We start from the raw sequence: 72,089 nt of genomic DNA, 5'->3' as shown, positions 1-72,089 counted from the left end.
CGTGGCAAAATCGATAGGTTTACCTAATAAGTTCTTAGACGTATCTATCAACCAAGAATAGTTTCTAGACTATTAGCAAAAGGCTTTTGCTTACCTAAGATGTTTTAGGATTAAGTCGACAAACTGTGCTTAGTTCTTCAATGATTTTAGGATCTTGGAATCATTTTATTCACACCTGCCGGAACAATAAATTCGAATAAAATGCTAATAACTTGTTTGAATTGCATGATTGCTTTAATTTCAAGTTATTATTCATGATAAATGTTTAGACTTTGCATGCTTCAATGAATGTTTTAATTATTGTTTATAATTAAATATCTTGCACTGCAATAAATCCTTTTAGAAAGGTAACAGTAAATTTCCTCGATTGGTAGTGAATCCAAGAACGATTCACGGAAATGAGAGAAAATGAGCAATTTAAAATGTACGGTTTTTATAGCGACTTTTATGGTTGTTTTCGAGTATCAAAATCGAATGGCAAACCAATTGGTGCTTGTGAATTCAAAATACACTGTAGTTTTGAGATCATAAAGCATTGAGCTTAAACGCTCAGCTTTACCAATGGTTAACAACCTAAACATCCTTGTCCATTTAATTCTCGAATGAGTCTAGTCCCTAGACATTCGAATAGATCGATGCTTAGAGAACTTTAGAAGCTTCTGGTAAGATCATCTAGTTGAAGCAAAATATTCAACATAAATTAAAATGGTAAAAACCTTGTTGGTGACATTGGACATGTCTAACAAAGTATAAAAGTCAACACTAAAGAAATCAATTCTTAAGACTATAAGAAAGGGTACAAGAAATAGGAAAACGAGGAACAAATGAAAGGAATTTACGATTCCGTTTCTACCTATAAGTTTATGTTTAAAGATAAGTGACCTAGCAATCAAACTTCCTTGGTATCATATACCGCTTGAGGTTCTTACTTCGGTAATAACTTAAACAATGGAAGCTAGGATACACTAATGACCTACAAGTGGGAAATGAAGCATGGAAATGCTACATTAGTTGTAGGGTCATCTAGTTTGTTTTAAGTCCTTTCAAAGGCTGGAACTTAATGGATATTTTGTTCCATAATCAGCATACCTAAATTTCTGTTCCAAACAGAGAAAGAATCACATTCAGAAGAACAAAAACAATGTTTGTTTGTTTATTTGAATGAAATGGTCATTTACGGGTTGAGTCAATATGCTTGATTAAAACAAACAACTCTTTAAAAATAAAAACTTTACTAGGTTCAAATCAAACCCTTGATTTGAGTTCCACTAATCTTTGGCATTGTTGCATAGACCATATCAACAAGTTAACATTCAAAAGCTCTATTTTGATGGACTTTTGAAAGTTCATTGATTTCTAGATCAATTTAAGACGACTAGTCTTACTTGTTGAAAGTAACAAAAGATGTGAACTATTGTTAGAACGCCTAGACAATAGAGTTCAAAGCTAAAGAAAGATTTTATGACTTTATTATTTCACATGGATTTGAGTGAATATAGGTTTATTTACTCAATGTGATATAAGTTTGAATCTGTTTGGCTAGTTCAAAGATTCAGAAGTATAAAATCCACTTGGCAAGAAATCATAAAGATCTAGGTTAGATCATGTTGATGATTACTTGAGACCAAATATGATCATCAATGATTGTGTGTTGTAATTTCACAATCTAGGTCCATAAGATATGGCATATCTTAGTTGGAATAATCGAAGTCAATTAGTACTTGATTCGATCAATGATGAATCATAAAGACTTTTCCTATAATTTCTAAAACAAAATGCTCAACTACCACCAAACTAAACCAAATTCGTCAAAGCTATTGAAAAGTAATTTCAAAATATCTTTTCATAATATATCTAAAGAGTTCCTAAACTCAGTGGGAGCTTAGTGTTTGTTATTCAACAAACTAAGGCGTCAAGTATAGATATATGTTTCATTGTGATTTATTCAAATGAAACACAAGGGTATTGTTTCTACCACGAATTTTTGAGAACATAATGTTTGTTTGCTCGAAATGATGTCCTTTTGGAGATTCGTTTCCAAAATGACAAGTGGGAGAAAATAGACCTCGAAAGTCTTCGAGGCGAACAACAAACATAAACGGACATTCCGGAGGCTTTTCGAAGTGCTTCAGAAAATCCGAACTTATCCTTTAAAGACTTTAGAAGTGGCTTTAAAGAATAGACATCTCTTAGAAGACTTTACAAGTGCTTCAAGGAGAACAGAATATTCAAAGGACTTTCAAGTGGCTATTGATATTCTATTGTTTGATGTTCTATGCCCAAGCAGGCATAGAGTTCAAGTCACTGAAACTATGAGATTCTTCTATTAGATAGTGAAGAAACATGGAGTTCAGGTCACTGAAACTATGCAATTCCTCTATTAGATAGTGAAGAAACCTACAACTTGCAGTCAAACTATTATCATGTAGATTAATGAGTTTGTGACTTGTAAGAAAGCTATGACGAAACCCAGATTCCCTAAAATGGTTAGAGGCCATATATAGACTCAAATGTTTTAAATGGTTAGAGGCCATAAAACATACTCAATGTTTTGATGACAAAATTGAAATTTTGTTGATTTGCAAGAATAGTTTCACACCTATTGGTTGCAAAGTTTGTTTTAAGGATAAAAACCATCAAACATGAAATTGTGTTCACACACAAAGCTAGATTAGTTGCTAAAGGTTACAAGCAAATTCACGATGTGGATTGTGTTGAAACCTCATGCAAAATCGTAATGCTTAAGTCTATAATTCAAGCAATGATTGCATATTGGTACATATGGCAATTGGATGACAAAACATCTTCCTCAGTCAAATGTTGGAAGAAACTATGTACATGCTATGTCATAGGATTTGTGGATCCAAATAAATGCTTGAAAAGAAAAGCTAGTTTATAAAATCTAAGTACAGATTTAAGCAAGCAATTGGGAATTAGAAATGTATTTTAGTGAAGCTAATAAGTATTTTAGTTTCATAAAATGTACATGATTCTTATAGATATATAAGAAGTTTAGTGGGAGTACATAAAACTTAATTGGTCCTATGTGTATCACACACATATCTCTCTATTGTGAAATAACATTCAAATGCTAAATACTTAGATTTGAGATTATTCATCAATGATGGACCAAGGCGAAACTTAGTACATACTGGGTACTAAGATCTATTTACAAAGATCTTATAATATTATTTTGGATTAAGTAATGGCATTTACTAAATCAAACACGAAATACTCCATTGGAGATATTCGACCCATGTGAATAAATCTAAGTAAAAGAATGTTTGAACTATGTATAAGCATTTACTAAGTTAAAACATCAAAGGATCTAAGTGAGATTCTTAACCTATATTATATGTCAAAGAATTTAGCTGCATTCAGTATCTACTGAAATTGAATGAGCTAAAGTTACATGAATAGAATTCAATTGGGAATTATTCTGCAAAAGAATTTATCATGTATGATATAATATGAGGATCGCCAAAAATGTATCGTATGACTTTAGGCATGACGAACATATACCAATCTCTATTGATCTAAGTGAAGATCAACTAGATTGAGATCAAGAACACTTATGGTAATTGAAAAGGTACATAGGAATAGTTCTTGATTCAAGGAAATAAAGATATGCTAAATATTGATGCTACACGCATAAACACTGGCAAAGGATCAAGCAAGACCATTTGGAGTTAACCATTGACAAGGACGAGTTAAAGAGCATCGTGTTTCGAAATGGAAACATGGATTGGAGACCATGAGTTGTTGCGTGGGAAATTAAAATATTAATTTCTATGTTCTAAGATACAGCTGGAAAGTCTTCCACATATCTGTGAACTGCTTGGATAAGCAAATCCAAACAAAGCATCACTAACAACCTAAACAGTTGAAGTAAAAGTACTTATTGCCTAAGAAGCAATAAAACAGGGTTGTTTATGTTAAAGAGTTCTTCACTGAACTTGGGAAGATCACCTATCTGCTGGCTTGATGGTTCTTCATTGAAAAATGCGTAGAACCACTCTTGAAGCAAGAAAAAGGTCTGCTAACTTGATGGTTCTTCATTGAGAAATGCGTAGAACCACCATTGTAGCGAGAAAGACTAGATCACAAAATAAACATACTTAAAAGATCTTATCATCTATCTCGAAGAATATTCGATGAAAAGGATATTAAGATTGGCAAAGCATGATAACTAAACCTATGCAACAAGTGAGAAGCAACACTTACATTGTAGCACTGGAAATCAAGCATAGCTTTGAAATTCCATGAACTGTTTTAGAAGATGGGTTTGAGGCCCATGGTTGTAAAACATTGGGGTTGAACATTTATCATATATGAAATGCATTTTCATATTCCATTTAATCTTGGTTTAGTATTAAATGATGAGTCCCTTCAATTTGACGATATATTCAAGATAGACTGTCAGGACCAGTCCTGTGACTAAGAAATGTCTATCAAGTGAACTTGAATGTCAAAGGTTGAAAATGGTCCCTAGTCGGAGTTTTCTATAAAATTGGACGCATAGAAAACGTTAGACGATTAGAATGCAAGATGACTAGTAGTTCTGTTTCTTGAACTATGTGGACATGGCAATGTCATAATCATTTGCATAGATACTTACTTTGGGAAGACTAGTATCGGACAAGACCTATGAAACTTTACTGTAAGAGATGAAAATCTGTCATAAGTAAATTTCATTAAAATTATTAGACACTAAATCCTCAATACCTGAGTGATTTGAGATTACTTGTTTGAGAACTGGTTGCTTTGACGTTGACCAACCGCCGCACCGTAAAAGGAGGCTATAAAGGCAACGCTCCGGTAATCACCTATCAAACGAAGTCTAATCTCAAGATCGCAAGATTGGGATTGTCCTCCCATAAATCGGGATGAGATGCTTAAAAGTTGTACAAGGCCACTCGGAGAGCTAGAAACTGTGAAATGCATGGCCGTGCTCGGATGAATCATAGGCTATGATTATCTGTTTATTTGATCAGTTGAACTCTGAAACCGAGGAACACCTCTGGACAAAATAAGGATGACAACTCTTACCTTATGTTCAAGAGCAAGCATCGAGCGACAAAGGAATTAGGAAATGCACACTTGTCCCTAAGGACAAGTGGGAGACTGAAGGAAATAATGCCCTTGGTCCAAGTATGCATTCAATGTTAAGTCTAATAAATGTGGTTCAGTATTAATTAACAAGTTAATAATTCAGTGAGATCAAGTGAGCTGAATGCCTAGCTAGAGGCCGCTTCAGTTCAAGTGGAATTAATGATATTAATCCACAGCTTACTCTTGACTGAACCCGTAGGGTCACACAAATAGTACGTAAACGGATCAAGTATTTAATGGCATTCAATACTCCATCTATGGATATTCGGAATCGACGGATCTTGGTTTCAGTGGGAGCTGAGATCGTCACAGGCAAGAAATGAATACTCCGGAAACGATGATATTGCCGGAAACGGAAATATGGATCGTATCGGAAATATAAATATTATCCAAGTCGTAGATGTTGCCGGAAACGGAAACATGGTACGTATCGGGAAATATTATCGGAAATAGAAATATTGCCGGAATCGGAAATATTGCCGGAAACGGAAATATTGTCAGAAACGGAAATATTATCGGAATCGGAAAATAATTCCGGAAACGGAAATATTAAATATTTGTTCGAAACGGAAATTAATTCCGGAATCGGAAATATTAAATATTGTTCGTATCGGAAATGAATTCCGGAACCGGGAATTTAATCGGAAGCGTATCGTACGAATAAGCATCGGACGAGGCCTGCCGGACGAGGGCCCAGCACGAAGCCAGGCCATCGCCCAGCAAGCCATACGCATCCAACAACACGCCAATGCCTCGACCAGGCCCAGCGCAAGGCCAGTCCCAGCCAAGGCTGGCGCGCGCGCACAAATGGGCTGCGGGCAGTGGGCCTGTACGCCGTGCGCACAGCGTGGGCCGCAAGGCTTGCGCATGGGCGCGCGATGCTCGTGCGGTGCGTGTGTACGTGCTATACGAATCCTAAAGCTATCGGGATTCGTGCATAGATTAAATCCTAATCCTAAAAGATTAAATTAATTATTTAGAGTTCTAATAGGATTCTAATTAATTAATTAGTATTCTAACAGGATTCGAAATCCTTTCCAAGGTTCTATAAATATATGCCTAGGGTCATAAATTGATATACATGTTTTCAAGTATTCAAAGCTAGGATTTTTAAGCAGAAAAATCAGCCATAACTCTTGCCCATTTAGCCGAAAATAATAGTACCTTAAGGGCGATTCTAGTTGGTCAATCTTAAGGCGGATCCGGACGTGCTGTGGACTATCTACGGAGGGACGACACTTGGAGTCCTAAAGACTTGTTCTTGTTCGGTTCGGGCGCATCTAGGGAAGGCACGCAACAAAGAGTATGCATCTAAACTGTGCTAAATGATTATGTGTAAATAATATGTATTCCTGGCTTAATGGTTGTTTCCGCATGATTTATGAATTGTCATATGTATCATAACCTAACATGGGCGACACAGAGTTGCTGAAAGTGACGGTTAAGGAGCCTTCTTTGGAGATGCAAGACAGTACAGTTCAAGAGTTATGGGACCCTAATCTTGGGTGGAGGTGGGATTTGTTCGCGGAGTATCTACCCTCCAAGGTGTTGCAGCAAATAGATTCATATGAACTGACAGAAAAGGAAGAGGCAATAGATAGAGTTTTCTGGACAGGCACTACTACAGGAGCATTCACAATAAAATCTGCTCTAAAGATTATAAGAGGCGAACTTGATATGGGAGCCACGGGTCAGTGGCGTTTCAGGTGGAAGCTACCAGTACCACAGAAGATCAGGTTCTTTGTGTGGCTTTCCCTGCATAATAGGTTGATGACGAATGCTAACAGGTTCCTAAGAAACCTCACAGACGATCCCCGATGCTTGGTATGTGGTGAAGTGGAAGAAAATATTGACCACGTGCTTCGCAGATGCCCTATTGCTACGCTTGTATGGAGGAAGTTTCCATGCATCAACGACCATGAAATTTTCAGTGGCTCGGTTAACCAGTGGATTATCCGAAATACAAGACACGATGAAACTCGGGATGATCATTGGCCAATTGTGTTTTGCACTACTATTTGGTGGATATGGAAATGGAGGAACAATAGGTGTTTTGATAGATACACGGAAATTCCAGTGGATCAACTTGCTTTTATCATGGCAAAAGTGGGATTAAATGTGAAGGCTATGGAGCGCGAACATGGACTGATGGGAGGTGGGCTAAACCGGTCTCACGAAATTGGTATAAGGTGGACCTATCCTATGGATGGTTGGGTGAAACTGAATACAGATGGAGCATCTAAAGGTAACCCCGTGAATGCGGGAGCAGGAGGCATCATTCGTGACAGCACTGGTGAGATCCTAGGGATGTTTGCTGCGAATTGTGGAATTACGAGCTGCACTAAAGCAGAGTTTTTGGCAGTAATGAAGGGGCTTGCGTTGGTATGGAATAGGGGGCATAAAAAGGTGGTGCTGGAGGTGGATTCTTTGGTTGTGGTTCGTACTCTGCTAGGTGAGAACATACCTAGCTCTCCTTATTATCATATTGTCAGACGATGTAAAGAGATGGTGTTGAAACAAGATTGGGAGGTCGTAGTACAACATTGCTATAGAGAGGCTAATCGAGCGGCCGATTGGTTAGCCAACTATGGGGTTGGACTCACACCCAAGCTAGTAATCATGGAGGCGGCTCCACCGAGCCTTCGAGCCGTTTTATTGGAGGACCTAAGCGGGGTGGTTCTGCTCAGACGCGTGCCTGCAGTGGCAGCTTGAAGCAGAATGGCGAGTTGTAGTGGTGTAGCCTTTTATTTTGTTTTGGTTCTGTAGTTCTTTCTTGTAGTTTTTGATTTCTTTCTTCTTGATTTTGCTTTGTGACTCTTTGGGCCTGGCCCGTCTATTGCACCAAAAAAAAAAAAATAGTGGAAGAAAGTATCAATATACTAAATAGATCACTAAAAGATAAGTAGGGGATATATTATTAGCAAAAGAGGTAGATATAAATTATTTATGTAATAAGTTTTTTTTTTTTTTTTTTTTTTTTTGAAGAAATTTATGTAATAAGTTTGGTAGGCACCAAATCTCAAAATCCAGCTCATGAGACAATAAGTCTAGTTTTCTAATAGCTGTTAAAAAAATAAAAAGAAAATACAATAAAATGAGAAGGAGTTAAAAATGGATAGGAAGTTAAAGTTACTTTATAATAGCTGTTAAAAAAATAAAAAAATAAAAAGAAAGAAAATGAGAAGTCATATTCTCACTGGAATGCTCCACCGCCATTTCCTTCTACCTCCCATTCACCGTTTTACCGCTCATCCATTCTATTCCTTATGCACCCAAGAAGACAATTACTCCATTTTTAATCTTTACTCAAACACGGGAAATAAAATCAACTCAAAATCACATAATTTACCCATCTGTTCTTTGCGCTGTCATTGATTGTTACCTGGATTCTTCGTGAGGTTGCGGCTCCACTTATGGAGAAGATCCCTTGTAATCCCTCGTTTTTTGCCTTTGCATGCATTTTTCTGTGTTTAATCTTTAATAAATTTTGACTTGTTCGAATTCGTGTGATAGTGTAATTAGCTTGATTTCATGATGTTCTTCATTCCTCTTCCCTACGGACGTCTTCTAGATTAGTATTGATTTTACTATGTTATTGATGTCAACTGAAAAATAGATGACTACATTAGTTCCCTAGCACCATACTTTACAAATAGTTTTGAATTATTCAATATCATTAATAAAAATTTAGTAAAAACAATATTCTCTCAAGGGAAACCCCCGCAGGAACACCAAAATCACCCCAAGAAAAAGATCTGATTCATCGCTCAAACAAAAAGCATAAACGCAAAATTACCCATCTAATCTTTGATAGAAACATCAACCGAGATGAAAATATGGAGGAGGCAGAAAATCAACCTACAAATCACAATCTAGGGGACCAACAAGGTAATGGTAATACCACTACGGATACCCAATCTCACCAGCTATCATTCAGAGACATGGTACGAGGCCCACAACAACCCCATGGTGAGTCTCAAATACCATACCCAGATGAGGATGATGATGTATCTGATGATGATGTTGGACCAGAGGATTACATACATGATGAGCGGTGCCCGGTTATACTGTTATCAAAAGAGGAAAAGAGACGTATGCGCCGCCCATGGAAAAACTCCCTAATCATCAAGATGTTTGATGGCAAATTAGGTTATATGGGACTTATGAGGAGACTTAAAAAGAAATGGAGCATTAAGGGAGAGCTTTCCCTAACTGACATAGGGTGCAGATATTTTATTGCAAGGTTCACTAGTGAAGCAGATTACAACTTTGTAATCACGCAGGGCCCATGGATGTTAGACGACTGCTACCTAACAATTCGTAAGTGGGTGCCGAACTTTGTTCCAGATGATGCTCCCCTAAAAATACTTACTGCTTGGGTGAGAATACCCAATCTCTCGGTAGAGTACTTTGACATCAACTTCCTCCATAAAATTGGTTCTAAGATTGGAAAGGTATTGCGAGTTGATAAATCAACTGCCCAAGCTGACAGAGGACAGTTCACAAGACTGAGTGTTGAAATTGACCTCACTAAGCCTCTACTCTCTAAATTCTAGTTGAAAGGGAAGGTATGGAGAGTGCAATATGAGGGGATTAAGATGATATGCTTTAAATGTGGGATCATGGGACATAATGAGGAAAACTGCCCAACCTTGCACATTGAAAATCAGGCTGCCATGAAGATATTCACACCCGGTTGATTGAAACAAGAATCTCTGAACAACCAAAGAAAAATAACCCGGAAGAACTGGAGGATTTTGCTCTTGGATGTTGGTCAAGAAACCTGTTCGAAAAAGGACCCCAAGAACGGAAAAACAGAATAATGCAGCCGGAAAAGTTACCGGAAGTGATGACAGGACTACCGGCAAAAGTGGTCAAAGCAAGGAGAATAATGCAGTAAATAAGAAAGGCGTGATTTCAGGCGTGACTGAAGGGATTGGCTCGAGATTTGCGGTACTGGAAAACCAAGAAAATTCGAACCAAGATACAACTGAGGGTAAAGATAAGGATGATATGGAAGGAAATTATTCGACTGACGAATTAGTCAATATGTCTACGGTTGATTTGGGTGCAACCTCTCAAAATATTCCAAATTTCATGAAAAATAATAATCCCTTCCAATTAGGAAGAAGTTCCTGTCAAAGCCAAAATTCCACATTACCTAAAGGAGGTAACAAAATATATCAAGAAAAAAAGGAAATCTTCCAATCAAGGACTCCTCAATGTGCTCAATGACATTGATCCTAATTCTATCCAAAATCTCTCAACGCCTACCATAAAAGCAACAACCCAGGGAAAAGAGAATGATATGATTATATTCCAAGCCCAATCCCAAGCTATAACTCAAGCTGTTCGAAGCAAAGAAATTCACGCACAATCTCGCCAACCCCAAGATGCCTCAGATGATACCTCCACTCCCCCACATCGTCCAATTATCAGTTCCAACAGAGAAGACTCCCTGTGTAGGGAAAGCGACGGACGAGCTATACCTGGTGCAGGCGAACCCCCTGACTCATGTATTGGAGGTAAGGATGGACTCGTGGCTGGAGTCTGCCCCGGAACTGCCAGAATTGGTGGTGAACTTGATGCTACCCATTGAGATTAACCGTATCATGCGCTTAATCAGTCAAGCATATATGACTTCCTTATCATCAATACCAGTTTTAATGGAAGATAGAATCCCGAATATTGCTCCGGATAACTTACCGATCTCTTGTATGGTGTGGAACGTACAAGGAGCGAGAAACACAGCCTTCACTTCAGCACTCAAGGAAGTAGTCCGAATGCACAAGCCTAATGTTCTAGCCCTAATTTAAACACACATGGGGGGAAATCAGGCCCAAAAAATTGCCTCAATCATAGGCTATGGTGGGCACACAAGAGTTGATGCAATGGGGTTCAGTGGTGGCATCTGGATTTACTGGAAACCGGAATTTGTCACGGTTGAACCTATCCTTAAACACCATCAACACATTACCATGAACATAACTAGGGTGGGAGCTCAACCGTGGTACTTTACTGCTGTCTATGCAAGCCCGGATCCTTCAAAAAGGAAAGAATTATGGGATGAACTTAAAGAATTTGCTCGAACCCATAACAAACCCTGGCTACTAGCAGAAGATTTTAATGACACACGGTTTCCTTCTGAAAGGAGTAGTTCATGCTCTGAGACAACTAGAAGGTCAAGGTTGTTCAATGACTGGATTGATGATATGCAGTTGGTGGAAGTAGAATTTGCGGGTGCAGCACACACCTGGGCCAGGGGACTGACACCTGAAACACGCCATAGTGGAAGACTAGATAGAGCACTTTGCAACGGAGACTGGAGTATGCGATTTGACAAGGCCAAAGTTAAACACTTGCCTGCATTACAATCAGACCATTGCCCCATTCTTGTTTCTCCGAATGGTTTTACCCCACTGAAGAGCTTGAATAGACCTTTCAAATTCCAAGCATCTTGGCTCACTCATGAAAAATTCCAAGAACTGATCCACGATAAATGGGACAAGAACGAAACCTTGATGAGGGCCCTCGGGAAGCTGTCAGTAGAATTACAAACATGGAACCGGAAAGTATTTGGTAATATCTTCAGGCAAAAGAGACATATTATGGCTCATATCTCTGGAATACAAGCTATCTTATCAACTCAGCATGATAGAGGTCTTCTCAAGTTGGAAAGCAGGCTCCGTCGTGAACTGGATGACATACTAGAAAGGGAAGAGCTTCTGTGGTACCAAAAAGCTCGAATAGATTGGATTAAAAATGGTGATCGCAACACCAGTTTTTTCCAATTAAGCACTATAATACGTCGATGGAAAAACAAAGTAGTAGCTGTAAAAGGTGATGATGGGCTATGGATACATGAAAAAGATTTGGTTAAAAACCACTTTGTATCATACTTCACCAAACTTTTCACAGAAGAAGGAAGCACCTACCATATTGACGTACCACATGACGTGTTCCAGGAGCTACCACGTCGGGATTGGGACACTATCTCAAAACCCTTCTCCACAATTGAAATTGACATGGTAATCAAGCAACTAGGAGCACTCAAAGCCCCGGGTCCGGATGGGTATCAAGCTCTTTTTTATCAAAAGAATTGGGACTTGATTGCACCTAGCGTTCACAAGCAAGTTATGGAGGTCTTGTCAGGTAAACGAATGCCAGAGCTCATGAATGAGACCTTTATAGTTTTGATCCCGAAAACAGAACACCCAGAGTTGGCCTCTCAGTTTCGTCCTATCGGTCTGTGCAACGTTGCTTATAAGATCATTACAAAAGTAATTGTTAATAGGCTCAAGCCTCATCTCCCTTTCTTCATATCCAACACCCAAGCTAGCTTTGTTCCGGGACGACAAATAACAGACAACATAGTGATTTTTCAAGAAGTCCTGCACACAATGAGAAAGAAGCAAGGAGCAACAGGGTACATGGCAATTAAAATCGACTTTGAGAAAGCATATGATCGCCTTAGGTGGTCTTTCATTAGAGATACAATGCTGAAAATGAACTTACCACTCTTATTGGTAAATATAATCATGGAGTGTGTTACGACAGCCTCCCTTCGGGTACTCTGGAATGGAAACCTACTGACAGTTTTAAGCCCACTAGAGGAGTAAGACAAGGCGATCCTCTTTCTCCGTACTTGTTTGTTATGTGTATGGAACGGTTTTACCAAACCATCGAAGAAGCTATTGTTGAGAACCGTTGGAAACCTATAAGAGCAAGTCGTAACGGCCCCCTCCTATCCAACCTATTCTTTGCAGACGACGTGGTATTATTTGCAGAAGCTAAGGAGGATCAGGCCATGGTCATTCGTGAATGTCTAGAGAGGTTCTGTGGAGCATCTGGGCAGAAGGTTAGCCTCCCCAAGTCTCGAGTGTAATTCTCCAACAACACTGACCCACGAGTACAGCAGGAAATTTGCAATAAACTTGGCATGGAATCAACACAAGACTTAGGCCTATACCTTGGGATGCCCACTCTTACGAGCCGTGTAACCAAGGAAACCTTTAGTCACCTATGTGAAAAAATTGACAGAAGGTTAACAGGTTGGAAGGCCAAGTATCTTTCACTTGCGGGCCGAATTACGTTGGCTAATTCAACTATCTCAACTATGGCAATGTATTCAATGCAAACAGCTAAGTTACCAAAAGGGACTTGTGATGGCATTGACAAGAGGATCAAACGGTTCATATGGGGAGGAACGGATGAAAGGAGGACCACACACCTTATTTCGTGGGAAAACCTCCAAAAACCAATTGAGAAAGGTGGCATTGCTGTAAAATCGAGTCGGCAAGCCAATGCGGCGTTCCTGACAAAGTTAGGATGGAGAGTACTTACTGAACCTACATCTTTATGGTCTCGGGTCCTCCGGTATAAGTACTGTAAAGGAAGATGTGATGTCGACATGTTTGTTCCCAAGGCCGGCAGCTCTAATGTTTGGGGAGGTATCACAACAAACTCCAAGGTTCTATGTGAAGGAATGAGAAGCGCGGTAGGGAATGGTGCAAACACGCTATTCTGGGACCATAAATGGGCTGCTGCAGTGCCGCTATGTGAGGTAGTAACACAACCTATACCTGCTGACATTGCGGGTGCCACGGTGGAGGAAATGTGGTCTCATGAACAAGGATGGAAATGGGAGGTATTCGCCCCCTATTTAGAGCAGGAACATCTAAAACTCATTCAAGCACATGAGTTAAAGAATGACCCTAACTTAGCAGATCTTATCTATTGGCAAGGCAACTCTAAAGGTAAATTTTCCATTAAGTCTGCAATTAGTATAATGAGAAATGACAGTGACTCCATAGATGATGATTGCTGGAACATGATTTGGTCGGCTCCGGTCCAACAACGTATACGTGCCTTCATGTGGGTTGTTTGTCATGATCGAGTTATGGGGAACCTGAACAGGTTCAAGAGGAACATGACGGATAACCCACGATGTGCTATATGTGATGCAGGAGAGGATTCAACACTCCACATCATTCGAGATTGTCCCATGGCTAAAGTAATCTGGAACAGACTAGGGGGGCCAGCAGACCATGCTCACTTCTATCACAGCCCCTTGAAGAAATGGGTGAGTGAAAACTTGAACCACAAAGATGAGGAAGGTTACCCGGTCTGGGCTACATACTTTGGCATTGCTCTATGGTGGATTTGGAGATGGAGAAACAATGCAATTTTTGGGCGACAAGATGCTATACCAATCGACCAAGGAGCCTTTCTCCAAGTGCGGTACGATGAGACTCGTAGAGTTATTGATGGAATGTATGATGTAACTAGCAATGGAAGCAGACCAAAGATGAAACTTATATCAGATGGACTCCACCTCATGATGGCTGGTATTCTCTGAATGTGGATGGAGCCGCGAAAGGGACACCAGGCCCGGCTGGGGGTGGTGGTATAATTAGAGACCACAGGGGAGTGTTCGTGTCTGCCTTTGCAGCAAGCTTTGGGCACTGTTCAGCCTTCATGGCAGAGGTTAAGGCATTATCTAAAGGCTTGGAACTGGCAAAGAGCTTACATATCAAGAAGCTACTTGTCCAAATGGATAATTTGGCATGTGTGCAGGCCCTTCTAAACAGAACTATAAGCCGCAGCGAATGCACACACCTACTCCAAGATTGTCTCACAAGGATTGAGTGTCCAGAATGGACAGTGAAGCTCCTACATGTCTATAGAGAAGGAAATCGAGCAGCAGATTGGCTTGCAAACCATGGAGCCGCTCACCACATCGAGACTTATATTTTCCATAATGCACCGGTAGAGCTTGGTAGAATAATTAGTGAGGACAGTAGAGGCGTGGCTATTCCACGGATAGTCCCCCTCTAGATGTAGTTGTTTGTGCTTTCTTTTTCTTTTCTTGGTTTCTTAACCTCCGATGAATAAAAAAAAAAAAATTAATAAAAATTTAGTAATAAAAATTAATCTAAAAATAAGAGTTAAATCTATGTGTTGTAAAGTGGAATAATGAACCCAACTAAAAGTGGAGCTATGCAAATACCCTCAAACGTTTTGTTTGATATTAACGATTTTTTGTTTAATTTAAACAGAATTTCAAAGTTATATTTTTGTGATGCAGGCACCATCGATCGTTCAATACAAAATTTATTAATACTCATGTTATATTTGTTTTAAGATCTACAGTAATATGTAATATACTTTTAGTATATAGTAATAGATTGGATCAATGTTGTGATATAAATTGTACAATAATCACAGATAAACTAAGTCTACCTTTAATTGACATTCTCTTATATATAATGAAGACTTCCCTAAGATTTGTACCACATGGCGATCAAAAATAACAAATGAAGCCCTTCCCGATTCATCCATTACCCTTACTTGCAGTTTGAACCTTAGAACATGATCTACATAATTATTGCACTTTTCGCACCAAAGCTTCCTTAGCTCACCAACTTTTTGATCTTGAACTTTCTTGTAGTATTTCTTATATGCAAGGTAGAACCATTCATTCTCAACCTCAACAGAGTCGATTGTGGCCAATGTAACATAGTTACAAACCCATGCCACAAAATCCAAAATTAATATCTTCAATGTAATCTTCTTTAATTTCGCAGCAAACTCAATAGATAAACATTATATGTTAGGAATACTACCGAGTATTCAACATATATGTAAGACTCAAATAATAGAATTGATCGATGTGCTTACTATTTGCATTTCACGAATCTCTCAACATGTTTCATTTCCGATTTTTTCAAGAACTCGTTTTCATTTTTTTGAGAGACGTGACTACTTATTTGTGCCACCATTTCCGGAGTTACTGCAAATCCTCCAATTGCATATTGAGCATTTTTTGTGGTTACCACATCTAATAAATTGATCGGTTGATAATATTCCAGAAAGATATCAAATACAATATGTTTTCACAAAAAACCCAATAATAATAGTAAATAATATATTTAAAATAAATATAATTCTTCAGAAACCAATTGATTTTTTATACCAACTAATACACTGCTGTCTAGAAATGCTTCATAAGACTTCAATTCAAAACCATGTATAGGAATGGTCGATCCAACCACTTATACGACTGGACTAAACATTATAAAGTTAATTTGTATGGATGCATCATGGGTTTATAGTCTGATTAGTCTCCACTCTCCGGCATTCTTTCCAACACTGAGATTTGAAATATTGTATGGTTTTCCGTGGGTGAAAACATCATTAAATCACCCAATAAAAGCCCTTCTTATATAAGCTTGCAATTTTCCTCCCTAATATACAATAAAAGTATAAATAAAAAATTAGTTAGCAACATACTGTTTCACTAATATTAACATTGAATATAGCACAACATGAATTCCCCAATCACCTCCGCATCTAGTAAAACCATTTCAATAGTATACGTTTCACTCTGATTATTGAAGGCAGGAACTGACCATGGTCGGATAACCCTTGTCTGTATCGTTATGTTTTTTTATGGACGGATTAATATTGTGTATGAGACTAAAATTCTGTGCAACTTTTTCCTAACAAATATTGCTTGATATTGTTGCTAGATGAGCAGGGAGTATATATATAGGTTGAATTAGGTGTATCCCTAATTCTCTGTGATTACTGGATTCTTGACTTGCTTACTATATTTTAGGGATTTTTCTTTTCTACTTTTCTGTTTTGTACATTATTATTTTTATTCATTTAGGGAATTCAATATATATTTTTTTTTATATGCAATTATGTAATCTATCTAAATTACACCTATTCTTGACTTGCTTACTGCCATTTTTTTGTCTTCTTCTATTTTGTACATTATTTTGTTATTCGTTTAGGGATTCCATGTAATCTATCTAAATTATACATATTTTTTTTATTTTTTTATGTCTAATATTTTCCATGGTATATATATTGATGTTATTAGGTCTATGCTTTACCTATTTTGCAGGATACTTTTGAAATATTTATGTTCCGTGCAATTTTTTTTTCTATTCGTTGCCTATTTTTTAGGGAATTTAATTTTTTCTGTTTTGTACATTATTTTTTGTATTTGTTACCTATAATCTTGGAAATTCAATTTTTTACGTTATTTTTTTAGTAGATACCTAGTTTTCTGTTTTGTAATTTTTTTTTTTTATTCGTTACCTATTTTTTCATATGCAATTGATGTAATCTTTTCCATTTATACCTACTTTTATATTATCCAACTCTACTTTATTTTTTACTCCCTCCGAATCTAAATGTTATTCCCGTTTCCTTTTTTAGTGTCCCAAAATAATCTTCCCATTTCTTTTATTTCCTTTTTAATCTCTTCCTTGTAACTTTAACTTTGTAATTCTATTGGTTTATCAATAAAAAACTTTGTAGTCTTATTGGTTGGTTTAAGTTTGGGTGGATTAATGAGTTGGCATTTTTATTCCTTAAATTCTATTGGTTCAACTATTTTGTTTTCTTGTGAAAATGGAATCAAAAAGCAACAATTCCCCATAAAACTACATTAATAATAGTTAATCTTATAATGTTTCTTTTTCCTTAATAACCGCGTAAAATGACAAACGGGAATAACATTTAGGTTCGGAGTGAGTATTATTTACCTAAATTTTAGGTAACTCACGCATAGGATTAGTTTATGTTTTATTCAATTTTTTTTTAATTCGTTACCCAATTTTTAAGGACTTTTTTTGTTTTTGTTTTGTACATTATTTTTTGAATTTGTTAGCTATAATCTTGGAAATTCAAATTTTTACGATACCTAGTTTTCTATTTTGTAATTTATTTATTTTTATTCCTTATTTATTTTTTTTCTATCTTTTCCATTTTTACCTATTTTTGTATATTATCTTTTCCATTTATACCTATTTTTTTATATTATCTAACTCTACTCTATTTTTTATTATTTACCTAAATTTTAGGTAACTCCCGCATAGGATTTTTTTATGTTTTGTAAATTATTTTTTTTTGCTTTTTATTTTTTTCATTCTATATTTAGATAAGTATACGTTTTAGAATTTCAAAATCTTGATTTAGAAATAAAAAAATAAAAATAAAAATCTCAGGAAGCACCAGGTGATGACACGTGTCATTCCTGATGTGTCTTTTAGTATATAGTAATAGATTAGTGATTTTGAAGAAATTAGTTTTACTAAAATGAAAAAAATTTATCACTTAAAAATAGATAACTTTTACATATATAAGCTTAACTTTTAAGCATTTTTAGTTAACTTTTACTTCGGTGTATAATATTTATTGTACACCCATTGTAAATAAGAATTTGTGCATTCAATTTAGCCCCCCTAATACTTTAAAGTATACGCAGGTACGACATTTATACTTCCTATACAAGAGTAATCTAATCTAATATACATATATAAAGGAGGCATATTTGATGAACTATTAGAGCGCCACCTAGGATTACTAATGGTTTCGGCCAATGAAAAATAAGATTTCTAGTTTATATTTGAATTAAAAAATCAAATCCCACGCAGATAATTAATTAGGTGTCACGTAGATATTTAAATTAATTAATTAATTACTAATATATACAATTCCATCCAAAATCAAACGCTCTAATAATTCAAAAATAAATCTAAAATAAAATTCATCCAAAATCAAACACTAATCTAAAATAAAATTCAATCCAAAATCAAACGTTTATCCAATATTAGAGCGCCACGTAGGAAATCTAATGGTTTCAGCCAATGAAAAATAAAACTTCAAAATTATTTTTGAATTAAAAGTCGAATGCCACGTAGATAAATAATTAGGTGCCACGTAAATATTTTTATTAAATAATTATTAATATTTTTATATACAATTTCATCCAAAATCAAACACTATAACAATTAAAAAATAAATCTAAAATGAAATTTAATCCAAAATTAAAAAAATCAATTTAATCTAATATATAAAATATAGCAGTTGATATATGTAGGAATTTTATTTTAACGTAACAATTTAATAGAAATCGTGCATCGCATGGGCTAAAGTCTAGTATACCAATATATGATCAAAAAAAATTCAACTTGAACCGTTAAAGCTATACTCCCTCTGTCCCTTAATACTCGCACCGTTTTGACTGGACACGCTTGTCAATGCACAACTTTAACCACCAATATCTTTAATTATATATTATAAAAACTTATAAAAAAATATTAATATTTTGAAAATATATATTAAGATGAATCCAATAATATATGGAGTATATACTAACATTTGTTTACATATATTAGAAATAAAATAGGATCAAAAGAATTATATAAATACTACAAAAAGTCAAATGATGTGAGTATTAAGGGACAGAGGGGTATATATACAAAAGTTCCACTGCAACAGTAGGTCAACATCGCATCCTACAATTACACGTGGACGGAGCTTGGAATAACTCGAATAAGAAATGTCGTAGAACGGGTATGGGTTTTTTTTTTTTTTTTTTTTTTTTTTTTTTTTGGCAGAAGAAACAAACAGAAAAGCGCTGAGAAAACAGGAAAATCCTAAGACCCATTTTTCCTTGCCATAGTAGCAAGATAATGAGCCCTGCTAACCCTATTCCTACTACACTTCTTAATATAGACACTCCTCATTCCTAGAGCAATTCTAATAATATCAGCACATTCAGCCGCAACTTCAAAAGGACTGTTTGGAAAGTTACGTAAAGCCGCTACCAGATTTGCACTATCTGTCATAATATTCAGATCCCACCATCCTCGGTTGTTAGCGTGCTGAATCCCACCAAGCAAAGCAAGAGCTTCCGCCTTCAGAGCACTATTACATCTAACAGGGGAAGCGTCTTCTGCTAAAACAGACCCATCTCGTTCTATAACCCAACCAATGGCTGCCTCAGGGTCAAATTTTTTACGCACCTTTTTCCATGCTCCATCCACTTGCATATGAATATTGCAATCGTTGATGCTCCCTTTAAGCAAAACACCATCAGTCTTTAAACTGGAGCTCTCCTGCGCAACATCTCCTCCATTGCTCATTCCTTTCTTGATCCCGTCTATGGCTGCCCATGCCATACTTTTTTGGTTTTCAATTATCCACATAACACCTGTTGGGTCTACTTCACCACCTCTAAAAACTAAATTATTTCGGGTCACCCAAATTGCCCATAAGACCGCCACAAACTCTATGTCGCCATGCCTTCCATCCTTATTGCCTTTCCACAAGTATACCAAGAAATTCTTCACCCAATCCCCACACCTAATATTGGCAGCTCCATTTATCTTGATTCCCAAGCTGCTGGCGCACCAAACTCTTCGTATTATTTCACAATCTCGAAACAGATGGTCTTCTGTTTCTACATCTTTACTACAAAAAAGGCACCTATCATCCACCATTATGCCTCTTCTAATCATTCTGGGGCGCAAAGGAAGAGCCTTGTTAATCAACTTCCACACAAAAATCTTCCATTTGGGTAGTAGACAACTATGCCACAGTAACTTATAAAATTTGGAGCTGGAATAATCACAATGATTTTCATTATTTTCCCTTAGCAGGCTTGCGTAGATTGCTTTTGAAGACATCTTATCATGGCCATTTCCAACCCAGAGAAACTGATCTTGTTTTTCTTCATTTGGGATATGGATACTTAGAATCTCATGGGCCGTTTCTTTTTTAAATGTGCTCCAAATCCTTGCAGCATCCCACTCTCTAGTTCCTTGTTTAAACAGACTGTTCACAGTGGTATTGAGTCTGTCATACGGTATGCCTTGTCTCAGTTGAGGTGTGCCTGAGGCTAGCCATCTTTCCTTCGCCATAAATGTATCACCACTATAAATAATCTTACTAAATCCTGCCTTTGCCGCAGAGACACATCTGCTCATACCCTTATAAGCCCAAGTGGCTTTGGCACTAGATTTCCCTGTTAAGCCAGCTTCCAATGGTGACATACCATAAGCCTTTCTATAGACTTTTGCGATGAGCGAGTCTGGGTTTTGATAAATACGGATTGCCTGCTTCACCAATAGGGCTTGATTAAACATCACAATATTACGAAGCCCTATCCCCCCCATACCCTTGGGCACTTCCAATTTCGCTCGATTCACCCAACAAATACCCCTGTGCATCGAACTTGTCCTCCACCAGTACCACATTAACAGGGAGTTTATTTTTTTGGAGATTAACTTTGGCACCAGAAATACTGCAAGAACATTTGAGCACAAAGAAGCTAAAATTCCATTTATTAGAAGGAGTCTACCTGCAGGAGAGAGGGATAGGTGCTTCCAGGAAGAGATCTTTTTTTGGACCTTCTCAACCAAGGGATCAAAAGCGTGGGATGATCTTCCATCCACCTCAATATTGCAGCCTAAATATCTCCCTAGTGAATCTGTGCATGGAGTTCCAAGAATCTGCTTTAACTCGTTTTTAATATTGCTTGGCGTATTCGGACTAAAAATCACGTTGGATTTGTCAAAGTTAATTGCTTCTCCTGAGACTTTGCAAAACAAATCAATTGTGTTTCTTATGTTCCTGCATGCTGAAGTGTTAGCTTGAAAGCAAAACAAGGAATCATCAGCAAAAAATAAATGAGAGATAGAGGGAGAATGTTTAGTGATTCTAATTCCCTGCGCACTCTTCTGCTCTTCAAGTTGTAGAATCATCCGTGATAGGACCTCCATGACTAAAATGAAAAGGAATGGAGATATAGGGTCTCCCTGTCGTAGTCCACACTTTGGCTTGAACACCTCTGTTGGCTCACCATTGACAAGAATTGAATACGAAACCGTTGAGACACACTGCATGATCCAGTGTCTCCAAACCGCAGGAAAATCCATATGATCTAGAAGCCAGCCAATAAAATGCCAATTCACACGATCATATGCTTTATTCATATCTATTTTCAATATCGCAAATCTTCGCAAGCCTTTTTTCCTTCGTTTAACATAAGTGGGGACTTCATGGGCAAGCAAACAATTATCTCCCATTAGGCGTGTGGGCACAAAGGCATTCTGAAACGGACTAACCAAATCATTAAGAATTAACTTAAGGCGATTAGTGAGGCACTTAGAAACAATTTTGTAAATAACATTACACAGACTAATCGGCCTGAATTGAGAAGGTTTATCCGGACATTCCACTTTCGGAATTAAAGCAATGAGAGTATAATTCCACTCCCGTAACAAATATCCCGAACGAAAGAAATACAGAACCGCCTCCACAACATCACTACCCACTATCTCCCAAGCCTTATGGAAAAAAACCGCAGGGACACCATCTGGACCAGGCGCTTTCAGCCCACCCATTTGGAACACTGCATTTTTAATATCAATATCATCGAACTGCTTGCTCAATATCTCCTTCTGTTGTTGGTTGAGCTTTACAAGAAGATTACTAAGATTTTCTGGAATCTCTAAGTGCTCAGTCTCATCATTATTCGTTTTGAATAACTCTTTGAAATACCCAAGAAGGAGGCTTTTTATAGTATCACTATCAGCTGTCCATTCCCCACTATTATCTTGCAGCAGCTTGATTTCATTTCTTGTTTTCCTCATTTTTGCACAGCGGTAGAAAAAAGATGTGTTTGAATCCCCCAATCTGGCCCATTTTCCCTTCGCTAGAACGGGTATGGGTTGGGCATTAATTGTCCTCCACCTCAGCTAGTGGTTATTTTGACTTGCGCAGTGTTGCGGTTGGAATGACTTTCATTATCTTTGCACGCAGATGCTATCACTCGTTGATTTCCTAACTTAATTCATAACTTACAGAAAAGATGTCATTCAAATGTTACTCGGGCTTGGACGCTCTCTGACATCTTACGTCTGGGGGAAATCCTTTAAGAAATGCACCATTTACAAAGTGGAGAGTCTCAAGGTCACTAAGCTCATTTGCGCGTTAAGTCTATAACTGTCAATCTTAAGGGGGCGTTTGGTTGGGGGTTTTCAGGAAAGGGAAAGGGATTGATGAGGTATCATTCCATTTGTTGTTGTTTGTTTGGTGGTTTTTGTCATTCCCTTTACTCTATTTTCTTTTTCACTTACCCCAAATCTCTATTATATAAGCCAACAGTTGGGGTTAATTTGGTAAATACACTTTTGGTGTCCCCAATTAAAAAGACTAAATTACCCTCAATTCTTCCACATTATGCGTAAATCTCTCTTCCAAATACGCAAATTACATATTAATATATTATTGTTATTCCACATTATGCGTAAATCTCTCTCCCAAAAACGAAAAACTGCTTTCAGATCTCTCTCCAAAATTGATTATAAAAAAAATTCTGGTTGATTATAAAAAATTTCTGGTTGATTATAAAAAAATTCGATCGATTTATTCAAATAATTAAAGGGGATTCATTTTGCAAGTCCAAAACCGCATCTCCATTTAGTTATTGTTAATTCAGCTTTTCTAATTCAAAAAAGGAATTGGGTATTTCCATTGATATCTTCCACAGCCATATAATTCGAGCTCTATGCTTCACCAAAAATACCCACAAGCATTACCAATTAACTATCCAGAAATTTATAAACCCAAATCATCTTACTATTTTCGCCTATTTTCTCTCTCCTCTGTTTAACCACCGCGGCACCACCCTTCTGGCCGCCGCCTCCACTTCCAGCCACCACCGTTCTGACCTTCAAACCGGCACCACCTTATTTTCAGTCGCCGGAGTCCACCCTGCTGCACCGCGTGCCGTCAATATTACGGAGCTGCTGCGCCTGCTTCAATTCCTCTTTATCCTTCGCTACTACTCATATTGCTATTACCCTTTGAATTAATTAATGTTGGATTGGTAAACAAAGTCAATTGAATTCTAATAGAGTGGGCCATTGGTTTTATCCAAGTGGGCTTGGTCAGAATCTTTTCTTATTTGTTTTCTATGTTTGAACAACACCTCCAGTTTTGTTTGAGAGTTAGATATTTCATTCCTGTTTTCCTTTGTTTTGTTGGTAATGAATGTAAAATTAAACATTTATTATTGCTACATGTAACATACTAACATATAGTAAAGTAATTTAGTGCAGTACAAGTTTATGATGATTTGGTGCACAATTTTTACAAGTTTTTGTTAGGGTACAATTTCTGCCTAGAGCTTATGTTGATATTACAAGTAAAATATACAGGGATATATCAAGATATTTTTTCCGCTATTTCTTGGGAATAATGAGTAATGACGTTTGGGTTTGTTCTCAATCAACTGTGACCAGTAGTAATGGGCTTGCTTTTCCTGTCTAATGACGATTTAGTACATTTATTTCCTTAATGTCTATTGGCAGAGGATAGACAGTGTTAGCGTTAATATACTATTGGTAGCGAATTAAGGGTATGGAAATGTTTTGGTTAGGCAAATTGATAGGGAAAATGTTTGGTTGACTCTAAGGGTTGGCAACCCCTAAGATACATATAACATAAAATAATATATATGCATAATTAATTGAAGAGAGAGAGTGTTGTATGTAAAGTTTCAATGCATTTGTAACCAATTAAAATTCAATATTGAAAGGGTTACCAACCCTTAGGGTCACTCTATCATTGTCCGATTGATAGGAAACTTTGAGAATGATTGAAACCGTAGATGCATATTGTTGTCAGAAATAAGCTTATTTCAAGTATAGCTCACGAATAAATTACATATATAGTCAATTCCTTACTTTTTGGCTTATGATGGATAAGTGCCAACTATCGGAATATGCATCGATGATGACTAAATGGTCGTTTATTATCAAGTTGCCCTTAGCTATTTAGCCAGGTTGTGGTTGTGGCATGTGGGTATAGTTGGGCCATAAAATTAAGGAAGGTTGAAGCCGCAGGGAAGAGTTAAGGACTTGAGTTAAGGACTTGAGCCGATGACGGGAATTGAATGAAGATACACAATCATAGTGTGATTATCACGAGTAAATAGGATTTCTATGCTTTTGATAAGGACGGAGCCGCTAGGCAACTCACATCAGTACAAGGCTAGCCGATCACAAAATCGAATATTAATTAATTACTACTACTTGATTAGAATACTACTCATCATCTACAGGGCCGGCTAAAGGGAGGTCCAGGCGGACCTCCAGCATCGGGCCACAAAATTTTGGGGCCCCAAAAAGAAATTATGTTGGTTAAACCCCCAAGAAAAAATATTATATATTTAACAGCTCCTTTATTATGCATTAAGTAATCTTTGTCCCAGTTGGTAAAGAAATAATAGTGTGGTAGCCAAGACCAAGGTTCAATTCCTCTCATGCCCCCTTTTTTTATTTGCTTTTTTCATGTCCATCAATTTTCTCAAACCATCACACATAAAACGTTATACCATATTATTAATTTGACTTTATATTTTGTATAAAAAAAACAATATTAATATAATAATTAACAATATTAATATAATAATTATGTGTTTTATATTAAATAATTACTCGTAAAAATTTATTGAAGCCCAATATCTGTATTTTAGCACAGGGCCTCCAAATTGCGAGAGACGGCCCTGATCATCTAAGTAAACACTAAATAGGGAATCTCTATTATATAAGTGAAGAGATGATGTTGTTTTAGTAAAATCACTTTTGGAGTCCCCCTTTGTCTTATTCTTCACTTATATAATGGAGATTATGTATTTTTCCCTTTCAAAATTCTTTTAAGATAAAATAAAAGAATTATGAAATTTTTGTGTTATTTGTTAATATTGATGATTGATTTTACATTATGTTTGCTTAGGGTGATCAATTTTTATTTTTTATTTTTATATTCGCACGCATCGCGTGCATATAAGACTAGTCCCTCTATAATGATACCCTACCACCCCCAAGGTTTGCCATTCCCTTTCCCTTGACCACTCTCTATAAATAATAAATAATAATAATTAATAATTAACAATTAGTAATTAACAATTAATAATAAATATTAATTAATAATTAATAATTAATAATTAATAATTAATAATTAATAATTATTATTATTATTTATTATTTATTATTTATTATTTATTATTTATTATTTATTATTTATTATTTATTATTTATTATTTATTATTTATTATTTATTATTTATTATTTATTATTTATTATTTATTATTTATTATTTATTATTTATTATTTATTATTTATTATTTATTATTTATTATTTATTATTTATTATTTATTATTTATTATTTATTATTTATTATTTATTATTTATTATTTATTATCTTACTTAGGAGAGAGAGAGGGGAGAAGAATGGACAAACCAAACAACATTTTTAAACAAAGGGTTTTCATTCCATTCTCCTTGATTCTCATTCTCATTCTCTTTCCCTTTCCCCTTCTCCAACCAAACGACCCCTTACTGTGCATTCCCGCCCGGCTAGATTTTTTAGTTTTTGTTAAAATTTTTTTTGGTTTTATGTCTGTGTACGTTTTCTCTATGTAAATTTAAAAAAAAAAACATAGTGGTGTACCAAAGACAAAAACAAAAAATACGAGTTACCATTGAGAATTCTATCATATATTATGATAGTTAGTCATGATAGTTAGTCATTTAACATTGACGCCATGTAATTACTAAAAGAAACATACAAGAAATATTCAAATATCTCATACTTGGTAACAATTTAAATTCAAACATCTAAACAACTACCTAATCGGAAGTATTGTTGTTCATCTTCTTGTCCAATTCCGACACAGCTGCTTGCGTCAATTGCGAAAACTGCTCCCTGAAAACCTTAAATCGCTTGGTTGCAGACTGAATTACACTCTCTTTATCACACTCTAACTTAGTTTTCTCTCTCCTAAGCTTTGAAATTTCAACTTTGTCTTTCACTCTTTCTCAGCTTCTTTCACCTTCTTCTCCATCTCCTCCTCTAAACCCGCATTTTTATCGATCAATTCCTTGACTTTGAGCTCTGCCGCCTCCAAACCAGCATTTTTATCAATCAATTCCTTGATTTTGAGCTTTGCCGCCTCCAAACTCGCATTCTCGTCACTCAATTCCTTGTTTTGCTTCTCCAATAGGTTCACCCTCTGAACCTTCTGATCGGCAGCAGCGAGTCGGACTCGGAGGTCAGCACGCTCAGTCCTTAACTCAGCATTGGTGAGAAGCAAGTCGCCATGGTCATTCTTGTAATGCTCCAGCTGCTTTGTCAGGATTTGGATATCCTTCAACGAATTGTCGAGTTTTCCCTTGACTAATTCCACCTCCTCGATTCTCGATTCGATGATGCTCAAATATCGTTTTGTTCTCGCGTAGTCGGCTAGGGAGAGAAGGGATATGAGTTGAGAAATTGCTTCTTGAATTGGGGAATCCATGGAAATGTTAAAAAATAAAAACCGAGGAGAGAACAAATGAAGGAAGAATTTTGAAGTATGGTAGGATATTCTCCGTAATAAAGGAACTGTGCTTACTGCTTTTGCTTTTATAGGGAGTAGATGAATAATCAACGCAATTTTCGAGTAAATGATGCAATGTATCGTGTATGAGTAGCAAAGTACGGACTACGGAGTAGATGAAAACTGTTAAAAATCGACCCGACCCGAAAATGCTAGGTCCTGAACGATATTTTGTGAATCGTAATCCGGTTTTATCCGAATTCGAGCAACTTAAAAAGTAATGGGTCAAAACCCGACCGAATTCGTTTTGGACCCGACCTATTGAAAATCATTGTATTTATAGTAATAAATGAGATTATGAGAAAATTTAAGCATAATAAACACGTTGTTTTTAATATTGTTGTGTGTAATATGATTTTAATTTGAATAGTACGCCATATTATGGTAGAATTTGACTAAATATAAACTTGTGTGGGAAAAATTTGTTAATTTGTGCCCATATTTTGTATATTAATTTATCACCTAAATTAATGAAAATATAATGTGTGTTTTAAAATCTCTCAACCAGTTGGGTCGACCCGAACCCAAAAGTTCTGGCTCTTTAATAAGCATTTGTAAACCCGAACCTGAAAGTGACCGACCCGATTCAACCCGAACCCGAAAATAACTTTTTTACAACCCGACCCGTTTGACAGGTCTAGCTGCAACCTTTGATTTTTTCACTACTCTCTCCTTATTTTTAGGGGTGATAAGATCATGAACAGGGGAGACCAGGGGCGGTGCCAATAAGGATTCAGTGGGTTCAACTAAACCCTTACTAGATAGAAAAAACTTTTATATACTCTTAATCGCTACAAAGTATCATGGATAATCTAAGTACCCCAATGGTTTTGAGATCAGTATCCTATACAAAGGTCTTCAATTCCCCTGTAGCGTGCTTTGTTGCATGCTGATTATTTTATTTATTTATTTTTCCTTTCCTTTTTTTTTTCTTTTACACTTGAAAAAAACTCTCTCCATTACTTTCTTGTTTACTAATTACTTTTTGCAAATTTATTCATGAATCTAAGAGTTGGGGTTTGAAACTTTGAATATTTTAGTGTAAAAAAATTGCTAACTTGGAATTAAAATTAAAATTTATGATTTTGAATAAATTAACATGAGACGAGGGGTTTAGATTGAGGTTCTTTAGAAAAGATCGTATGTCAAAGTCACAAAAAATATCTTCTTTTTCTTTTACCGAAATCAAGACCACTTCAACCACCTTGAAATGAACATCCAACACCTCAAAGTGAACCTCCAACACCTCAAAATGAACCTCTAATACAAGAAAATGAAAACTCGTGGAGTTCAATTATAGTTTCTTTTAGTGTTATTGTAATAGAACAAGTGTACCAAATTGAATTTTGGATTATAATGTTTGATTTTATAATGCGTTTGAAAATTCCGAACCCTTATGCATAGAATCCTGGCACTGCCACTGGGGGAGACTCATAGGGGTCGTTTGGTTGGACATTTTGGCATGGAAATAGAATTCATTCTATCCATTTTATTATTTGGTTGGGCTTCTTAGGAATGGACTCTCATACTATTGGGGTTCTATCTTCCCCCAAAACCCCTGGAATCACAATCTCACCTCTTACCATAGGAATCACAATCCATATATACATATGGCCTTTCTTTCTGGGTTTTTAATAAAGGGAAAGGGTATCAATACCTCATACTCCTTTTGTTGTTGTTTTTTATCCATTTCAATCATTCCTTTTACCCATGACCCTCTCATTCCCCAACTTTCCTCTACCATGATTCCCCACCCCCCACGGTATCAACCTTACCCCCAAACTCCTCTTCAACTCATCTTCCTTGACCAACACTGATCAACTTATACACCACACCACAACCCAACTCCAACACCATAACTGCTACCCTCACAACCACGGAAACCCACCCCAAACCCACCACCCGCAACCACCCCGGAAGCAACCACCACCACCCACAACCACCATAAAACTAACCAACACCACTCGTGACCACCCCGAAACCAACCAACACCACACGCAACCACCCCGAAACCAACCACCACAACCTACAACAAACCTCCACCCCAAACCCAACACCACTACCCGCAACCACCACCACCCACAACCACCCTAGAATCAACCAACACCTCCCGCGACCACCCCAAAACCAACCACCACCACCCGTAACCACCTCAAAACCAACCACCACCACTACCCGGAAGCAACCACCCGGAAGCAACCACCATCACCCACAACCACCCTAAAACCAACCAACACCACCCGTGACCTCCCCGAAACCAACCACCACCACCCGCAACCACCTCGAAACCAACCACGACCACCTGCAACCACCCCTAAACCAACCACGACCACCCGCAACCAACCTGACAACCTCAAAAATCCACTTCAGCCCTAAAATTTGATAAAAAACAAGAAATAGAATGAAAAATTACCATTTACGTACTATTCATGTCTTGAAATGGTCAAATTCGGATATGAAATCTTCAGATCTTAGGTTTTCATAGTCGAATTAGACCATTTAAACATCAAATTCATTCATAAAAATGCGAGAAAATAAGAGGCAGATGGAGGGCGACAAAGGGAGCAAGAGAAGGGGCAATGAGAGAGAAGATGAATGGAAAATGAATAAAAGCATCTCAAACAACTCATTACATGATTGATTTTCATTCCCCTTCTAGCCCATTCTTGATTCCATTTCGTTTACCCCGTGCGAACCAAACGACCCGCTACTATACCTCTATGCCTAGTAGCATTGAAAAACTAAAACCATAATCGCATGTGTGACATGTGTCCACCTCTCCATCATCTCCATCTTTTTTTTTTCTTTTTTTTCATTGACACTTTAAAATGTTATTCAATATTAATACTTGTATTAAAATTATGGAAACTCAAAAGACAGCATTATATATGAAAAAAATAAACAACTCAAAAGACGCCCATAATAAGAACATTGAAATAAATAATCACAAATAAATAAATATTAGTACTTATAACTAAAAATCTTTGTAAAGTCTTAACTTCAAAAATAATTAATAAGAGTTATATCAATCTCTCATCTCCCTCGCCCCCCTTATAAATAAATTTGACCACAAACCCTTTTGGTTATATCATTCACAAAATTAACTATATCAACATTCATTTTTAGAGGTAATATGTTTTTCTTTTATGTATTTTTCACATTTTCTATGACTACGTCTTAATATTTTCCATTTATTTTTATTTTAATTATAATCATTTTTTTGCGACTCGTCAAAAGTGGAGTCTTGGTCAGAGCAAGTTGCCCTATTTTATTACCTTTGAAAAAATTACTGCCGTTGATTGTTACTCTTGAATTTTGTTTAAATTGATTTTATAATTGTTAGGTTATGACAAATATAAACAATATATTTCATGCCGAAAAATCATAAAGCCAGGAATCCAAATTAATTGCCACATGGTCAATTAGCATAATTAGGATACATACAATGTGATGCGTGCCTTCCCTAGCTGCTTCCGAACCGAAGAAGAACAAGTTTTAGGACTCCAAATGTCGCCCCTCCGTAGATAGTCCACATCACGTTCGGATCCGCCTTAGATTCAACCAACTAGAATATTCTCTAAGGTATTATGCTTATTCGGAAAGCTTAATTATTAATTTAGGCAAATTATTAAATTTCCACTTGAACTTAATCTATGTGAATACTTATTGAATTGTCATATAAATTGTGATTATGAACCACGTATTTATAGGGTGGAAATAACGGAATTAGAATTCTACTAGGATTCCAATAACTAAATCCATTAGGATTCTAGTTGAATTAAATCATTAGAATTTAATGTTTAATCAAACACCTAAGTGTTTCAGATTTAACAAAAACATTCAATTCGAGTAGAGTTAGGAAAACGATATTAAGCAAGGAATCCTAAACGACCAAGGCTTTGGTCGTACGAAGCCTTGCAGCCACGCAGCCCAAGAGGGTCGCTGGTGCTCGGCTCGGCCCAAGGCTGGGCGATGGCAGCACGCGGCCCATTGATGGGCGCTGCTGCTGGGCCTGCCTCGCTGCTCGCTTGTGTGCGCGGGCTTCGCTAGGCACTGGGCCTGGCTTCGTGTTGGGCCTTGCGCCTAGCAAGCTCGTCCGACGATCGTTTCCTACGTCATGCTTCCGATTCGTTTTCCGATTCCGAAATTCATTTCCGATTCGAACAACATTTAATATTTTTGATTCCGGAATTTATTTCCGATTCGAACAAATATTTAATATTTCCGATTCCGACAATATTTCCGATTCCGGTAATATTTCCGTTTCCGGCAATATTTCCGATTCCGGCAATATTTCTATTTCCGATAATATTTTCCGATACGTACCATGTTTCCGTTTCCGGCAACATCTACGACTTGGGTAATATTTATATTTCCGTTATGATCCACATTTCCGTTTCCGACAATATCATCATTTTCGGAATATTCATATTTTTCCTTTTGACGATTTCAGCTCCCATTGTAACCGAGATCCGTCGTTTCCGAACATTCATAAATAGAATATTTAATTCACTTAAATACTTGATCCGTTCACGTCATATTTGTGTGACCCTACGGGTTCAGTCAAGAGTAAGCTGTGGATTAATATTATTAATTCCACTTGAACTGAAGCGGCCTCTAGCTAGGCATTCAGCTCACTTGATCTCACTAAATTATTAACTTGCATAATTAAATAATACTGAATTGCATTTATTAGACTTAGCATTGAATGCATACTTGGACCAAGGGAATTATTTCCTTCAATAATAACTAGGGCTGAGCACAGATCGGATATCCGATCCAAAATCATGTTTCAGATCTGATATTCGTATCGAAAAAATCTAAAATCTGATATCTGCATCTGATCCGAATTTTTTGATATCCGATATCTGAAAATTTCCGAGTCGGATATTGTCGGATATCAGATATCTGTCAGTTTGGCGTTCATCAATTCTTTGACTGTCTTCATACTCTTTCATACCAACAACCTTATAAAATTAATCTAAACTTGCAATTTGCGTATATTTGTTACACAAAACTAAGGGTGAGTTTATCCCCAAACTCACCTCCAATCTTCAGACTCTGCCACATCAGCTTTCCACTAACTTTTTCATTATCCAGACTCACACAAAACTCACCTTATCTTTACACATTATCCACAGACTCACCTCAGATTCACCTAACTCTTAAAATAATATTTTATGTATATATCTTTTTTTTGGTAGATTTTCTAAATAATATTGAAACTATGTTTTCGTATATAAAAACAAAGTAGACCTGATCAAAAGGCGGGTCGGGCCGAGTCGAGGACATAAAAATTTATCCATTATGTTGGGGCGTGCCGGGCCAAGCTTCGGGCCAATTTTGTATGCCCAAAACCCGCTATTTTGGGCTAAAAATAGTGGGCTCTTCATGCCGGGCCAAATTTATAACTGAAATTGTTGTTTTGTATGGTCCAAAGCCCGTAATTTTTTTTAAAAAATCGGGTTGGGCCGGGCCGAGTCTTATGCCCAAAACCCATTAATTTTCGGACCGGGTCAGGCCGGGCCAGTGGACCGGGTCAGGCCGGGCCGAGTCTTATGCCCAAAACCCATTAATTTTCGGACCGGGTCAGGTCGGGCCAGTGGACCGGGTCAGGCCGGGCCAGTGGACCGGGCCCATGTTGATCAACTCTAAAATAACGTAATTTATAATTCGAGAAAAAAATGTAAAAAAAAAAACAGAAAATGTTAATTTCGAAATTGACATATATTCCGTACAAATTAGAAACAATAATATAACATATTAAATTCACAAGATCTAAAACATAAATTTAAAGGCAAATGAAACAAAATAATACATAAACCATCAACAATTTAGTTGGGTCAAATAAGATAAATTAAATTTGATGATGTGGCATGGTTTGATTGGAGGAAAAAAAAAGTGGAGTCTTAAGTGAGTCTTGAGTGAGTCTTGGATTTTCAAACTCACTTCAAGACTTGGTGTAGTCTTTTACCACATTATCCCAAGATTTGGGCTTGAGACTCACCTCGAGACTCCCTTCAAGACTAGGGATAGGGTGAGTTTATCCACAGACTCACCTCCAATCTTCAGACTCTGCCACATCACCTTTCCACTAACTTTTTCATTATCCAGACTCACACAAAACTCACCTTATCTTTACACATTATCCACAGACTCACCTCAGATTCACCTAACTCTTAAAATAATATTTTATGTATATATCTTTTTTTTGGTAGATTTTCTAAATAATATTGAAACTATGTTTTCGTATATAAAAACAAAGTAGACCTGATCAAAAGGCGGGTCGGGCCGAGTCGAGGACATAAAAATTTATCCATTATGTTGGGGCGTGCCGGGCCAAGCTTCGGGCCAATTTTGTATGCCCAAAACCCGCTATTTTGGGCTAAAAATAGTGGGCTCTTCATGCCGGGCCAAATTTATAACTGAAATTGTTGTTTTGTATGGTCCAAAGCCCGTAATTTTTTTTTTAAAATCGGGTTGGGCCGGGCCGAGTCTTATGCCCAAAACTAGACCTGTCAAACGGGTCGGTCGAGTCGGGTTGTAAAAATTTACTTTCGGGTTCGGGTTGAATCGGGTCGGTCACTTTCGGGTTCGGGTTTACAAATGCTTGTTCAAGACCCAGAACTTTCGGGTTCGGGTCGACCCAACGGGTTGAGAGATTTTAAAACGCGCATTATATTTTCATTAATTTAGGTGAAAAATATACAAAATATTGGCACAAGTTAACAAATTTTCCTACGAAAGTTTATATTTTGTCAAATTCAATCATAAAATGGCGTATAATTCAAATTAAAATCATATTACACAGAACAATAGTAAAAACAACGTGTCTTTTATGCTTAAATTTTCTCATAATCTCATTTATTACTATAAATACAATGATTTTCAATCGGTCGGGTCTAAAACGGGTTCGGTCGGGTTTTGACCCATTCCTTTTCGGGTTGTTCGGGTTCGGATAAAATCGGGTTACGGGTCACAAAATCTTGTTCAGGACCCAGTATTTTCGGGTCGGGTTCGGGTCGGTTTTCGGGTCGGGTCGATTTTTGACAGCTCTACCCAAAACCCATTAATTTTCGGACCGGGTCAGGCCGGGCCAGTGGACCGGGCCCATGTTGATCAACTCTAAAATAACGTAATTTATAATTCGAGAAAAAAATGTAAAAAAAAAACAGAAAATGTTAATTTCGAAATTGACATATATTCCGTACAAATTAGAAACAATAATATAACATATTAAATTCAGAAGATCTAAAACATAAATTTAAAGGCAAATGAAACAAAATAATACATAAACCATCAACAATTTAGTTGGGTCAAATAATATAAATTAAATTTGATGATGTGGCATGGTTTGATTGGAGGAAAAAAAAAGTGGAGTCTTAAGTGAGTCTTGAGTGAGTCTTGGATTTTCAAACTCACTTCAAGACTTGGTGTAGTCTTTTACCACATTATCCCAAGATTTGGGCTTGAGACTCACCTCGAGATTCCCTTCAAGACTAGGGATAAACTCACCCTAAGCATTTATAAATTAAAGTACAAAGATTACAAATTCTAGATCTAAACTAACCAAAAGAACAAGCTTAATACTACCTAAAATTATACAAAAGCTACAACATTTATGGCATGGACAAATCAACATAAATGGTATTTACAAATTCAAAGTGGCGATTGAAGTATTAATGGAGGCGAGGCCTTTGGTGACAATTACCCATTTTTTGCCGACTACCTAGTTTCAGACCCGATACTAGGAATTTTAAGAATGAAAAGGCCGTAGTGAAGACAATACCACATTACTTTGACCAAACATGTTGGCGGATGATATTAAGGTTAGACTAGAAATTTGACTATCTGGATGAAGTTTCACTCCATTGACAAATGAGAGGTTTCAAGACATTTGATTGCTTCTGTAAGGGTGATCTTCTATAATGGTCCGACTGAGAAAATTGTTGTAGAAGGGCCACCAGATCTAGAAGATAAGAAGGTTATGAAGTTGGATGAATGTTAGTCCTGGGATGAAGGAGGGTGGCGGCTAAGCCATAGATTGTTTCTAGGATGCTAAATAATTTGACCTGATGAGTAAGAATCATTATCCTCACCTCTGTGTGTTTAGCTTGCCTATTTAACCCCCTAACATTCCAACACATGACACTATCCATTAGACACATGGGAGTCCAGTCCCCTGTCCAATGGGTGCACGTCCTCTGAGTTACTATCCTCCAAAACATTCTCCACATCATCCTCACTGGGAAGAGCTTGAAACTGATTTCTAGTAACAATTGGTTGCAGCTGTTGGCACATGTGTCAACTGAATCCATCAGCTTGAGTAAAACCATCATTGTCATCCACAAATGTGGTTTCCACTATGGAAGTACCCCCATCCACCCTATGAGTCACTTTATGAGAGGTTGTGGGAAGAGGTATAATTTTCTTCACCCACACCCTCTTTGTTCTGATATGCTTCTTGTTGTGACAGTTAGCTTGAGTATGCCCATACCCCTTGCAGATTGAACAAGTAAGTGGGACCCATTCATAGTCACCTGCTGATTCATTATTACACCCTTCTCATTCATGAACTGAATGCTGGATGGGAATTTTTGATCAATATCACCTCAACCAACACTTTGGCAAACATAAGTTTGTCCTTGTGCAATGTGGCCTGATCCACCTTCAATGCCTTACCTACCTGTCCAACAATCTTGAACAAGCTCTTTCCACCCCAATACTTGACATCAAGCCTAGGAAGCTTGATCCAAATAAGAAGCTTTTTGATTGGTTCTTTGGCAATATTAACATCAGGGATCCATGGTCTGATGATCACAGGTTTGGAATCAAAGAATTGAGCATCTCCCTTAAGGACATTGGAGCAATTTTCCATGGTTTTAAACCGAACCACGTAGATTCCTCTCCCCACCATTGCAACCTTATCAACTCCCTGCTTCTCCCAAGCCCTCCTCACAAAACCCTCTATAACGTTATGTGGTGGGTTAGCACATAACACATAAAAAATTATAGCAGAATTCCAAAATGCGAATTCATCCTCAATATCCTCAACATCAATTTGAACAATTCCAACATTAATATTGGGGGAATCACATTAGCATCATGATTATCATCTATAGAGACTGGAATGTGATAAGGAATACTAGAATTTAAAGGTGGAGCGAAAACTGACGCATTCCTACCAATGCTCTGGTTTGATTGAAAATGGGTTATAACATCTTTTCCTTGTGTCAATCCATTAATCCACGCATTGAAGCAAGTTTGCACTTGTGATTGATGTTGTAAATCACGCAATGCTGGTTTCGGGGTGAGAATCTGTTCTTCTAAAACGAAATTTTCATCTGGGCTTGTTGGTGTTTCCGGCGTAGCAATGGCAGCCACCGCCTCCACTTCCGGCGAGATTGTGTTCTTCAAAGCAGCCCGTGTAGCCACCTTACTCGGCTGTTCTTATTCGATTGACCTTTGCCTTGATTCTGCTGTTTCCGAGTTCTGGCCATGGCGTCGAAGGACGGAGGAGAAAGTCACCTCTTCGAAATCTCTCGAGAGCAAAAAAGTTTTGTTGTAACCCTTAACTTATCTTATCTTTCCTTAACTTATCTTATCTTTCCTTAACTTATCTTACATAATTTTTTTGGAAGGAAATATTTTATCTGAACTTAACTGTATCTGAACTTATTTTTCCTAAATAAGATATGAACTTCCCTTTTTCAAAGTAAATAAAAATAAGATAGAACCTGACGTAGCATTAAGAAAATTAATTTCTAAGCCCAACACATTTACCAATAGACTAAACCCAAATACCAAAATCCACATTTTCAACCATATCCATATCCATATCCATATCCATATCCATACGGCCATGCCCACTATCACCGGGTAAAATATCTTCTATCTCCTCTTTCAAAACCCCCTTCAAACCCTCATTTCATCTTCTCTCCCCTCTCCTCAGCCATGGCATCCACCGTAACCCGCTCTCTCTTCTCTCTTCGCCCCACCATTCACCCACAGACCACCTTCAAACGTCTCCTCTCCACGCTCTCCATCACCCGCCCTCCGCCAGTCTCTGCCTACCCCCGCCCAAATCGCCCCTCCGTCCTCATTTCTCAATCAGTCCGAGTCGACTCTTCCACTCGGTTCAACTCGATCCGCTGCCAAGTAAACCGCTCTGGACCTTACTCCCCACTCAACAACTCCTCCGGGTCGAATTTCAGCGACCGTCCTCCCACGGAAATTGCGCCGCTTTTCCCTGGATGTGATTATGAACATTGGTTGATTGTTATGGATAAACCTGGTGGTGAAGGTGCAAATAAGAACCAGATGATTGATGCTTACATTAAAACCCTAGCTCAAGTACTTGGAAGGTATCTTATTACTCTCCTCGTTAATTCTAAGGGGTTTTATGTATTTTATGTTATTATATTGTTCTGTATTTCATTTGTAAGCAAAATGATGTACACATTACACTGCGCTAAGGGATGCGAGTTGACGAAACCTTAATAACACCCATCAATGTGTGATTTTGTCGTACCTTCCTAAGCAGATACGAGTAACATTTTAGGCTATAACACCACGTGTGATTTTGTCGTACATTCCTATATGGATAGTCGTGAAATGTTGTTGTAATTTCGTTGTTTAATTAGCTCAACATTTTACATGTTTGTGATTTAGTGATATGGGTGTTGTTCATTAGGTTGAATTTTTTTTTAGTAATGAGGTTGTTTTGTACTGAATTTTCTGTCTGCATTTGTTTGAGATGCATTTTGGAAGAATTTTGATTAAAAAAAATAGTTAGTCATGATTCCTGAAATGTTCTTACTTAATTTTAATTTTCCCTTGGCTTAATATGTTACTAGTTCATATAATTTAGTCGTGTAACTAGTATGATACGTGCGATGCACGATTTATAATCTATACATAAATTTATATGAAATATGGTAGACAATTATCATTAAAATAGAGCTTAATTATAGCTAACCTCCAAATTATAATTAATGATGGATAAATTTGTTATTTCCCATTCGGTGTCATATTTATTAAAACAGTTAAAACAAATAAGAGTACATAAATAAATTTATTTTCTTTCTCATTCACATGTTGTGTCAAGAATAAACTTAATGATCTCATCCACCATTCACTTCGATAGTAATACCCAGTTAATACTCGCACAGTCCCCCATTAACTTCATTACCCGACCACTTAAAACCTAATTACACCATTTAATGTATTCAGTTAGAGATGACTTTGAGGCGAGGCGAGGCCTGCACACTATACCCGCCTACAATTCTCATCTCTATCCCCTCCATCCGCGATAGGAACGATACCCACCACTCTCAATCCCCTCTCGAGAGGTACAAAGTAAAATGTATCCCTGCTTCATGACTCCCCCTTCGGTGTATCCAGTATCCCAGCCTAAAATAACCCACCCGTAGACTCAGTTTTTTTTTGGGTAAGATATTTTTGAATTTTAATACTTATTCTAGAGTTTTTGACAATACATTTGTCTGATTAGAGTAATTGAGTAATAAATAAAACATTATAATATGTAAGTTAGTAGTAACTTTTTTTACATATTCATAATCAATTAGATGAAGGATTAGCAATGCATGCATGTCCAATCTAAAATGTTTGAGACAACCTTGTAAAATATAAAAATCAAGAGTTCAAGTTTGTTATTCATATCTGTATTCATTATATGACACTAATTCTTAGAAAGATGATAGTATTATGATAATATAATTTATAGTACATGTTCAACTATTATAATATTTTCTATATCGATTATCAGAAAATGCATGCAAAGATTCATTTGATTACAAATAATAAATGAACAAAGGTAAACATACGTATATACATATCCGCATCCAGTATATGACATAATTTCTAAACAAAAATTGATATTGCATCTAGTAGTTTACAATTAGTCATTATTTATGTTATAATAAGCTAGAGAGACAAATCATATAGCGATATTTGTCATCTCCACATCAATTTAACTTTCTTTTGGTATAGTACAGAATATATAGATATAGATACATATATAGTTTGCCATCTCCGCAAACTATAGTACAGAGTATAAACATTTGTAGGTAGAATAAGTAAATAAGTAAATAAGTGCTTAGTAGTATAATCGATTATTATGAGTCATTCTTAATCATATGAGTAATCATCTAATACTTAAACATCTCCACAAATTTATTGGTCATAAGTAAATAAGTATTTCGTAGTATAATCGATAAGTAATTAGAATGTACGATGTAGGTAAAATAAATATGAAGTATATTAATTATTTTATCATACGATAGTTATTTATATTATAAGAGAGGCACTTCAGAGAACATCATTTTGTTAGCTCCACGTCGATTTGCCTCTACTTTGGTATAGTACTGTGTATATAGATGGTGTTAAAAATTGACCAAAATATAATTCAATGGTTTAGCCTAAAATATTTGGTGGAGCTTTTTTAAGTAGAGAGGACCATGTGTTAGTTGCATATTGATTTTCTTGTATACTACTTTTCCATGTTTTTGGATTAACCAATTTTATTTTCACGGTTGTTAATAAGTAACAATTGTTAATATCTTAAACTATCAAATAAGTAAAAATTATTTTAAAAAAATTACAACATTGTGCAAGTATTTATACTAATCCAAAAAAATATTACTGGAAAATCCGTACATGACTATGTTCATCATATAGTATTAATAATCACCAAAAGAATAGAAAAAGTAGAGCGATGTGTGAATATAATAGATAGTACAAAAATCAAAGAGTTTTATCTACAATTTGAGGAATTAAGTAGTAGAGTAGTATAGTAGTAGATACATTAAATTACGCAATATATGTTTAAGGAAGTTACATGTTTTTTTTTTAAAAAAAAAAAAGTAAACTATTACTAACAATGGCATGGATTATATCGAATGTAGTTGCTACATATACTACTTATAAAATCGTACAACCAATGGCGGTCATAATTATCGAATTTAATTGTTAAAATTTTATAGAGTACTATAGTAAAAAAAATTATCTCTTAATCACATATACTTGATTGATTTTCAAATTTATTTGTATTATAATTATCCAGTATCAGTAGACTACTTTTAAATTTTTATAAGAATCCTACTATGTATTCCGTAAAAAAATATTTTTATAAGAATCCTACTTTTAAATATATTCTTATATTGGTCATATTTTTTACCAAATTATAGAAAATATAATTTACAAAATAATTCCCATGTGTAGAATGATTTTTTTTTTTTTAAGGAAAATAGAATAAAATATTTTTATGAGGTGCAAGTTAACAAAATCACTATAGAATCAAATACTTTTTTTTAGTCTTTTTGTATATCTATAAGAGATAAATTAAAGAGATGCATTTGTCAGCTTTACATTGATTTCCTCTCTTTTAGTATAGTATATAGATTAATAGATAAAATGGTAGTATTATGTAAATATTTAGACAAAGTCGACAAAATGCTACGGAATACATAACTATGTTCAACATACAATATGAATAACTAATCCAAAAAAAGATGGAAAAACGTAGAGCGATGTGTGAATATAAAAACTAATGTAAAAAATTAAAGAGTTGCATCTAAAAAATTGAGGAATTACGTAGTAGATAGATTAGATTACGCAAGTTTTTCTCTTGTTTAAGGAAGTTACATAATTTTTTTTAAAGTAGTAAAATATTACTATCATATCAACGGCGGTGATAATTATCGAATTTAGTTGCTAAATATATTACGTCTAAAATATAAAATAATACAATCATTGGCGCCGGCGGCTATAATTATCGAATTTAGTTGTTAAAATATTATAGAGTACTACAATAACTTTTTTTTTATACACTCTTATTTATATTGTATTGATTTTCTAATTATATTTATTCTAATATATTATGTAAGTACAGATCGGTTGATTACTGCAATTTATTTTTTATAAACATCCTAATACGTACTCCATATAATAGACTATTTTTTTTTATATAAAAAGATATATAATCATATTGGTTATATTTGTTAACAAAATATAGAAAAGATTTTACAAAATATTCCCCATGTATTGAGTGGCATCTTTTTTTTAGGAAAATAGAATCAAGTACTTTTTAAGGTGAAAGTTAACAAATAATTTTTTTGTTTAATTTATTTTATATCTAAAAGAGAGGCGAATCAATGAGTGACATTTGTCATCACCACATTGATTTCCTCTCTTTTAGTATATTATATAGATGGTATCGTTCTATTAGTTAAAATTTCTGGCTGGGGAAGTTGCAACCTTGTAGTTTTTATGCTGATTTTTCTGCATTTTTTTTGATTAAGTTTTTTTACTGGTGAGGTTTTAAGCATTTAGGAAAGTTTTTTGTTGATATTTATTGGTTTATTGATCATTTTGACATTTATATGCACCAATAGATAGGTTAAATTTCATGAGGGTAGCAAGCACATCAACCTATCTTTTTTCTTGTTACCATGATTTTTGCATTCTTAAACCGGATATGAATACAAAGAATAAAAGGGTGGCAATTCAACTTACAATACCCTGGTATCTAACAAAATCACTTTTCCAAAACATCTAGTCAATGGAAAGTTGCAGAGGATCAAGCAAAACATTCCTTTTTCACATTGAAACATCCCACCTTAACATTCTCTCGAATCTGTGCTGACAGTCGGGTATGGTTATTAAGTTTCCCGTTTTTGAATTCACCTGATATTGCCTCGTGCTCCTATTGTGTAATTATAAATGTGATCAATACCTGATTATTATTTCACCTTTGTATTTCATTTTGTGAAAGCTTGTGTATTTTGCTAGTGCCTGTTTTGTGTTGTTTTTCCATCAATCGTGTATGTAGTTCGGATAGAATCGTATGAACGTGTTTATTGGTCATCAAAAATAGAGCTGGCAACTCCATTGGTTATCTTTGGTTTAAGTAACGTTGTAAAATTATCTGATGATGATTCAGTGAAGAGGCAGCCATGCAGAAAATTTACAATGTTTCTTGTGAGAGGTACTTTGGGTTTGGCTGTGAAGTTGATGAAGAAACTGCTAACAAAATGGAAGGTAAGTGACTATAGAGTAGTTTCTCATTTGATTGTTGGGTATTATTATTATTATTATATTACCATTAATATTGATTCCTTTTTTCTTGTAGGTCTTCCTGGTGTCCTCTTCGTGCTTCCTGATTCTTATGTGGATGCTGAGTACAAAGATTACGGAGGTAAATAGCTAATTTGTTTGTCTACTTAGTTTCCTATCTTCATTTAATGTGGTCAAAATGCTATTTAAGGTTGTACTTTATTTAAATCAATGGATACAATTGAGATTAAATATTGTAGTTGCTGGGATCAAGAAAAACGTTGCTGCCATTCATGGTTTAGTGCCTATTTTATCCACAATTTCATGCCTCTGCGATATCTGTGAATTTGTAGTTGTCAGTCCTTGTCACAGTGAATTTGATTTATAGGTTTGTCAAAAGTTCTGAACTTCAGTATGTCATTGCTTTTTATTTGTTGAGCTGCATATTTTATTTATATTTTGACTTCGGTGATACTATGCCCTTTTACCTTATCATATATTCCGTTATATGATTGGTACAGTCATACTAGAGGAGTCATGAATTGCGAGAGAGACTATAAGACATGTAAGATGCAAGAATGATTTAGAAGTTGTGTTGTTAAAATACTATCCCTGCGTAAATGTATTTGCTTAGGTTGGATTCAAAATGATGATGCTTAGCATAATACACTTGATGGCCTTTGAGAAGAATGAAATTGGCATCTATATGTTCTTCCCTTTTGGTTTTGCCGTTATTCATATGTTCGAACATGTAAATGGTTCCACAATTAGAATAAGATTTTGGGGATTTGTGCTTGGCTGCTGATCTGAAAATCGCGGCCTATTCCAGTTCTTTTTCCCTGCAGTTACATTTCACGTTTTGCATGTGTGAAAGACTGCACTCAGCTTTACCCTTCGCTTACTGCTAACTATGATTCTTAAACCTCTTTGATAATCCAATTGGTGGTTTCATGGGAAAAAAAGTCAGTGTTTAAATGGGTTATATATATATGTACATATCTCTTAGCGATGAATATTCTGTGGGTGGAATAAATTTCCTATTCAAGGTCCAACAATGTACTCTGTATTCTGTTGAACTAGATAGCAGTCGTTTGACTCGTTTCTTTTATTCCAGAGCACTAGTGAGTTTTTTTTAAAAAAGAAAAAATATCTATGTACTGCATTTGGTGATCCATTAGCAACATGGTAGTCTTTGCATTTCTGTAGCCAGCATTTTCTGAAAGTGGAGACATGTTTCTGACTGAACCACTAAACTCGATAAGTTGTTCTAGTATTCTGAAGCATTGTACTTTCATTGCTTTCTTCACATTGCCATTAATGCTGTAGAATGTAAGACAAACTGGTGCATGGTCCCATCCTCGCACAATTAAGCAATAAACATAATTTCACCCAAGTACCTGTGATAAAAAACTGATTATAGTGGTGTCATCCATATCTTTGCACCTTTAACTTGTGCTAAGTAGGTACCATATGAATCCAATCATAATCCTCCGTTCCAAAAACTTTTTGATGAAATAGCATATAAATAATACTTGCAAGAGACAAACACAGGTTGTTATTGCTGTACAGAGCTTCTGGTTTCCGGTATATAATCCTCCTGGCATTAGTTTTTTTTAAGAAGAATACTCAAGTGTTATCTTGTTAATATTTTGCAGCGGAGCTGTTTGTCAATGGTGAAATTGTCCAGAGACCTCCAGAGAGGCAAAGGAGAGTGGAACCAGTGCCTCAAAGAAATCAAGACAGACCAAGATATAATGATAGGACTCGATATCAAAGGAGGAGGGAAAATATGAGGTGAACAACATAACATGAATGTGGACTGAAAAAGACTTACGCTGGCTAATAACCTGGTTGTATTCAAGTAATGTGTTTGGCAAGATTATGAGTCTATCGGTAAATGAAGTGTAGTAGTACTAGGCTCGCAGAAAAGTGACGCTAGGTTCACATTAGTGTTTTCTCTGTCTCTCCTTGTGGGACTTTTTATTGGTGGAAATTAGACTCCTCATTTACTGTCAAGTGGACTAAGTATATTTTTGAGAACTTGTGTATAAAGATGTGTTTTTCTAAGCAAACTAGTTGGCAAGTTAGAAGGTTTTTCTAAGCAAACTAGTGAGGATGGAATTCTTCAAACCTGAAGAAGGATAACAACCAAGTTTAAAGATCGATAAGTGATTTGTTCCAATTGCACGTTGTTGCGTTCATGAATTAGAGGTTGAAGTTAAAACGCAAATCCCTTGAAGCTTCAATTTCAAGCTGTCTAAAACTCTCAACTTGTGGACAATTCTTAGGAAGCATATGCAACTCAGTCTGCGCTTTGCACCAAATTTGGACAATCATGCTTCTTCATAACGTATTTATTACCAGTCTCATTAGGCTGCCAAGTACTACGTATTACTGTATTAGTTTGGTTCCTAGTGATAGTAGAAACTTTAATCTGTTTCACCTACTAAACTTATTTTTTGTGTATAAAACTAAGTTTAGAAGTTCTAATCAGGGTATCCAACTACAACAGGTTATGGGGGAAAATTAATAAATTCAAATTAAATTTAGGCTCCTTTTGTTAGGACGTCAAATATTTTCATGGAAAATAATTTTTCTCTTTTCAATCATTTTACGTTGATTGATTTGATAAATGATTGGAAAATCATTTTCCATAACTCTCTCAAAGGTGGAAAAACCTTTTCCATTTGAAAGGGAGTGAAACCACTTTTATACCTTTCCTCCTTACCTCCCTCTCCCTCATTCCCCTCATTCTTCACCATCTACTCCAATTTTCCTTTAAAGAACCAAACAAAGGAAAACTAGTTTGAATTGTGTTTTCCCTTGAAAAATGTTTTCCATAGAAAATCATTTTACACCAAACCAAATGAAACTTTTGGCGAAAATAACACAACAGATGATGTAGTCTTTGCAGCATGACGACTCTGATGAGACTGTATATTACGTTCTTCATTTCCATGTAAACTGAATGGACTTCCATATCTCATTACGAAAATTATCTACAATCTGAGCATTGAGATGAAAGTTATGGTGACCAGTGCAGTGCACAGACCCATTTTCTTCCCCAACATTATATTCAAGTCAGATAAATTAGCAATGAAATCCATATTTTTCAAAAAAAAAAAATCATTAAGTACCTGTGTAAGAAAAGGGGTAAATAAATATGACAATCACAAAATTGACATTTTAATATTGCGAATATAAGGATAAATGAAACTAATTATAGCTTTTACAATAAAGAACACTGAAAATATCAAACCTATATGACTATATATCTAATAGATTTTGCCCATCATAAAGGAGCACCAATTGTTTTCTTCACAACAGCAGATCCTCCAAAATGCAATCCGAGAGCTTTCATGCACTCTTTATATTGCTTTGCCCCCTCATACTGCAACACCCATCACCTTATTCCGTCCGCAAGACAGACTCAGTACTGCCCCTCCCCCCTGGTATATAGAAAGGGCATCTACACTACTAAATGTCCAAAAACGAAGCTGATAAGAAACCGAAGTGGCAGCCTACGTTGTGGTCAGAAATTTTCAGTTAGACAACAAAAAGTATGATAAAATACTCTTCCCACTAGTTAATGGAGTCATCCGACTTGTAATCGACTAGAAGATGAAGCAAAGCAAATATTCTTACCTTTCCCTATTCAATCACCAGATACGTAAGTCTTATCTTCGTAATACTTCCGCTCACTCACTGCTTTCTTCTCATTCCGTTTCTGCAAAAACATCAGGAATAATAATCAGACCCAGCAACTCTAAAAGTATTAGTATCAGGGAAAAAAAAAACCAACAATACCCCCTCCCCCCCCAAACACACAAAGAAAGACCAGGCCTTATTTCTCCCCAAAATCCCCCCTATTTTTACAGGCCACACCACGCGGTGGAACAATCCCTTCCTACAGATTTGTCTGTCATAGCCCCACGCCCCCTTCCTTTGCTCTTCATTTCAATTGGCTCTTATGGTTCATGATGAGGAGGGGGGGGGGGGGGGGGGGGAAGAGAAAATCTATTGGCAAGCCACACACAATTGGTTGGATGAGTAAGCGAGGCTTAAATTGAAAAACACCTTTTCAAATGAAAATGTAAAAGAGAAACAAGCTCAAGGGTAAGAGAAGTTCAGACCTGATAAGCTTCATGATTTGTAACAATTCGTTTAATAATTGTAGTTGTCGTGATGTCCAATGGACTTTCTATGACTTTGAAGATGCCCATACCTATAGGGACATCATATGGGTTGTCGTTTTCCTGTAAAATACAATTTAAGACTTAGAATAACGACCAATGAACCAAAGAGATCAGAAAATACACTGAAGTGACAGAACAATGAATTATTTACCTGCTGGAAGTCATCACTCTCAGCTACAGTTCCATGGACCACCAACGAGATATTGAAAGTTGTAATCTGCACCAACATCATAATAGTAAAAAGTACGAAATTTCCTTCATGGATCATTGCTAAAGATAGATAGAGAAAGCCTTGTTCAACTCCAAATTAAACAGATTTTATTTCGAGAAAAGAGCAAGCCAAATTGTTTTGGTAAAAAGGAGAAAGGAGCATATTTGTCATGAATGTGAGAAAAAGCAGTTAACGAAGCGACATTTCTTTTGGAAAAAAATAAAGGATAGGCATTGCAGCAAGCCTTTAGGACTCCAACAATATCGGTGGAAAAAGGGGAAAAGGGAGCATTACGTTGCACCTTAACAAGATGCTCAATAATTTATATCCAATAATCCAGTAAAAACTCCTATGTTCCTTTGTCATGTACTTAAGTGACAGTACAATCATTTAGGCTAATTTTAATATTTTTTCCTCCATTATCATTGGTCGCCTGAAAACTTTAATTTCCCTGTAATGTTCTGCATTTGATTTAATACCTTCCTCCATTTGCTTTTAGATACAACACTTCTATTTTCACGCACGCCGATGCATAACCTCAACAATTAATATCTACAATTACCAATAAGTATTTTGGAAGATATACATTTAGACGAATCTAACAATATCCCACATGACTATGTTTTTCCTAACATATCACCAAAATAAAGAAAGTAGAATGTGTGAATAATGTAACAAATAAGTGTTACATCTAAAGAAAAACGGAGGAAGTATTATCTAAAATGCGACCAGAAGCTCAGCAAGACAAATTAATAACAATTTCAGATTTCCAAATTCACCTCTTTTCTAGTTATTCCAGTAAAGATATATATTTTCCTAGGATTCAAGTGGAAAACCGAATGTGAGAGAAAGGGGCCGTGAATAAGGGGCCCAACCGGGTAAAAAGGACGAAGACAGAACAAACTATACTGCCGCAGCAGATAACACAGTTAAGCAAACAGAAAGACCAAGCGCAATATCTTCAATTTTTGGGATAACAAAACATTCTTGCCTACTTCTCTCCTGTCTGTCACAAGCTTGTACTTCTTCCGTTTCACTAAAATTAACACTTACAAATGGCACAATTTTTTTTAGGCGTGAGCCATGAGGAGAGAGGAAACAAGTGTGTTGCTAACCTATGTGATTGTATAAAAAGTACATTTTAAGAAAGATAGGGAAGAAGGGAGAGAAAGATTGAGCCAAGTATGAGCAAGGTAAAAGGATTAAGGCCCTGTTTAGTTCACCTTATTTCAGGACCTTATTACTTATTTCAGATTTAATCAGATCAGATCAGACCAGACCAAATCAGATCAGAAAAAATAAGTTCAGATCAGATCAGACAGACCAGATCAGACCAGATTATTATGATGATGATTATTATTATTATTTATATCATTTTTATTATATTTAATATTTATTACTATTATTGCTTTAATAAAAAAGAATTTTGTTGTCGGTGCAATTAAAATCTATTACTTAAGGCATAAAAAAACATTAACAAAACATTCAAATTCATCATGTCCAAATTAAAACCATTAAGTCCAGATCAGAAACGATATGATCAGGTCATGTCCATATCAAAACTGATTTTTATAGATCAAAACTATTACGGAGTATATATCTAGACCAGAACTGACAGAATCAGATAATATCCATATCATAACTGATTTGTACAGATCATGTCCAGATCAAATCTGCAAAGATCTTGTCTACATCAGAACCAATTCTTACATAACCAATATGTTCAGATCAAAACCGATTTGTACAGATCATGTCCAGATCAGAATCGATATGTCCAGATTATAACTGGTCTAGATATCGACTCTGTACAGATTATGTTCAGATCGGAATTGATCGGCAAAGATCATGTCCATATAAGAATTGATTAATAGTGATCATGACCAGATCAGAACTGGTCTGTATAGATCATGACCAGATCATCAATGATATGTACAAATGATGTCTATCAGAAATGATCTGTACAGATCATGTCCAGATCAGACCTGAGACCTGATCTATACAGATCATGTCCAGATCAGAACTGATCATGTCCAAACAGATCAGATCTGTACAAATCATGTCCAGATCAGAATCGATCTGTACAAATCATGTCCAGATCAGAATCGATCTGTACAAATCATGTCCAGATCAGAATCGATCTGTACAGATCATATCCAGATCAGAACTTATATGTATAGATCATAACCGATCTAGCTATCTAGATCATGTCTAGGTCTATCTAATATAAGGAATAGTTAAATCATGAAAAAAGTCAAATAAATAATATCAATATTATAAATTTGTGTGACATTTATTTTACACGTAAGTCGTTTAATATTAATAAATGTAGATTTTTGTTTAAACTTAATTATGAAGCATCAGATCAGATCAGACCAGATCAGAAAAAATAAGTTCAGATCAGACCAGACCAGACCAGACCAGATCAGATCAGATCAGGAGAAATAAGGTGAACTAAACAGAGCCTAAGTTGTAAAGTTACCAAAAAAGGAAGTGTTGAATTTTTAAGAAACATCCAAACTAGCAAGTGTTGTAATTTTAGCGAAAGGGAGGAAGTATAATTGAAGGGGAATTATAAAGAGAGAAACCACAAGCTACCAAATGGAAAAGAAAACTAACCGTATCTTTAGAGACTTCCCAAGGAGCACCAATGATGACCTCATCTACATAACGACAAGCCAAGACACTCAGACTTCTTTCATGAAGATTCATGATTGGTCGATGACTTCCTCTTTTAGCACTGTACACAATAACATACGAAGTACAACAAATGAACAAATAAAACTAAAAATTCAAATCACTTTCAAGTACACGGAATTATGTTGTAGTGCATTCAAGAGATAGGAAATCAAGCCCTAAAAATTGATAGCTACAGTTTCTTAAGCCTTTAATAGACTAGGAAATGGTTCATTAATCTTGCAAAATATTGCTCATTACTCTGACTCCTAATCTAAATTCTTCATCCTTGGTCAAATTCCAAAATAGCCCTAATCATTGCAGCTGATCTTCACTTGACTAGATTTACTCTTACTGTTTGTCATTAATTTTTACTCCACGTTTATTTAAGTAAGCGCACATCATATGATGGTAGACTCTTGTCCATGGGGTCCATTGAAGAACACTTCATCTTATCCAACACAGATTGACCAACCTTGTCGATTAAGCTGAGATCCAATTCTCGGACGGTTCAAAACCAAATAACTTCATGACAGACATCATGTATCTCATAGTTACTAGTCATCAACTAGTCAAGCACTTAAAAATGCCAATCAGCTACATACTTTGCTACAGATGCACACAAATTAATAAAAAAGAATCATTAATTCACAGTTCAGTAGTCAAGCACTTCAAGGAGGATAAGACTTCAAACTAATCTGTTATAATGGCTACTGACTGGTGCACTCCATAATGATGGCAATCAAACCCATTCAGCTATTGTATACCTGACTTCAGTTTGGCTTCTTGCGGACACAAACTGAACAGTAAAATGAGTGCCTCTCGTCATGTAAATTTTCCCAACTTGATCATTGCTGTTTAACCAGTCTTCCTATGTCAAATCAAAATTTGAGTTATCCAAAATACCAAAACTTTGGAGGTAAATGGGAAAATGAACTCTTTTTCTTCTTCCGTTACTACCAGAGTAAGGTAATCTGCCCACTTCTGGCCTACTCAGAAACCTACCCCCCTCTCTCTCAACCCGCTTCTCCTCCTAAACTTATCTTGGTGTTTATCGGGTGTCTTCTCCCTCCTGGCCTCCTCCCAAATCCTCCTCTCAATTCTAGAAACACCAACCATAAGAGCCTTCTTCAACACAACCCCCCCCCCCCCCTTAGTATTCTCTAGCTTTTCTTCTCCATGCTCTAAATCACAAAAGACCCACTTCCACAAAAGTTCATGAAAATTACCGCGTTGTTTCCAATGAAATTTTGGTTGGTTAGGGTGATTAGGAGGTGAAATTAAGTGCGGTGGTGGGTTGTTGAGTACATCTGGAAAGCCATGCAAGCTCCATTGTCACCCTTCTCATGACTTTATCGATGATACTCAACATCTTTGAAAGAAAGGGACAGTGGTCTGCTTCTTAGACTTCGAGACCTAGATAGAATAATGGAAATCTCACTTACTCACAAAAAAACTTTTACCTCAAAAGACCTACTGTTGTCTAAGAGAAACCTTGTGCGGGATTGGCTTTAAGATACCTGAATAAGGAGGACGAAGGGGACTGTGAATTGGCTAGCGGTGCTGGTGTTGGCTGCTGCGGTGGGGGTAGTGCTTTGGTGTCTCAGAGCAAAGGAGGTAGAAGAGGAGAGAGGACTAAATAGAGACTTAAAACCCAAAAAAAAAAAAGTACAGTTAAGGTCGTGGGTCATTTTGGATGTTTTGAGAAGACTAACATTATAGCTAGGATTATTCTAGGTTAAACTCTAGTTGGGATTAAAATGAGAAGACCGACAATAGTTGAGATAATTCTTGTTAATTTTTCTCTTTTTTTTTTGACGGGTAAGGGAAAATTTCATTAAAATAAAGCCATACGCTACAATCAAATTTTTCCATAAACAAGAACAAGAATAAATCTAAAATATAATAACCATTTCTTTTTGCCAAATACTAAATGAGCAAATACTGAAGAACGGCTCTGAAATCATGGTATGTGTGTAGCCATGAAATAACTTCGATGTCAAAGCATCTTTTAGTTGTATGGACTACTATGGAGGACCTCGTTATAAACGTTATAGTCATCTTGAAAACTGGATCTGCTTCATATCCTGGATTGAACTTGATCTTCAAAGTGCATACATCGTAGAAACAACACAATTCCCACCATGAAATACACAAACAGCACCCCTCAACTCGATACCAACACAAAAGCAGAAAGCCTTTTGAAAAGAAAGGAGAAAAAACCCCGTCTTTCAAGGGAGAAACATTTCTCTCTGGAGGAAGCATTATCAGACCAACAAAAACAAAAACTAAAGGAAAGAACACAAGTAAACAAAGCAATTGGGGTTTTCCACCGGTAAAAAACAACGGGATCCCCTCAAAAAATTACCAACGGAGGCTAGGGTTTGGAGGAGATAGAGGAGAGTCGTGGAGATAATTAATTTTTTCCCTTCTTATTGGCTAACATAAGTACATAACTCCTAAAAAGGAAGAGTAGAAAAGAGGATATTATTTTCTACTAACTGCATCCTCCAATTTTAGTCCCTTCGAGGGAAAACTGAAGTTTTAGGGAACATACCATTAAATGTGTTCACACACAATTCGAGACAAATAAATTCTCTCCGGGCCAATATGCCACTACGTTAAGTATTTATTTATTCCATTCAATACAATAGTAGCAATAACGGAAACCTGAAGGATTTTACATGTTTACTAATGAATGTGAACAAGATCATATGAGATGCAAAGAAGGGAAAAGGACTGTAATTTAAGGGTAAGAGATTATCACTATCTATAGAGGCAATTATACACTTGTGCTATGAGTTAACAGATACCACCAATGAAATCAATATCAAAGTGAACCCCGTGTTGAAAGTATTACATGAGAAGGGCATAGAAAATAACCTGACAGTCTGGTCAGTATGGATTCCAACAAGAAGAAAATCTCCTAGTTCCCGAGCAAGTCGTAGTATCTACGAGTCAAAAGAATCAGCACTATTCAAGTTAGCATATAAAATCCAAATGTATATAACAACAAACTAAAGAATGCAAACTGGAATAACAGTGTACTCTATTCAACTTAATTTTTCCTATTTGAATCATTTCAGTTCAGTTTCGCAGTATCTAGTTTAATTTAGCATATTCAGTAGCATGTATGAGTCATATAAGTCACAGGGTACAGTATGCAAATCCAGTTATACATTAGTCTTTTAAGTCATATAAGTCATAAGATACAAAAAATTCAGTTGCACATATAAGCGTAGAAAGTCAGAAAATTAAGTCATACGAAGTAACAAATAAGATACAAGATATCAACAGCCTTGAAAGATGTCCAATGCAAGTATGCATCATTTTTACAGAAATATTTTATTTCTCTTAAAGGAGGGGGGGGGGGTAAATACCAGCAAGAGGGCAGAAGAAGGTGCAATGGCGGAAATGGAGAAAAATTAGGCTAAAAATAAATAGACCATTTAGGAAAACACGCAGCATACCTCCACATGTCCTGCATGGAAAAGATCAAAAGCTCCATCAATATAAACAATACGTGAATCTGGTTTGGGACCCTGTAAATGGAAGGAAAAACAATAAAATAAGTATCATAAGGACCAGATGATTCATGAATGAACAACAAGCAACTGAATATTTGCTTTGATTCAGGCTGTCAGTTGAACTCACTCCATTACTTACAGAAAAGGAAATCTATGTTCCAAGAACTGCAAAATGCTTCAGTCTTTCTGTCTCTTTCTAGGCCTAAAAGTTCAAAAGTCTATGCATATCTGCATACAAGGATACCTATGCCAGATACAGTGACTTAATAACTCATGCTCCCTCCATTTTTCTTTTTGGTTATAACCAATCACAATTATTGTATACTCTTGTTTCTAGGACAGGTGAGTGGGTATACGAAAAAGGTGTAAAAAGTAAGAAATAGGTAGTATTGGTGGATGAGTGGGTGTAAGAAAAAGGAGGGTAAAGTATGAGATAGTGTGAAAAGGTGTAATTATTACGGGAAAAGGGGTAAGATAGTAAAATATGATTGCTAAAAATAGAATAAGTAGAAGTGTGTAGAACATAAAAAAACACCCCTTTATAGAAAGCGGGTACCTCAGGGGTAAAAAACAGAGGGAGTACAACTCTTGGTACAAAATGCTTCTTTGGTGTCTCCTCCCTCTTGTTGTCTTTTTAATCATGCATTAAAAATCCTTGATGGTCTTGAACTTAACTGAACTTGAGTACTAAATTGAACATATCTAAACTAATTATCACTGTATTGAACTTCCATGAACTTAATAGCCCTGATTTGAACTTATCTGAACCAATTAGTCATAGATTAAACTTAACTTAATTCAGTTAGCAAGATCACATGCAAGTTCCGCTGCAATTATTTATGTAATAGGCATGTGTAATTAACAATAAAAAAAAACTAAAAGGCTACCTCACCAATGAAGCATGGGTTCACCAGAAATTAGGTGTTTTGCGTACGAGGGATGGACACGGAACTGGCACGCCCAAAATACGACCCTGGGGCATCTCGAAAATGGGTACGGCACGAGTGATTATTAATACGGCGACCCATGGACGTCCGGAGATCTTTATGGCTGTCCCCCTTCACAAACTAACTTTGAGAGGCAGATCTAGGGCAAGCCTCTCCCTCTCCCTCTCCTTCCTTTCTTTTCTATTGTGTCTGTAATTGTCAATCACTTCTTTTACTTATTTTTCCTGAAATTTAACTCCTACAAAATTGCTGATTTTGTTTTTGTTCTGAGTTACTGAGTTGGTGAATCGGGAATGTCTGCCAACTTGTACCCACTTTTCATATGCTACAATTGGTAATTGTAGTTTGTCACTGCATTAGGTAAGTTGAGGTAGTGAGTTATTTATGGATTTAAATTATAAAAGTTTATTTTAATACTACAAGCGGTTATTTTTAGTCTGCAACATAGATGTCACATAGTGTGGTGGTAGCACTGATGCGTGAACAGCAAATAATTTGATTGTTTATTTCATTCTGAGATGATTTATCTGATTTGCGGGCCATTTTGCCCATCATAGCATAGGAGTATTTTTTCAACTAGAATGATGGATTTAGTATCCTAATTTACTTACTCTATTCATCAGTTATCCTTTTCATTCACCCACTATTCTCTCTCACTTATAACCTGAAACTCTTAGTTGCAACATGCCAGCGTCCTATACCAGAACAGCAGAGCAATTCATCAAATTGTTAACTCCACTACTCTTCTTGTATTTTGTAGAGCCGTGGGGAAGATCAAGAAGAACCAAAATCTTCAAGAATTAATCTGATCTGTTTCTCTAGCTCGGTGTTACCTACTTCATTCCCTACCCCATTAATTTGTCTCTGTTTGTCAAACCGGATAAGGGTTCTTTCTCTTTCCTACTGGCTTTGGTGCCCAATATGTGATAATCCCCTTCTAGCTAAAAATTTATAGATCTAAGGTCTGACTAGTAAACCCTAGATCTGTTAATTGAAAGTGAAATCTAAGAATTTGGTTGTTGAGATGTGGGGGCTTTGGAAAAGTGTCTGAATTGTGTCATACAGTGTTGGTCATGATGTTAGTTTTCTTTTCCAGTTATGCCAAAGACTGACCATGGTGCTAATCAAAATTTTTTCACGCAGGTTTATTCTCTTCTTTCCCTGTCATTTGTTTTATTCTCAATCAGGGGAGGGGAGGGCAAAGGTTGGAAGTTCCAAGGTCCAAGTGGACTTAACGCTTTCTCTGAAATCTAAACTCACACTGAAGGATAGGGAGTGAAGATTATTGTTTTATTCGAAGTTATTATATTATCCTTAGCAGAAGAGAGTGACCAAAACAATCAATTATGCATGTTTCCAAACTAGCAAACTGTAAGAGAAGCTGAAGTATTTCAATATGTACTTGAAAATTCTGAACCTGTCAATTTTACAGGGGGGGGGTGGGGTGAAACTAGGTTTGCAGCATAATTGCCAAGTGCCTGATGTTATTTGAGCTCTCACCTATCTTTTTTTACACAGAAGTGATAGATTGTCTTAAACAGTGATACAAGAAAACTACTTCACAAACATAAAGTCTACAACTCAAAATACTAGGAAGATGTAAACAATATAAAAGTGCATTATGGAAATAAGTAAGAAACCATGAAAAACCCATAACACAATAATTAATTCCAAAAATCCGCCCCCAAAACCATAAACCATAAGCAGACCAACAAGCAAACTGTGCTTCAATACCCATTCCACACACAAACAGCTAAACAAAATACGAAGTAACATTTATCTTGCTTCAAGGGCCCAAGGGGTGATGGTTTTCCATTTCTCATACTGCTTTTTAAGGTATCTGCAATGATCTGAGAAGTGAGAAGGATTTCAGAGTGGAATGTATTACCTCATTTTTATGATACTATATCCAGTAGAACACTAGAATGTAATTAAACAAACAGAGCCCTCCAACCTACACTAAAACATGATAAAATTGTTTCCATGCCACATTGTCTCAAGAGATCCTGAACTGGTTCATGTTTCAGGCAGTTTTTCTTTTTGGTGAATATTTCAGGCAGTTTTAACATATCACTCAATGTATAGTTGCAGTTGATGATGATTACCATGCGAAAGATAAGCAATCTAGTTGTATTTCCAACTCTTACAACATAGCCTAATTTAATGAAATTTGAGGATTCAACTTTACAAATGCAGCAGTTGAAGAACACGGAAAAATCCCATTCTAAAAGTCATACTCTATAGGTTACAGTGACTGTGCATACCTTTCCATTTGAGAACTGGACAATTCTGCGAGATGTTGGAAGGAAGTGTGAGATACGAGTCCCACCGTCTGATGCACCAGCATCCAACTTTTGGCTATGGCTATGGCCATGGCTAAACTGTCTTTGGAGGGAAGAATGATTTGATTTCTCATTAGAAGACCTTTCTCTGACACATAGCAGCATACGTCCTGCACAGGGACTAAATGTATCAAAAAAAACATATGCTACTACCAGTACCAAATAAAGAATACACGCATGAATCTGAAGCTACTTAACACGTAACATGTACCGATGTCACAGTATATATTTTTACAGCCAAAGGTGCAACAGTTGAACATTAATACTAGGGGTTGCCTGGAATGAGGATGAAGTAGGGGGAAATCAGAGGAGTGGTAATTCCTGGCCATTTTTAATGTTTGGATTGAGGGAGAAAGACAAGGGAATAATCTATTCCCCTTATTTAGGGGGTAAATAATTCCCCTAGCCCCTCCCTAGGGTAACAATCTCCAGAGAAATAATTCATCCTCTCCTTCCATCAAAACAAATCTCAACCATTTTCTCTCTCCACCATCACTGACTTGTCCACAGCCACCATCCCCGTCAGTTTGTCGCCGCCGTCAGCCCTTGTACTAAGGGACATAAAGACGACTTGAAGGGCATCACCACCTGTTTTCCGCCACCATCAAATCAGCATTCCATCATCACCACCACCAATTTGCCACCGTCGTCGAATGCTCAAGGAAGCCACTTTCAATTCAGTAAATTATAAATTTGATTTGTCAATCTACAACCTCCATCATCACCTACTATTATTATCCTTTGTTCTTTCTTTCAATTTGAGTTTTGTAGATCTACTAAATTTTGTGATGAAATTGGGAAAACAATTGCTACAGTTGATCTTAGCCTCGAATTTTGTGCATGTTGATGTCACTAACATCCAAAAATACTAATTTTGTGGTGGTCGATGCCGGTTTCACCACCATGGATGGTGGTGCTTATGAGTAATCTCCATAGTTGAAGATAAAGATTTTGAGGTAGTGAGCCTATATCTGGTTAGGGGGGTAAAGATTACTAGTGAGCCAAACCTTTAGAAATGAACAGTTACCCTCTAAATAATTCACCCAGTATCATCTACTCCCTCATTTATTCCCCCTTTAACATGTTGTTTCAATCCAGGCGACCCCTAAACCAAATACCAAACAGCTAGGGAATACCAAATTACATCACATTAAGCAAAATGCAGGAAATTTTCAAATTTTAGAATTGAGTTACTACCAACAATGTCTGTGCTGGACACTCCTTCTGTACGTTTGATCTGCTTAAATCGACCAGCTCTTTTGGCTAGGGCATAAGCATCAGATCCATCAGGAAGAAGACAGGGGTCATCCCCATGAATAATATAGTCAATATCATATTCGTCAAAAAGCTTCCTCATAAAATCCTCAGTAATTGCATAAGGGGCATCAGGAATGACCTCATCCACCCATTTTACAGCTTGGACCATGATCATCCTGTAAAAGAGTTTGACTTACACAGTTATTTTGCTTAACAAACTCTAACAGAATAATATGTAATAGCTACCAATATCCCTTCTATTTTCCAGCAGAAGTGTTAACCATGTAACGAAGTAAATTCTTCCAGCTTACCAACAACAAGTGCAGGCCCTAAACTGTAAAACAAATAAAATTAATCTTAAGTGAATGCCTTTATTATTTATGTACACGAATACTATAACTAAGGGGTGTTCTCTTCAACTTATAGGACCTTAATTAAATAAGTTTCAGTTCCTATAAGTTTAGAAAAGTTCAGAACAGTTCAGATAAGTTAAAGGTCCTATAAGGTCTCATAAGTTCAATAAGGTCCTATGAGTTCCAATAAGGTACTATAAGTTTCAATGAATGTAATATTATGATTATTTGTATCATTATTATATATTTGACTATTATTTCCGTCGATATATTAAACAAATCATATATATTGTCATATTAAAATAATTTATGGTTACTAATTTACGGCTAATATTATCAATGGTTACGTTGGATTTTTAAGTCGGATTCGAACTTGGATTTTAAAAATAAAGTATTATTAGTATGGAGTAATATTTTTTATTAGTAATAATATAAAAGACATAATTATTAATATAAGAAGTGAATAATAATTAATAAATTAATTATATTTATTAATATTTGCAATTAACTATTATAAATATTCTAATGGCTAAAAGTATATAAATAATCTAATAAGGTCTATTAAGGGTTAATAAGGTCCAATAAGGTTTAATACGGTCTTAGAAGGTTCTATTAGTTCCTATAAAGTCCTATAAGTTAAATAAGTTCAAATAAGTTTAGATAATTTCAGGTAAAGTTGAAGAGAGAACATACCCTAAGACACTATGGCAAAGAGCGTTTTATATCTTCCATATCAACACTTCACAAGCTCGGTTAGTTCACACCAAGGATAAAATTTCGATGACATCACACCATACAGACCTAACTCCCTCATATAGAACATCTCTGTGAAATCCAAGAATAGTCATCCTAAAGTGACATGGAGAAGGGTGATATGCAACAACAAGGCTAGTCCTAGAGGCATTTTTATCACCTGGTTAGCTATTCTCAACTGGCTATACACTGCTGACAGAAATTCAATCATGGGGGATTGCCTGTTCTGAGATTTGTGTTCTGTTTACCTCTGGGAAAGAATCAGTTGAACACCTGTCTTTTGAGTGCCTTTATTCAGCAGCAGTTTGGCAGAAAGTTTTTATGAACTTGGGGTTGTTGGCAGAAGAACTGGTTTTGCTAGAGAATTGGAAACAGTGGCTAAGGAGAGCAGGAAATCTGGTTGTCTTTCTAAGCTGTATGTCATGTGTTTTACTGAATCTGTTTAGAGCATTTGGCTTGTTAGAAATGCTGTTGCGTTAAGGAATTCAGTAAAGTCAGTTGACAGCCTTGTAAAAGAGATCTTGTTTAGGGTCTCTTGTAGAAGTTTTGATGAACTTAGAGCTAGATTATTGCTTGTTTAGGGCTGATGCCTTGTAATCTGTTGGTGTTTCTGTTCTAGAGGCTAGGGCTCATTGTATTCTTGAGTTATTTACTCAAGTTCTTTGGTTATAAATACAATATAATATTAATTGCCAAAAAAAAACATTATGGCCAAAATCCCTAATCATCCCACCTAAATGAACGGAACATCTCCAAACTCCATTGTCTTATGTATCAAACAAGCTGATCTACATAACTCCATTGTCCTTTGTGTCAAACAAGCTAGCACAAACCTACTAAGTCTGCCAATCATCCTTTACGACCTTTAGATTCCACGTTGAGAATCTTGACAATGTGATAACTCATCTAAACATCAAACCTACAATAACCGATTACCTATGATTGTCCTGTCCCCAGCACAACGGATCATAAGACTTGCTGGATAGCTCGAGCAACAAGCTAATTCAGACTTTTTTCTTATTGTATATAAGTATAAAAATACATAAAATTTCAACCTCTACACGTTCATAGCATTAAGTAAACACATAATAAAGGCATAAACATCACAAAATAAACAACACATTTCCCAAATTTCAACATAGTTTATAAAAATCAGCTACAGCACCCGTAATCAAACACGAATCTCGCATGTCAAAGAACATTTTATGTCTTGATATCAACACTCCACATGCTAAAACACCACCAATTAAACAAGAACCTCATTTAAAATCAGAGAAAAATATAAACCTTTCATGAAGAGGAGTAACAGGAGGTCCCTTATTAGCAGTAATTTCAGCATCGCTAACAACACCAACAACCAATTGATCACCAAGTTTACGAGCTTGACGAAGCGCATTACAATGGCCGTAATGCATCATATCGAAACACCCATCCATATAAACACGAATTGGCTTGTTCTTCTTCCGAACCCACATTTCTAGGGTTTCCGATAATCCAGCAGCATGAATTCCCCAAATTGATAACCCTAATGCCACCCCTGTTGCTACGCATTTCGCAATTAAGCTCAATTTCTTTTCTCCATTTTCTTCAGCGATTGAATCGGATGCCATTTTTGTGATTTTGATGATTCTTTCGCTGAATTTGTCAGTTGCGCATACCAATTTTGGGCGATGAACACGATTTCTGGAAATGGAATCCCCAAATTGTTGCTCTGAAATTGATTAAATTAAAGTTTTATCTCTCTATCTCTATGCTGTACAGAAATTTGGAGGAATCGATTCTTTCATGCGCACTTGTGCAGTAACGCTAGTTAAGAATATTTGGTATCAACAAGTTTTTGCTGCTTCAAAATTAACGACCAATTTTTGGACGTTTGGTAACAAACGTGTGTTTCCAGTTGAGGTTAGAAGGCATGTCAAAAAAATGAGTGGCATAGACTCATACTCAAAGGATTCCCTACGGAGTCGTGGATCGTGGGTTCGTGGCTATAATAAGCTAATCCGATATTGTTTTCAAGGACTTGTGTTACAATTACTGCAAGACTGTTTAGGGGTGTGCACAGGTCCAAAATCGGACCGGACTGGACTAGAATCGGTTGGACCGGTGGATCGGAATTTTCAAAATTCACGGATCGAGGACCAGACCGGAAAGAATCCGTTCCGGACCGGACCGACTTTTTGTAATTTTTGCGATTTACAATCTTAAACTTAATTTGTTTTTACAATTTTATCTTTTTACAACCTATATTTCTCTTTAAGTATGTCATACATCATATCATAAGCTTAATTTAAAGGGGATAAAGGCCAAACATACAAACAATCTCCAAAGTCTTTTTTTGTATAGATAACAAAAAGAACTTCACATTGATGCATGCTTGGAAGATGCTTATTCATGATAACCCAAAGTGGAGGGTGATGATGAGGTGGGATATGTCAAAGAAGGAGAGAGAAGCATACGATGCTAGTCTACCAGTTTCTACTGAAGAGAGCGAAGGAAGTGGCAAGAGAACTAGACTTGATGATGATGGTGACACCGTCTTACCAAGTGGTGGGAGCTTCGTATCTGGAGGTATATCTCGACCAGATGGTGTAAAGAAAGCTAAGGGCAGAATCATCAGAGGCAGTTTCGTCTTTTGAAAATCATTTGCAAGCTAGAACTGAAATTAGGACTCAAGAGCACCGGCTAAATCTAAAGAAATTCGAGCGAAATGAAGCAAGGGAAACAAGGATGATTCGACAGCTTGTGATAGAGGAACAGAGAATCCAGTTGGATCAGCAAAAAATAAAATATGATTTCTTGCAAACATTGATGTTGAAGACTTGTCTAACTCCTAATGAGGAAAAAGTAAAGGAAAGATTGATTATGGAGCTTTATGGTGGTGCTAATTAGCAAAGTGTTTAATGTTTAGTTTATTTCACGTGTTTAAATTTTATGTCACAATCGAGTTTTAATTAGTTTTCAATAAGCTTGTATTGATTCGTGATGTGCCTTTAAACTTGTATTAGTTCGTGTTATGTCTTTAACTTTGTAGGCACGGAAAATTTGTTAACGTGCCACGTTGGATATTATTTGGGTCAAAAGTCAAAGTATTGACTCGAAAATAATTGACGGTCTATTAAATTAAATGATTTGGGTTCTCATATTAATTTAGCCCATTTTTAGTTATTTTAATCAAGCCCGAATATTTGGGTTCTCACAGTGGGGCTGAAAACGACTTTCTCATGAGCTCTCCATTGACATCGACGATGAACCATCTGTTGAACCTTTTCAACTTTCTTGCTTGCAGCTTGTCTTCGGGAAGTTCTCCCCTCTCCTTGTATGCAATGACTGCGTCCATCCAGCTTGGCTCGAGGCGCAGGTTGCATGCTATAGGGGGTGACATATTAATGCTTCTTTCCTGGTAGACTTCCACATGGACCGACCTGTTTAGGTCAATGAGCGTTGAGACCTCGGGGGATGAGTATGACTTCGAAGGATCTTAATTTTGACGTTAAAGATTTAATTTTTGCTAGATAAGCTGTCATGCTTGGCCATTTGGCCTCATACTCCCCTTAGATCTGGTTGGCTACAAGCTGTGAATCAGTTTTGAGGCAAACATGTTCGGCTTCTAGAGATAGGCAAAGCTCTATCCCTGCGATTGCGGCCTCATATTCGACCTCATTTTTGGTTGCTTTGAAGCCAAACTTCAAGGCATACTCTATGCTTTTTCCTATTGGAGGTATCAGCACAACCCCGGCTCCCGAGCCGTTGACTGTGGAAGACCCATCGGTGTAGACCTCCCATGTTCTCTTGGTGTCTTCCAACACCTCTTGATACAAGCATTAGGCCAAGAAATCAGCGAGTGCCTGTGCCTTAATGGCTGTCCTCGGCTGATACTTGATGTCGAACTCCGAAAGCTTGAAAGCCCAAGCAGTCAATCTTTCCGACCTCTCTATTTTGTCTAGCACTTTTTCGAGTGGTTGGTTGGTTAACACCACGATTTGATGAGAGTCGAAGTAGGGTCTTAGTTTTCGTGCAACTACCACCACTGCATAAGCTACTTTCTCGATGAGCAGGTACCGAGTTTCGGCACCCGTTAGAGTTCGGCTAGTAAAATAGATTGGTTGTTGCTTCTTTTCTTCTTCCCGAAGAAGTACTGCGCTTACAGTCCCGGGACTAACTGCGACATGTAAGTATAGGGTTTCCCCTTCTTTTGTTCTAGCCCGCGTCGGCAGTTGGGCAAGGTGGGCCCTGAGCTGTTGGAAAGCATCTCTTTGCTCTTGTTCCCATGTCAGCTCGGGATCCACCTTCCTCGGGATGCCTTTCTTTTTTATTGATTCTGCTTCTCCTCCTGGGAGGGTTTTTGGTTTGAGACCTTGACAGTGCGGCTAACCTGCCAGTTAGTCTTTGCACGTCTCTCTTTGTCTTCAACTCGGGCAGGTCCAACGCTGCCTGGACTTTGTCCGGGCTTGCATCGATCCCCCTCTCGCTCACCATGAATCCGAGGAACTTCCCTGATTTCACCCCGAAGACGCACTTCTTCGGATTCGGCTTCATCTTATATTTCCTCAGATGGCCGAAGGTCTCGGCTAGGTCTTTGATGTGATCCTCTTCTTTGACGCTTTTCACTATGGAATCGTCCACATAAACCTCGACGTTCCTTCCCTTCTGATCAGCAAAGACGTGATCAACTAGCCTTTGGTAGGTTGCTCCGACATTTTTCAAGCCGAAGGTCATCATTCTGTAGTTGAACACTCCTGCACTTGTGACAAATGCAGTATTTGCCCTGTCATCGGGGTGCATGAACACTTGATGGTACCTTGAAAAGGCGTCCATGAAGCTTAGAAATGCATGGCCACTTGTAGAGTCTACCAACTGATCTATCCTCGGCAGGGGGTAGCAATCTTGGGGGCAGACTCGGTTTAGATTTGTGAAGTCTACGCACATGCGCTATGAGCCGTTTGCTTTTTTGACCATCACCACATTGGCCAACCACTTGGGGTACATGCATGGCTCAATGAAGCCTGCTTCTTGCAGCTTCTTCACCTCTTCGGCGATGGTTTTGTTTTTCTCTGAGGAATAGTTCCTCTTCTTTTGTTTGATTGTTCGGGCTTCGACATTGACATCCAGCTTGTGACATATCATCTTTGGATCTATCCCTGGAATGTCAGTTGCCGACCATGCAAACATGTCTTTGTGATCCCTCAAGAGTTGGATTAAATCGATTCGGAGTCCCGAAGTGAGGCCTTTTCCTATTCGGACACTCCTGTCTAAGTCATCTTCGAGGAAGATATCCTCCATTTCTTGATCTGGCTCGGGGGAAAGGGTTTTGGGCCGAGCATCAACCTCTGCGGGTTTCACCAGACTGCTCAATCTGGCCTTTCTCCTCTTCGCCTCGTTTTCCTCTCTCGAGGGATCTTTCTTTTCCTCTTCATCTTCAGAACCGTCTCCTAGCCTTGGCTTTCGGATGGCGGTGTGACAAGTTCTTCTTGTAACCTCTTGATCACCTTTAACTCGCTCGGCGAAGCCTGCGTCCGAGACATATATCATCATCTGATGGTACGTGGATTTGATTGCTTGCATTTTGTGGATCATGGTTCGTCCCATGATGACGTTGTATACTGAATCGCAATCCATCACTAAGAATTCCTCGCGGACGTTTCTCACCGCTTGGCCTTGGCCAACTGTGACTGGTAGGGTGATCTTCCCTCGGGGAACTGCTTTGGATCCGTTGAATCCGAACAGTGGGTAGCTGACTTTTGTCAGCGATTCTTCTCCTTCCTCGAGGATCAGCTGCTCGATGCAGTTTCTGAAGATGATGTTGACGACGCTCCCTCCGTCGACCAGTACTCTATGAACATTGTGGTTGTTGAGATCCATGGAATTTACCAATGGATCCTCGTGTTTATACTGGACTCCGAGGCAGTCATCAGCGGTGAAAGTCATGTTTGGAGGATGGGGTTCTTTCTCCCCTACAGCGCTAAAGTTGACTCGGTGGAAGAGAGCTCTCAAGTGTTTCTTGCTAATGTGGGCGGACCTCTGCCCCCCGAACACCACTAAGATGTCGTTCTTTTTGTGCCCTGCAGCCTCGTAGATCCTTTTTTGGGGCTGCTCTTGTGGCTTGCCGCTTGGAGCTTTTTCCTTTTCCTCCCTTCGGTCGGCCAAGTACTGTTTGAGGTAGCCTCGGCGGACGAGGTCCTCGATGTTATCCTTCAGCTGATTACACTCTTCGGTGTTATGGCCGAAGTCATCGTGGAACTCGCACCACTTGTTCTTGTTCCTGCGAAAGGGGTTGGTTCTGAGTTTTCCTGGCAGTTTCCATTTCTCATCGTTTTTGTGGAGGCTGAAAATTTCCTTTCGGGGAAGAGTGAGTGGAGTGTAGTTGGTGTATTTGGGTTGAAGTTCACCCTTTCTCCCTTCTTTCTTCGGGCTTCCATCTCTCACATCCTGTTTCTCTTTCCCTTTTCTCGAGCTGCCCTCGGGCTTGCTCTGGTTTCCTTTTGTATCCCTCGGATCCGAGGTACCTTTCAACCTTGCAGTAGCTTTGTTGAACTCTTCTGTTCTGATGAATGCGTCTGCCATTTGGAGTACGGCAGCTATCTTGGTGGGGTTCTTCATCGACAGTTTGTCGCGGAACTTCCCTTCCTGAAGCGCGTGCTTCAAAGCAAAGATTGCCACATCGGGCTGCAAATTTGGAATGTTGGTCGGTTTTTTCATGAACCTGGCCATGAAATCTCGGAGGCTCTCGCCTCTCTCTTGTTGAATGGAGGTCAGTTCAGCGGTGGTTCGTTCGGGGCGGTTGTTGCTCACGAACTGCACGCAGAATTTATCCTTCAGATCTTTCCAACTGTCAATCGATCCCTTCGGCAGCGATCTGAATCACTCTCCTGCCACTCCGGTTAGCGTAGTTGGGAAGTACTTACACCAACAAGCTTCGGAATGGAGGCTCAGGAACATCTGCTGCTCGTAGGAGATGACATGGTCCATCGGATCTGTGATACCGCTATATGTTACATGCGCTGGCAACCTAACCTTTGGGATCTCCTCCATGATCAACTCTTCTATGAACGGGGAGGATGTTGGGGTCATGATTCTCTTCCTTAGCCTCGCTCTAATGCCTTCACTCGCCGAGGTTCTTGCATTGGAATGCTCGGGGGTGCATAGGGGGCTAGGGGTTCGATCATGCCTCATTCTCCTCCTCCTCGCCGATCGGCTGCTGACTTCAGGTCGATCACTGGATCTGCTTGACTCACCCAACCTCTCATGAACCGACGGTCTCAGCCTGGTGAGTACTGAGCTTCGAATCCGAGTATGCTGACTGGTCGATTTGCTTCGGAGAGGTTGTGGGGTGGGCGATGTTGCTACGAACCATTATGGCTGTTGCTGAGCCCTTTTCTGCGTGTTCCACGTGCTTTCCACCCACCTTGACGTTAGATGTGTTCCTGTCAAAGGGGGAGTGTTCGGTCAGATCTCGCGACTTCTTCACTAGGGATGGCATGTTCAGTCGTCGCCTAGTTCTCCTTTCCTCGCTGCGGTCATTCACCAAGCCTTACTCCTTCTCGTTGAAGAGGAAGTTTTGCATGATAGTTATGGGTGCGGTGAGTTCTTACCGAGTAGGGACTGGTGGTCTAGAAGTTAACATGGTGGCAGCCCTGCTTGGCTGCGACCTTACTTCTGACCGTGGTTGCGCCTCCGCTTCGGACTCTGAGTCCGTATGGACGCTGACATTGTCGTTAACGATGTTGTTATACATTTTTGGGGTAAAAATGACGGATTTCTTCGAGGCTTTGAAGTGCTCTTCCCCACAGACGGCGCCAAATTGTTCTGGTGTTGAAACAATGGGCTTCAGATGAAGGCCCTATTCGTTGGTGTGGAAGATCTAGCTTGCTTGAATGAGTTGTGTCCGAATTTACCTGCACAATTAACAATGTAACTGGCCTCGGGGGTGTTCCGAGGAAAGCCCCTCCGATGCCTAAGTAAGAACAATGCTCGGATTCTAGAGAGAGAGAGTTCTCTAGAGAGTAGTCTTAAGGCAATAAATTGGACGTACCTTGAGGTGTGAGCCTTTGCGGCCTATTTATAGTGTTTGTGTAAAAAATGCCTCATAGGTCATTTATTACGTATTGGGCCTTGGGCCTTGGGCCTTATTGATGGCTGAATAGCCTTTAGAGGGGTAAATGGCTTGATATGTTGTTGTTAGAGGCCATTGGGCCTTTGGACTGATGGCCCAAGGACTGATGGCCCAATTGGTTTTCAATTGGGAGCCCAACAACGTGTAAGAATCCCACATTGATAAAAGAGAAGAGATTTAATCACTTAATAAGACCAAGGGGCTACTCCCCTTATTGCCATATGGTTTTAAGGTGGAACCTCATACGGTCTTGTTAAGTGAACTCTCTCTCGATGACAGGTGCAGCCCAGGCCCGTATTTAACATGGTATCATAGTCGGGCCCACAGTTGGGACCTTACTTTGACCATGAAACATCACATGTAACCCATATTAAAAAGGGATCTTACACGTGAGGGGAAGTGTTAAGATCTAACCCATGAAACATCACGTGTGAGAGTCCCACATTGATAAAGAGAAGAGAGTTAATCGCTTAATAAGGTCAAAGGGGTTCTCCGCTTATTGTCATATGGTTTCTCCCATATATTATAATCCTGGATCCGCCGCTGCTCCTACGGTCTTGTTAAGTGGACTCTTTCTCGATGAAGGGTGCAGGTTAGGCTCGTATTTAACATGGTGTGACTTGGTGTCTTTGATACCTCGTAGTTTAATACCACTTGATGAAGGGGTGATCGTGGTGGGAGGAATAAGTGAATAAGGGTATTGATGGAGTAAGGACGTCATTCCATCAATAATTGTGGGCGATAAATAGCTTCACACTTGTAATATTCAAGATTTCAAGCAAATCTTATACGCTATCGGAATTTCCCCTCCATGATCAGCTCTACAAAAACATCAATTTATCACACAAAAATAAAAACAGTGCCTCCTGTAGTCCTGTCCGTACTCCAGCAGATATTCATATAGACACTATAGTACTTTATAGCAAATAATTTCATTCTGCCTCAAGAAAACAGTTAAAACTGATAAAAAAGATGAGTTGTACTTGGCAGCAACAATTGACAAGAGAGAGTGTTCTGGGGAGCAGCCACGTGAGTGGGAAAACGCCAATGTCGTCAATAAAAAGGGTAAACCCAGCAACGCAACGCCAACATTTATGTTCTGTCGATAAAATTCAACAACTCACTACTCACGCCAGGACCATAGACTGCATGTGCATAATCGGCACATAACTAAATTGTTGCTGCCTCAATAAAATTAAAAAACACAACAACATACATTCAAGTGAGAGAATATTTTTACAGATATGTTGCTACATACTGCCCACAAATACTTGGAGTATATGAGAGAAACTTATTTTGGCACGCCCTTTATGAGTATAGACTATAGAGTCTTGTGTCTCGCAGACTCGCAGTGGTGTGCCAAAAGATATTTTTTGATACATCAAAATCACTTTTTTGGTGTGTCAAAATCAATTTTTTGATAAATCAAAATCACTTTTTTGGTGTGCCAAAATCTTCTCGTGTATGAGGTTGAACTCTGCACGGTTAACTTGACAATATATTCACCGGCAAAACCAAAATGGTTAATTTTGTATTTTATGGGACCAAATCAAACATTTTACCTATTTTTAATATTTTAACATAATAGTAGCTTTTTACAAAAATCAGAGTTTCAGGGGTGCCGGACTCCCGCTCGTCCCTTCCCATCCCATATGGACCGCCCTGTCAGAAGATCAACTCAACCAAAATCTTAAGCTGGTGATTGAGCTCCAAGATTACTTTATACTCCCTCCGTCCCGGAATACTCGACCCGGTTTGACCGGCACAGAGTTTAAGGGACTTGAATTGACTTATTTAATTTAATAGGTAGTAGTTGATAGTGGGGTATTATTTTAATGTAATTAGTGGGAGGTGGGTTAAGAGGTGGGGTAGGGGGAGAGTAGGGGTTGAATTTTTAATTTTTTTTTTATGGAATAGTGGGTAGGTGGGTTAATAGGCGTGGAGTGAGAAATAATATAATATTGTTAGAATATTTTCATATTTAGAAACATGTTAAGTATTAAGGGACGGCCCGATAAGGAAAACAGATCAAGTATTCCGAGACGGAGGGAGGACTCTATTAAATTGTGTATCGCTATTCGACGTCCGCCCACGCTAAAATTGCCCTACTATTTATAGCGAAAGTACAGAACTACCCTTATAAAAACTTACCCCTCCCTTTCATTTTTTTTACCCTTCTCACCTCACCTTTCCCTCACCTCTCTCACCCCCCTCTCCCCACCAAGCTGGCTCCCGGATTTTCGCCGAAAAACTGATATTTTTTTTAACGCTTATTTTCACGATATATTTTTTACACTTATATCTTTATAATAATCCCTAACTTTATTTATTTATAAGCGCTAAAAATAAAATGATCAGAGAAACAAACTAATCAAACTAAAATTATCATTTTTCACGTTACAAATTTACATAGTTATAACCATGGGCCTAAAACAGAGTAAATTTTTTTTACAAAACCTCACACAGTTATCAAATATCCAATAGCAAAGATACATTGAATTTTAAAAAAAAATAATAATAATAAATTCAAATTTCAAAATCACGCACAGGAATTGCGCCATTAACATGTAACCTAACGCACACATACTGCGCCGGCTACAAGGGACCAACGCATTACTTTCGCGCTGACGGGCGTGTCACCGGCGCACGGGGTTTGCGCGGTGGTCTAGGTAGCTGGCGTAAATCCTGTGCGCGGGATTTGAATTTCAAAATATGAAAAAAAAATTAATATATGGTTTTTATCTTGTGCGGCGGCGATAAAGGACGACGAGGCAACGACGTCGACGTGGGCCTCTTCATTACCATTATGAGACGACAAATAACAGGTCCGTGCGGCACCGACAGTGGTGGTGTGACGTTTTTTGGACCGATAAGGGAGCGGTGCGGTGATGGACGACACTTTGGTGTGGTGGTCGGCGTCAGTCAAGGAGGGAAGGAATTTGATAACTGATACGGGCCGGCGTTGGTGTGGGTGTGACGATTTTTGGACCGGAAAGGGAGCGGTGCTGCGTATGCGGTGATGGACGAACCTTTGGTGTGGTGGTCGGCGTCAGTGAAGGAGGGAAAGGTCGGTGTTGGTGGTGGGTGGTAGGTGTGCGAAGTGGTGGTGTTGGTGGTGAAATACAGAGGTGGGTGGGTGTTGGTGGTGAAATACAGAGGTGGGTGGGTGTTGGTGGTGAAATACAGAGGTGGGTGGGTGTTGGTGGTGAAACTGAAGGGAAGAGAAGGGTGGTGAAAAAGGGGAAGGGGTAAAAATGTAAAATGAATTTAAAGGGTAAACATGTACTTTCACACAAATAATTGGGGCGATTTTAACGAAATGGGGCGACGAATAAAAATCCCCATTAAATTAAGCCCCTCACATATCAAAATAATATTATAGACTTTGTAACTAACAACCAACTAGTATAACTATAGCTAGTACGGAGTACTCGTAATTACCTTATGCTAAAATAAGAAAATCTGTTGTAAGCTACTCCCTCCATTCCTTTTTGTTCTTCCCATTTCCTTTTTTAGCATTTCTTTTTGTTCTTCCCCTACTGAATCTTTACTATTTTTTGCCATAGTTTTTTTACCAATTTACCCTAAGATTCCCCACTATTTACAAAAAATACCCTAAGATTCTACCCTTTCCCACCCACTTTTACCCCACCCACCTTATTTAATTAATTAACCTAACCCCACCCCCCTCCCTTTATAACCCGTCCCTATCTCACAATCCCTCTCTCACCTCTCATTCTGATTTCTCTCTCTCACCTCTTCGGATCTCTCTCTCTCTCTTATTTCACTCTCTCTCTCTCTTAAAATCCCTCCCCTGTTCTTGAGAAAACCCTAGGTTTTCCGCCTCTGATCTGGGTTTTCCTCTCCAAATCTCGCAAATCTGAAACGTTTTCGCCGAAAAACGTTCATAAAAATTACTCGGATTCATTTTCCGATCAGATCCCCTCTATTTTTGTCCCCTTTTTGGTCCCTAATCGTCGCTGATCTCTGTTTTTCTGGTACTTTATGGGTTCTTCTTTGTCTAGAACTCGAGGTGATTCTGGGGTGGGAACTTCTGGTCAAAGAATCCCCGATTCCAACTGTGATTGGGGATCCAAGTGCAACTGTCCCAATAACGAGCATTCCTACTCCGCCGAATATAAAAACAATCTGTATTTGGCCCAAAAAGAAAATACGAGTACTCGAAACTATTTGGAAGAATGGTTTCGGAAGAGGGAAGTGGAGCCAGGAGAGGAGGTTGAGTCAAAATATGACGATCGGAAACCCACTCCCTCAGATCTGCGTTTTTTCGGTGAAGGAGATTCCGATGAGGTATTACTTTTGATTTTTTGCGATTTATTTAGGGTTATTGATGTCGGTTTTATTAAAATGGTTTGATGAATGTTTGCATGTCTAAAAAAGTGGGATTTGATAAATGTTTGATTTATTTGGAGTATTGTTCATTAAACTCGGATTATTTTCTGGATTAGTTGCTCTGATTTCCCATTGCATGTGTTAAAAATGCAGATCTGGTATTATTTCGAATTTTTTGGGAATTTTTTGGAGATTTGTTGGATTCATTAGGGCTTTTTATGTTATTCTTTGCTCTGTTTTCTCATTGCATGTTGTTAAAATTGAGTTCTGATTTTATTTTGTGCTCTGTTTTTTCATTGCATGTTGTTAAAACTGAGTTATGATTTTATTTTGTGCTCTGTTTTTTCATTGCATGTTGTTAAAATTGAGTTATGATTTTATTTTGTGCTCTGTTTTTTCATTGCATGTTGTTAAAATTGAGTTCTGGTTTTATTTGGAGCTATTTGGAAATTATTTGAAGAAAATCGGAATATTCATGTGTTTTGTTGATCTGTTTTCCCATTGCATGTGGTTAAAAATGGGATCTGGATGTATTTGGGATATTATTTCACATTTTTTGGGTAAAAATGGGATCTGGATGTATTCGGAAAATTAGTTGGATTTTAATGGAATTATTGTGTGATTTGCTCTCATTTATCTCATTGCATGTGGTAACCATGGTGATCTGAAATTATTTGGAACTTTATTTTGAGTTGTTTGATTAAATCTGATTTTAATTCATGGTCCCCTGTTATTTTATGATGGCACTAATCATGTTGTTTGTCCCCTATTGATTGCAAGGAACCAAGTGGGTCTGATTCATTTGATCTGGTGTATGTTGGAGAGTGTGAAAATGAGAATGGTGATGCTGTTGGGTCTCCAGGACAACTTTCATCTGGTTATCCCTCCTCAAAGAAAGGAGAAAAGGGAAAAAAATCGGCTTCAGCATCT

General features: G+C 37.3%; 4 protein-coding genes across 5 annotated transcripts in view; 3 read left to right on the top strand and 1 right to left on the bottom strand.

The window, feature by feature from the left end:
* The first annotated feature begins 8,948 nt into the window (after positions 1-8,948).
* LOC110787054 (uncharacterized) lies at positions 8,949-9,812 on the top strand. The gene is made up of 2 exons (XM_021991624.2): positions 8,949-9,566; positions 9,669-9,812. Exons 1-2 carry the CDS (start codon positions 8,949-8,951, stop codon positions 9,810-9,812), a joined length of 762 nt encoding a protein of 253 aa, XP_021847316.2.
* Positions 9,813-37,272: 27,460 nt separating this feature from the next.
* On the top strand, positions 37,273-44,509 carry LOC110787074 (multiple organellar RNA editing factor 2, chloroplastic). Its single transcript, XM_021991641.2, has 4 exons — positions 37,273-37,726; positions 42,325-42,422; positions 42,514-42,579; positions 44,093-44,509. The coding sequence occupies exons 1-4, from the start codon at positions 37,317-37,319 to the stop codon at positions 44,233-44,235; spliced, it is 717 nt and encodes a 238-aa protein (XP_021847333.2). The 5' UTR covers positions 37,273-37,316; the 3' UTR covers positions 44,236-44,509.
* Positions 44,510-45,591: 1,082 nt separating this feature from the next.
* Positions 45,592-60,649, bottom strand: LOC110787075 (ethanolamine-phosphate cytidylyltransferase). The gene is made up of 10 exons (XM_021991642.2): positions 59,984-60,649; positions 57,531-57,766; positions 56,256-56,443; positions 52,988-53,059; positions 52,401-52,468; positions 49,461-49,581; positions 46,785-46,850; positions 46,571-46,693; positions 46,083-46,164; positions 45,592-45,958 (listed from the first exon to the last, which is right to left on the bottom strand). The coding sequence occupies exons 1-9, from the start codon at positions 60,304-60,306 to the stop codon at positions 46,093-46,095; spliced, it is 1,269 nt and encodes a 422-aa protein (XP_021847334.1). The 5' UTR covers positions 60,307-60,649; the 3' UTR covers positions 45,592-45,958; positions 46,083-46,092.
* Positions 60,650-70,756: 10,107 nt separating this feature from the next.
* LOC110787076 (uncharacterized) overlaps positions 70,757-72,089 on the top strand; it is a 5,563-nt gene continuing 4,230 nt past the window's right edge. For both annotated transcript variants that reach the window (XM_056831076.1, XM_056831075.1), the window contains exons 1-2: positions 70,757-71,117; positions 71,940-72,089. The exon at positions 71,940-72,089 is cut by the window's right edge and continues 16 nt beyond it. In XM_056831076.1, the coding sequence (XP_056687054.1) occupies positions 70,812-71,117; positions 71,940-72,089 (456 nt within the window). In that variant the 5' untranslated portion in view covers positions 70,757-70,811. The remainder of the gene's footprint in view (positions 71,118-71,939) is intronic.

This window comes from Spinacia oleracea, chromosome 6 (assembly GCF_020520425.1).
Source record: "Spinacia oleracea cultivar Varoflay chromosome 6, BTI_SOV_V1, whole genome shotgun sequence".
NCBI lineage: Eukaryota > Viridiplantae > Streptophyta > Magnoliopsida > Caryophyllales > Amaranthaceae > Spinacia > Spinacia oleracea.
This window is presented reverse-complemented; position numbering and strand designations above follow the sequence as displayed.

What these genes read in the sequence shown, in the direction of transcription:
- LOC110787054 (XM_021991624.2), top strand. Translation starts at nt 8,949, where the DNA reads ATGGAGGAGGCAGAAAATCAACCTACAAATCACAATCTAGGGGACCAA. An exon ending in TTGGTTCTAAGATTGGAAAG is followed by an intron (nt 9,567 to 9,668) that starts GTATTGCGAGTT and finishes TCTAAATTCTAG; the next exon opens with TTGAAAGGGAAGGTATGGAG.
- LOC110787074 (XM_021991641.2), top strand. Translation starts at nt 37,317, where the DNA reads ATGGCATCCACCGTAACCCGCTCTCTCTTCTCTCTTCGCCCCACCATT. An exon ending in AACTGCTAACAAAATGGAAG is followed by an intron (nt 42,423 to 42,513) that starts GTAAGTGACTAT and finishes TTTTTCTTGTAG; the next exon opens with GTCTTCCTGGTGTCCTCTTC. An exon ending in TGAGTACAAAGATTACGGAG is followed by an intron (nt 42,580 to 44,092) that starts GTAAATAGCTAA and finishes AATATTTTGCAG; the next exon opens with CGGAGCTGTTTGTCAATGGT.
- LOC110787075 (XM_021991642.2), bottom strand. Translation starts at nt 60,306, where the DNA reads ATGGCATCCGATTCAATCGCTGAAGAAAATGGAGAAAAGAAATTGAGC. An exon ending in CATACTGACCAGACTGTCAG is followed by an intron (nt 49,582 to 52,400) that starts GTTATTTTCTAT and finishes TATTGTGTACAG; the next exon opens with TGCTAAAAGAGGAAGTCATC. An exon ending in GGGAAGTCTCTAAAGATACG is followed by an intron (nt 46,851 to 49,460) that starts GTTAGTTTTCTT and finishes ATGTTGGTGCAG; the next exon opens with ATTACAACTTTCAATATCTC.